Source organism: Ptiloglossa arizonensis, chromosome 4 (genome assembly GCF_051014685.1).
Source record: "Ptiloglossa arizonensis isolate GNS036 chromosome 4, iyPtiAriz1_principal, whole genome shotgun sequence".
NCBI lineage: Eukaryota > Metazoa > Arthropoda > Insecta > Hymenoptera > Colletidae > Ptiloglossa > Ptiloglossa arizonensis.
Genome location: NC_135051.1, coordinates 11,615,886 through 11,676,860, shown reverse-complemented (window position 1 = coordinate 11,676,860; position 60,975 = coordinate 11,615,886). Strand labels below are relative to the sequence as shown.

The window sequence follows — 60,975 nt, the reverse complement described above, 5'->3', positions numbered from 1 at the left end:
CAAGTATCTTAACAATTTTTATTTCAAGTTATCGTGAAGATCCTGAAAGTAAAATTGTTTTTACATTGAAAATTAACAGTATTTTTCTATTGGGATTAGATATTAATGCCATTTATAATATTTTGAACTCTATTTTTAATCATTATCCAATATTATATTTTAACCAAAGTCGAAGGTCTTATCAGTTGATTTTTTCTTTGGCTCCACTATAGGTTGTTCTTGATAATTCAATTATTATAATGTAATTAATTTTATCGGCTCTGAAACACGACTCGATTTATTTATATGTAAAAAATTCATTTAATACTTAGGTATTAGTAATTCCGAGTATGTGAACAATGTACGATGATATGATTAAAAATCAATTATAAATTCTTTTACTGTTGAGGAATGCAATACAATTATGTGATTGCAATGAATACAGTGTTATTAAAATTGTAGATATAAGAAGTAAATATGATATAAAAATGTGTCATCCCAAAAGAGAACAATGAATAATTAATTTTTTTTATATCTTTTTATTTCAAATGTGATATATTGTACCAGAATTATAATTGAATCATCTTCATTAATTTTTTTAATGTTAAAACGAAACAAAATTTAAACCGAGAGGGCTACACTACTAATCTGTTTGAAAAATTGCTCGAAAAATATTATTTGAATGGCAAAATTTTATTTTATACCTTCGATTCACTTTTTCACATAGAACGACCATATTATAATTTGTACCATCAGTTAGCGGACATATATAATATAGTATAATTTAAAAAGAATATATATTTTAAACCGAGTTATTCTTCGGTGTAGATGATATAAGATGTCCATGCCCGGATATGTATAACTTTGGTTAAATTTTCATTCTGAGTCAATCTACAGCGCTAAATTAATCTGTCGTTAAGGTGTTAAGAATTAAAGGTGAAAATCTCGACTATATTCTGTAAATAAAGAAGATCGTCTAAGGCCTCTATTCTTGTGTTTTTCAATCATTTCTCCTTTTCTATGACTTTCGATTGCTTCTGGTCACTTTAAAGTAATGCCTAGTTTTCGTCATTTCCAGCTGGTCTATATTGCTGAAACAAAAATATAGCGTTTCGTTTAATAAATACAACGTAACCTTGATATTATCCTGAAAAATTGAAGAGAAAAGTGGGTCAAGTAAATGACGTAATGTCCAAGCAATCGTGCCATCGAATATCCACTACATAGTTACAAATCCTCACTGTACAGTTTTGTTTTGAAATAAGCAACTCGTTCAAGACTGGGCAGTTGCTTATTTTGAATTAGGCTTGACTTTGTTCTCGAGCGGAACAAGAGAGAACACGGAGAACGAACGAGAGGGCCGAGTTATCGATAAACTATAACTCTTTACACTGTTTAATTTTTTTTTTACCTATCAATAACTCTTCAATTAATTTACAAAATAGATATAAAATGAATAACCCTTTACACTGCTTAATTTTTTTTTTACCTATCAATAACTCTTCAATTAATTTACAAAATAGATATAAAATGAGGGTATCGACAAAATGTTGTATTGCAATACAGTGCAGACTACGTAAAAAAATATTTTTTATTTATATTTACACTGCTTAATTTTTTTTTTACCTACCAATAACTCTTCAATTAATTTACAAAATAGATACAAAATGAGGGTATCGACAAAATGTTGTATTGCAATAGTGCAGACTATGTAAAAAAATATTTTTTATTTATATTTACACTGCTTAATTTTTTTTTTACCTACCAATAACTCTTCAATTAATTTACAAAATAGATATAAAATGAGGGTATCGACAAAATGTTGTATTGCAATAGTGCAGACTATGTAAAAAAATATTTTTTATTTATATTAAGTAGTAAATTGTACAGTGTCGAGCCACACTCGACATAGGAGTGCTAAGGGATAAAATAGTCGATCGAGCCGCGATGTTCTTTTCCTGAATTGTATCTGTTTAAGCCATGAAAGTACAATATGTGGTACGACATGATTGAATTCAATAGGAAACTTTAGTAATTTTGTATTTTTAATTAAATAAATGTTTCGAATCATAAAATAAAATTTAGTTAAATTATTTTTCTTCGAAAGAATTTAAGAAAAATAAATATCTCTAAATATATTACTTACTTTATTTATATGTATTATATACATATAACAGCATTTTTTATATACTATTTATATATGTCTCGGACCGTTTATGCATTTTACATGTTTTCAAAGTTGCGGTAGTTACATACGCATGCAAAGATGTATTTTTCTAGTTATTGAGAACATAAGTGCATTCGATGGGAAATGAAATTGTGTATTAAAAGTAGTATTTATCATTTCTATTCGAAAATCCCATTGAGTGGGTTTTGATATGCCCTTCTGGATTTTCACGGGCAGATTCAATGTCGTTCGATTCGTTCGATTTCGCAAAATACGATAAAAAAATTTTGATTTTCTTCGTCCAAAAAAGTAGGAAATCCTTTAAATAGCACTAATGAGTCACCGCAATGCATTCGAGCAGGAAATGCTGTACAGCGTGAACATGACACACGACTTATTATGATACATCGTCAACTTATTTACACGAGGCTAAGTGAGTGCATATTAGTACGCTTGGTGATTTTGTGCAAATTGAAAAATGAAGAATCTTAAAGAATGATGCGTTTGTATACAATTTCATTTCAAATTCTTCGGACTATTAGATAATAAAGAAAATATTTGCAAAGATCTCTTAGATGTCGCAAGTGACTAATGGGGAAGATAGTCATACACAAGTTTAAGTCATACATAATAATACGAATCTTAGCAGCGTTTTGAATTTGGCAGAAGGCTGTTATGGGTTTTCACTATTTTTAAATAAATGAAGCTTTCGTAAAAGTAGGCACTTGTACGAATTTCTGTTACACGATTTTGATGCAAAATTTAAGGACGTATCGTGTTATTGTAAAATTGTGGTGCACCTACTGACACGTAAACAAGACCATGTCAGCGATAACATGTTTTTGAGGAAACTCAAGGTTGAATGATCAGGTGATAGCTTATCATTGATGAATTTATGATAGGGTTTCAGGTTGTATTTGGTCTTAGAAGAGAGTAAGCGAGACTAAACAGTGTCGCTGCGTAAACACCTCGACAATAATTCCGTGTGAGCCTCGTTTATAGTTCACAGGTGGTATACACACTGCTACAGTAGTAGCCAATGATTGATATTTCTATAATCAAACACGGGATTATCGTTGGAGTGTGTAGATGGCAATTCGCACCGAAAGCAGTAGTTCATGCGCCTAAATCACTCACTAGTGGAAATCAAAATTTTGGAATATTTCGTTTTAACTTTATGACAGTATTTTTAATGGGTTGGTTATTATTAGTTTTCTCGACGAAAAATCGACGAAGAGAGTCCAAACCCTACTTCATTTGCACTATTTTTGATAATACGTTGCTCAAATAATTTCTTTAAAGCTTTTGATTACGTATCGTTAAAAATAGTCCGAAGAAAGTTGCGCGTAGAATTATTTTCATTGTTTCATTCATCAACCATGTCAAATATGCAAATTTATATTCTCGATTGAAATTACCAATTAATACGCAAGAATTAATTTGTAGTTCGACCAAACTAATTGATCGATTTTAGTGATAACTATACATAGAATAATATTCAGGTTGTATTTGCTTTAATATTAACGAAATGATAGCAATATTTGCAAAATCCTGTAGTTACGAAGTCTTTCAACTTATTTACGATCAATCACAAACATAAATGATGATTAAAAAAATACAATTTCTAATGATAGTGATTAATTAATACTATTGTGATCCTTTTGTTGAGTCAGTACTGTAATAATAATTTTAGCGTTCAGAAGAATTGAAAAAATTACTGTTGACTATTTCATTTGGTCATTTCATTTTAACCTGGACACTTTTTCTAGTAACATTTCAGATTTTAGAAATTTAGATATGTTGTTGTCTTTAATGATATTTAAATGTTTATCAAAGAATTTTTAAAGTACTGAAAATTGTTGATGTTATAGCTATTTGAAAAGTAGTGATAATTTTTGTTGATGAATTACAACTGCTAAATTGTCAATTACATTAAAATGTATTTTCAGTTTTTTCTGCCAAAGGCAAAGAATTTAAATAAAACTTACTTTAGTACAAAGAAACGTCAAATAATTTTTCGTTTAATATTTAAAAAAATATCCAATATAATAGTTACGCAGAATAAACAGATGTGAAGAATATTGAATTTGTTTTCATTATCGATTGATAAAAAAAAAGCAATTTAAAGAATCTTATTAAAAATCAAAGAAATCCACTTTTTGATGTTGTAAATTTTTTCCTACGTCTATGAGGGCAGGGGAGGGGTCAAACTGACGCTCAGCAAGAAACGAAATTCAATTAATAATTTTTTAAAAACAAGATACTTCAATTCAATGGGGTTGGACTCAACAATAGTGTATTGCTAAAATTACTTATCATCGCTTTTGATGTCATTATTAGTTGAGCTAAATTCTTGTAATAATTAATTTTTATCGTTACGGCAGAATGGTTTAATGTAAAAGGGGATACTCTGTAAATACCTACATTGTTTGGATAATGTAATATGTATTCGAATAGTAGAATGTTTGGATCGTTGAACATTCAGGCAATTGAGATTCATATAATGGATGTTCTACAAACATATTTTTCTAAAATTATATTTTAATTCTTTTATTAGCAAAATTTATTACTTTATGGAATTTTGATATAAAAAACTCTTTATTCCGATAAAAAAAAAAATGAAGTTAATATTGCAAATTTCCGAAAGAAATCCATACCCAAAAAATGTACATATTATGGAGAACTTGTAAATCTCTCTCTACTAAAGTATTAAAAAAAATAATTTCGATTGGTCCAATTCTATTGAAAATAATTAATGTAATCAAGTTGTCTCTTGTGCACTCAGTATTCTGTTGTTGAACTAAATTTAAAATTAATTAAAAAATTTAAGCTATTACCTAATCGAACAATTTCGGCTATGTAATTATTTAATTGTTATATAATATAACAGTGACTGTTTAGCCTATACTACTACGTTTCGACGTAGCATCAACTTTAATTCATTTTTATGTAATTAATTTTAAAATATCATGTTTTTGAAAATTGGTTCGTAAAAACGACAAATAGAACTGTATTGTTTAATTTTTTCAGGTCTTTAAATTTGTCCAGTTATTAAAAATCGCAAATTTCTTTAAAACTTCTTTAAAACATATTTTTTCCCAAATAAGAGGAAGTATTGTACAATATATTTTAAAAAATTTCACCCATTAGTATTTATGATAAAACTCTTTTGCAAACATTAACATTTAACTTATAAAATTACATTGTAAATTAGAAACAAATTGGAACAACATCTCCAATTTTCGTTTCCTAAAAATGAGGTCGTCAGTATACAAAAATAAAACAATGATTATAATTGAAATATTTATATTTCTTAATTCGTCACTATAACAGTTTAATGAAAAAAGATGAAAACAATAACGTATCGTACAGAACAATCGAATATATTATGTACTTACTGAAAATTTCCCACGTGTAGTCCTCACTAAATGAGTAAATTATTTTTGTCGTGTTACAAATGAATTCTCACTACGTATTGGCTGCACCAATCAGCAGATTACTTGCGTTGATAATTCGTTTAATTCAGCCGGAGAAAAATTATTTGATATATCAAGGATCTACTATACTATTCGTAAGTGTCAGTGTACGATGTATTTTGATCTAATAGGAGATCTTCTTTTTCTTTTTCCTGATTCTTTAGTCAGCTTTGTAGATAAATAACAATTATTAATGCAAGAGTAAGAGTGAAATAAGGAGTTATTCTAGAACATTCTGGGGCAATACAGTAGCTCAAATAGTATTGTATATACAGCAGTTTAGGTATTATCACGTATTGTAAACATGCGAATTTAGAAGCAGATTTTGGGGGAAAAGGGAAACTCGAGGAGGAATCCGTTGAAAGCGTCTTGAATGATGCTTGAAAATGCGTCTACTTCACCTCACAGACGTTTGTAATGTTCATTGGATCGATTTGGTGGACGGAATTGAACTGGACAAGAACCAATTCGTAAGTGACTATAGTTCCGGCGACCTGAAACACGTTTCAATGACAAATTAAAAATACATTATAACGGGTAGCTTGAATATTTATAACTAAACTAAAAATATTTATGCAAACGTATAGTATTGTAAAAAAGAGACAAACTTAAAGACGTTAGGATGGAATGTACTTCATTGTTTTCATATGTAGAAAATATAATTTTCTTTTCCTTTATGTTACATTTTGTGTACACTTCATATTATACTTAAAAAATAAATATTATATTCATCATACAATGACAACTGACTGGATTGATAAGTGACTTGTTAATTCCTTATATTTTACTCTTATGCACTATGTCAACACCTGAATTGCTCTGTTCATGTTTTTTTAACAATAAGCATTCTGAAATCGTGGTAGACAGCATTATCATGTTGCATTGTTTGTATTTTCCAAGAGTTCAATGTGACATGTTATGATTAATGTTTACTACGGTTGATGACAAGGTACGATCAGTTTGTTATAATTTCAAGAAATTTTTTAAGAACATTAATGACAGTAGTAAATGTAGAAAAACAGTGTAAGATTGTATCTGTTTCAATGCACTATTAAATATTGTTAATCGATGAATGTGAATTTTGAATTCGTTGAAGATTATAATAGATTGAAGCATACTATCTAAAATAGATTGAACCAATTTTATCCATACTATCCCCATTTTTTTCTGCTTGTACATGTTTAACTGTCACAGTCGAAAAGTATCTATCAATTTATGGTTGATAGTTTTGAGAAACACTTATTTCTTCGCGTAATTATTAAAAATGATTGAAACTTTGGAAATTGGAAGTGGGAAGATAGAAAGAAGGTTGAATATGTGAAAATGATTTATGTTGTAAGCGTTTAGTTTGAATAATAGACTATTGTGAAGACACTACTACTTTCCACCTACTTCGAATTACTGTCAACCAGTGGCTGGCATCTGGAAACGATAAAATAGACACTAAGATCTGATTTTTTGTTTAATTTCACATATAACGTTACTTACGTCAAATTACACTTGAATTTACAAAATTCAAACGTGATTCTACTAACAATAAAATATACAATACTTCCTTTAAGGGTATACGTGGTTCAAAATCGATTATAAATAAAAATAGTCATTTTCAATGTAATCTGTAAAAATTGAATAAATAGAAACTACTAAACAAACATACAGCATTTAGATTCCGTACAGATATTTATGTAGACTCGAAAAATTACTTAATAACACAAAGTGCTTAAATTGAATTTTTAATATAAATAAAAATTTCGTTGTTAGACAATGGAAGAAGGTTCAAATTTTGCGAAAATGTAATTGACACAATTTTAAAAGTTTTCCAAAAACTCTTTAAAATGTATAATTTTGTTGTTTCAAACAGAATTCTTTTTCTGTAGATTAATATTCACTCAAAATTTAACTCACTCTTAAAGAGTAAATCACATTTAACGAGTTATATTTCTGTGAACTTGTAGGAAAAGGAGATGACGTACTATTAGTTTTGTTACTTGTAATTTAACTGTAATTATGAGCAGTCTTATTATCTACAGATTGAAAAGTATCGTTCAATTTATCAGGATTGTTATACTATAATAGCAATAACATTTATTAAAATCGTGTTACATCATTTCTGACGTATCTCTTTTTTCCCTACAATAGTGATTAAATACGTACAGTTAACACGAGGCTCCTGGTCACTGAGAAAAATTTCATGCCAGTCAAGCAAATGCTATCCGTCGTTACTTGTGATAGGAATCTCATCACCTATGAAAATAACGAAATTGATTCATGTTCCATGATTACAAAATTCTTGGTGAGAAGTTTTTGATTGGACGAATGAAAATCAAATATATTGGATCTCATCAAAAGTTGTGTCGCTTTTATTTGAATGCAAATAATGGATCGTAAATTGTTACGGAACCAATTTTATCCATCGAAGTAATTTCATGCACTACCAACTATCATTTTCGAATAAGAAAATATATTTAAAAACATTTTCAGAGGAATAAAATCATTTTCGTATACTTAAATGGTGTGTCTTGGTAATCAATAGTTATTGAACAGGAGAAAGTCAGAAGTAAATAAAACGGGAAAGTTTATTAATAATATAATAATTTCTAGAGCATCGATTCTCGATAATTAAAGGATTGATTTGTACATTTCGTTCAAATGTTTTTAAAACAAGATCATGTTCCAGATGTTCATATAATAAATCAAATTAAACTGAAGTCCCAATAAATACTTTATGGTTTGCTCTGAATTTTTGCGTTGAATGTTTTAATTATTTTTACGTTTTCTGATCTGATCGAGAACTTCTTCCCAAGAATTGTTAAATAAAACAGAGTTGAAATCTTACTTCTGCACAAAAGCTGCTTCCAGAAACGCTGTACAAAATCGGAGCAGGGAGCAAGGACTCATCGTGAATTGATGCTGCACATAAGGAAACAAGCGTCGTCCTTGCCAATAAGAATCCGAAGGAGAAGCCAAAGTAAATTTTCTCAATGATGCCTCGCATAGGACTGTTAAAAAATGTTAAGTTATGTAGCTTTGTGTATTCGTGTGTTACTTATTAAATATAAAGTAACGAGTAACAAGAACGTCAATAAAATATTTTAAAATTAAAAGGATCTAAAAACGACAAAGACACTGAAGCAAAAATTATAATATAACTTTCAATTTTAATAGTACAATCAAGAATGCTTGATACCGATACACCATTCAAAATTGAAGAATTACGTACTAAGTCATCTTCTTTCGTGTTAAGTTATCCAATATTTCCAAGCTTCTATATACTGATATTTGACTGATTCTCTTCACTTGTTCAGGAACAAAAATTAAAAATTTTTTTTTTTCGAATGGTATAGTATACGCGTGAAAGATAAATGAAAGCAGTTCATGTTGAAAAATCAATCAAACAATGTTTACAACAGAATTTAACCCATAAGGAATTATTTAGGATTACTTCAATTCTTACAATTTGAAATATATTTTTTACCTTAAGTAGTGTAATCCATTTTGGGTTTATGTCAATACAACTTTAACAAACCTCGAACGAGTATCCATTGAATTTTTCAATTCTATTTGTATTACGACAAAAAATGTTAAAGTCCTTTTTTATAATTACATCGAATGGAAAAACATGTTTCTAAAATTTCAGGAAGGTGTGTATAAGGAAAACTTGAAGCTATTTTGCAAATAGCGAATTACTGCACATAGCAAAGCAGTGGTACAAATTGCATAAGTATAATTATGCTGTAGCGTGTATACTTGAAAGAGAAGAGTAGTTGTATGCAGATGAAGTAGAGATCGGTGGCGAAGGAGAGAAGAACCATTACAGAAATATGAGAGTCCAATTGCCTCGTTAAGCTTGCCAAGTGGTTATAGTCATTTCTTGCTTCGGCCCACCACCATTCTGGCATTGCCTTAACAGTGAAATGATCCTGATGACCAAGATTTGTTATTAAAAACGAGATGCGTACATTCTTTTACTGTAGATATTGCTATTATATAATAATTGCACAGTGAAAAGAGAGGGCTGTAAGCGTTAATTATTTATAATATTTCGTTTACAACGAAACGTTCTACACCGCGAAATCAATAAATTTATAAATATTACATTGTACTAGACACTGTGTAGCTATGTGAAAGTAAGTTATAATAATAATTAAACATATGTGCGATGTTAGAATATAATTTTTAAGTTTATCTATAGATATATGAGTAGACTATTATTTATATTTATAATCAAGTGAATTGCTATAGGAACCCTTATGGATTTTTTATTGTAAAATTGAAACGAAACATTGAATACTTAAAAATGCTTCAATGAACTACAGTATCTACACTTCCTTAGTTTGTATATATGTTTCGGTTACAGAATAATAAATTTTTTCATCGCCGTTTTATATAACTTTCTGTTGTTTAATTTGATAAACTTTTTAACTGCATTTTCATGTTACATTACTTTCTTTTCGTACGTCCAAATAGGTTTAATTATAATTTTGTAGATTAGTAACTTATTTTTTACACTTAGCTTAGAGTCCCTTGATGTTAGGCATGGATTTTATAACTTTTATCCATATACTAGCTTTAGCATATGGATTTTATAACTTTTAGCTTTTATTTGTTCGATTTTTTCTTAAATGAGCTGTTATTCATGCTGTTACACATTAATGTGTAATTTCAAGAATAACAATTCGTAACACTTCGTGTAATCTAGTCTGTAGTTTAGTTTATTATCTAAAGAAATTAAGTACTTAGACAATTATTTAAGATAAAAGTATTAAGAAAATTGTTTAACAACAATCCGTAAGAGAACCTACAGCAATCAAGTGTCAGAGTTGGGCAATAGTATACTATATTTCGATTATTTTAAATTTATTGAATGAAGTCATCGTAACAAAAATAATATGTAATAAATGAGTCGTCGCTGATATTAATTGGTAATCGCCATTAAAAAATGATTACTTAATAAATGACGGAAAAATTAAAAACTATTTCAGTCTTGACTAGAACCGGTGATATCTAGAATAGCACTACGAAAGAGTGATATAAAACAAAAAATTAAACAGAAAAGAATAAAAACGACGAAAAAATCAAAGAAGGGAACAGAAAAGCAGAAGAAAAAAAAACGAAAGATAGAAAATACTAAGAAAGGAAGAACAAAAAGAGAATTGTACAAAGGCAAGAAAAAGAAGAAAAGTAGCAACATAAGAAAATTGAAAGCAAACGACATATTGAAAACTAAAACAATCATGGTAATATATAGTGTAAAAGTTAAAAGCAAAGGAAATACCACAAGTACTCGTTATAAGATCGCTATTCGGTACCAGGCAGAGACTTAAATGGTGCACGACGAAAGCGATTAACAACCAAAACAGTGGCAGTTCATTTGGTCTGAATTGGTGTTATGTCATATGCAATCGTGAGCTACTGCGTTATACTTACATACATATAAATGTATGTTTTACGACAGCGATGTCGGAGAAAAAAAACAGCGTGTGAGAAAGAATAGGATCAAATGAAGAAGAAAGTTGAGTGAATCCAAAAAATTGAGAATGAGTAAGATGTACACAGATTTTTCGTCTCTTCTATCCATTTTAAATCAGAGATTGAGCGAGTCTGATAACTTTTGACTCGTTTCATGCCAAATCGATCATTTTTTGACGAAAAGGTTTCATACCGTAGCCATGCGAGAAATTGGTCGAGATCCTATAAGTTACAACGGTACAGGAGAAAGGGCAATCGTCTACTCGCGTCACACTGTGCAGATACAGTTTCACTATTGGTTAAATTGGGCAAGTGTAAAGTCCATCGCTTGACGAGGAATGCAAACGAAACAAAATACGACAAAGTGAGATGCAAAACATATCTGGCAATAAGATAACCACCGTGCCGACGGCAGACGAGTGTGTTGAAAATCGTTTCCGGTCTGTTGGATGAGGCTGTAAGGACTACGGGCAGTCGTGATATTGGAGTTCACGTTTGTCCCCCGTGTGGACCCCAGCGGAAAGAGGTTATCAAGGCGTTGAGAAAAGTGGAAGAGAGACTTCTTACCACCCCTTTTCCAACAAGAATGTGTGGTATCGGATTTTCCGTGTTCGGTGGGCCTGCTTCGAGCGCAGGCTTAGATGAGGTAGCACGTGCGGACAGACCTGCGTTAGGGTAAACACTTGCGCCGATCTGTTCGCTAGGTTTCATGGAAGGCACATGTATCCCTTTACAGGGGGTCTTGCAAGACGACTGAGCGTGAGAATGCATGAGAACGAAAGGGAATACATGTGGTTTGGAGAAAGTGAAGAGTGTTTGGAAAAGACGAACGATTAGGATTTAGGATTCAGGTCGAACGTGACCGAATGTCTGAAGTAAGAGGGACTGAGGAATAGAGTGAAAGGGAATGAATGTGCGTGGCTATATAGAGTGCGAGAGGAACGTTTGGGATACAGTATATCCACAGTATATCCACAGTATATCCACAGTATATCCACAGTATGTCCACAGTATGTCCAGAGCACGTAACAGTATGGGTAAAAACACGTAATAAGACGGGACAGCAGGAAAGACACACTAAGACGAAAGACCAGTAAAAGACATAAGCGACAGAGACGATAAAGATGCGTGCCGAGGGCATCAAGACGATAAGTTTAGTCTTATACGCGGTCGATCTACCTTTAGTGAAAAGCGAAACTAATTGCCGACACCACGTTTAACACTAATAACACTGTAACTTATAATATACTCAAATATACATCAATACACCGCACGAGTACACCAATTATTTTGGGGGCTCGTACAGGGATCAACAATTTTGCACACTCGTCTGTGATCGAAAAACAACAAATGTGAGAAGACGTGGTAACTACGCTGCACGGAGGGGGAAGGGGGCACTGAAAGCCTTAATGTTTTTAATTCCCGGTGTTTCTGAGTACGGGGAATCCCACAGTCTTTCGAAAATTTCTCCCATGTAAAAGAAAAGGTGTCCAGTAACGATAGTGGCAACAATCATGTGGTCTCAATAGTTAAGAAGTTTACGGGGGTTGTTAGGCTAAGAGAGGAATAAGCTAAAATGTCACAGAGGAAAGGGGTATCGTCCACTCATATCACTCGTGACGTGACTGCTACGCCTTTAAGCAAAATGACAATAAGCAGTAATGACAATTCATTATTGGCTTAATTGGACAAGTGCAGAAGTTCACCGTTTGACGAGGAACGCGAACGAAACCGAATACGATAATGAGAGATGCAAAACGTATCTGATTATTGATTACTCAATAATCATAATCATCAAGATTATTGCTTATTCAGCGGCTGTAATAATTAATCATTAGTTTAACTACATTTTGCCCAATTCTGTTCAACAATACATTTATTAAACATGGTTAGGAATTAAAAATATCAAAGTTATAAAAATACTTTCAAATTGTAGTTTACCTTGCCCCTTATAGAATATAAACGAGTATTTAGCTGGCGAAATTGGTCCGCCAAAGCTATGCTGATTAGTATGAGAAACAGGTCAACGAAGTTCCAAGAGAAAGTACTCAAAATGTTAATAACGTCCACTGCTAAACCTTTCCATAAGTTGTATGAAATTTTTGAGAATACCTAATCAAAGGCAGATACATATTTTGAAAATATTATTTAAAGTCTGAAAAAATTATGAAAAGTCGTTAAAAATTGTTCAGAAACACTTCTCTCACCTGTGGGAATTGCGACTGGAAATAAATTCCAGTGATATCCGGGCTACCTTGAAAATCTGCGCATTCCCTAGCTCTGATGTAACCATGAAGAATAGAAAAACTGTGTTCCACTGCAAAAATTTGCCACAATTCGTTAATAAAAAAAAAACCTAGATTGAACATCAAAAAGGTGTAATTTTATACGATACAAAAATTATTAAAATAATAGGACAATATTATCTTGTATAGGATTTTGACAAAACTTTATAAACATATCATTTTTAAAGATGGTTTCATTCCATTAATCAATTTTTAGAAGAAAGATATTGTTCAATGTACCTGTATAGGTTGTTGTCAAAAAACGTATGGACATAATTTTAGGAGCAAATTGAATATACAAATACAATAACAAAAGTTCATATATACTTGTAATAGATTTACTGCATTTGACCTTGTTTCTAAGTTACAGACATTTTTGTATTTATATGGTGCAGTTGCTGTCCAGGCAAGGTTGTTTTAGGCGGTACTTGTCTCGTATAGGTAGGGAGGCGGCGACGCGTTGCTGGCACTGCCCAGAGGACCAGGACACGGCGCAACACCCCCTGGAGGCGTGGCCCGCTTAGGCGAGTGAGCGTTGTGTCCTGGTCGGCATAATTGGAGCGGATCTCTCGCTGCTGGACGTGGTTAGAACTATGCTCAACGGCGAGAGAAAGTGGAAGGCCGTGGCCTTCTTCTGAAAAATCGTAATTCCGCGGAAGAAGGCGGGAGCGGAAATGTGCAAAGGAGGGCAATGTTAGGTCCCCTTAACAGTACTGGGCGGGGACACGATGGTCTCTACGCCCTGCTTTCGACCCTACCTCACCCGGGAGGTGAGTGAATCCATCATGAGAGGGAGACCCTCTCAGAGGAAGGGGCCAGTGCTTCCCCTGAGAGCGGACGTAAGATAAATTAGGGGACTTATTCAAGCGAGGCGTTAAGGGCCTCGGGGCGCTTTATATCTCCGTGTCGTTGGGCGCGGCTACGGGGACCGTGGGTAGTCATGAATTTGAGACTCACGGCCGCTTTACGTGCGGTCCTCTATGGAAGTGACGGTGGGGTAATCAATCGTCGCCAGGCGTACAAGCGCTAAAGAAAGTGGGAGAGGGGCTCTCGTCGGCTCCTTCCCAGCAAGAATGTGAGTAGGCGATTGTGCTGAATTGGTGTGTGTTGGTAGGGGGGCACCGGAAACTAAAAACATCAAAGCTCACTGAGAACGTGAGAGCATCGCCAACGTGGTAGGTTCCGCGTCCGGTGCTTTCCTCCACGTTAAAAGGAAATAGGTATTAGTAGGTGAATAAGAAGATCGTTTAAATGTTTGCGTTAGACTCTAACATGGTTTAGACATTTTTTTTGAGAAAAAGCTTTTACGATGATTCTATGCTAGTATAATTTGTGATTAAAAGAATGGAAATTCAAATATATCTGTAACTTGAAAATAAAGTCAAATAAGAAAAATATTTTATGTTCTCATGTGCCAAACTTTTCTTTGACTTCATGTATTCTACACATAACTTCTAATATGTTTCACTACTTTTTGTAAAGTACCCATGTAATATTTTTCGGCATAAATACAGGCTATTTCTACATAAGATAGGCTCTGCATGATGACTAAAAACTAGTGTAATAAAAGTCCTATTAAACATAATGCATTACTATGTTATACTGATTATGAGGACACATATGTACATATACTAGGTTGTTCAATAAGTTTTGTCGAACGACAACTTATTATATGATTGAGTTATGATAGAGCATGAGAAGACAGGTTAGATTTCGATTGTGATGTCCTTATGTAAATTTTGCCATATTATTAAACTAAATTTTCAAAAAAAGCACACTTAATTTGTTTATTTAGTTCAAAACTCGTTACTATCATCTACTAGAAAAAAATTTTAAAATAGTATCGTCTTCCACTGACTTGAAGCCTCGCGGAACGGTACAAAGGCAAAGAGGGGCTGGTTCCGCGTCCTGATTGGACCGTTTATCCCCACCCGAGAGGCACGTTCTGAACCTTAGCCACACCCTCTGTCATAGTAGTAGGAACAGATTTTAATTACGTCTCTATCTCAATATGTATATAAATATAAAATGAAGTTTCGTTTATGCTTATATTTAATGGATAAAACGTCTGTTAATATTATGTAATATTAACAGTTTTTTTATAGATGAAGTAATAAAGATGATTTTGAAATATAATTAATTTTCCTTAATGGAATCAAATAGTTTATACGACACAATCCTACTTAACTCTAGTCATTTTCCACAAAAAAGTATTAAGCCATTTTTCCCAAAAGAACAATATTCTAAAATATTAAAATTTAACATTGCTATTACTGCATATAAGAAATACAGAATGAACAAAATAATAAAAATCAGAAAATTAAGTTTTTTCTTAAAGAAAAGTATACATCTTTTTAAGAAAGCAATTGATACATTTTCTCTGTACATCAACACATGAAAGCTATTATAATATTTACCAAGAAAAATTTTTTTATTGCTAAATTTGAAACTTCTGTCTGAAACATTGTTTCATCAGGCTATTGGAAGTGTCTAAAAAATCGTAGCGACAGTTATGTGCCACCACACTGTATATAACTTTTTCTGAAATGAATGAAAATTCAATTTTATTTATTTCCAAATTAAATTTGTATTAAATTATTTTTGTTCTTGAAAAGAATTTTATTTACTTCTATTGGTAATTATATAACCAATGCTTTCCTAGCATATTATAAAAAACTAGCAAAAATTGTTGTCCTATATTACATATAACTATTTTATAATAGTAATACAAATACCCTTTCCACTTTTCTCACATTCCTGCTACGGAACTTCAAGTCAGCAATAAAGAATACATAATAATGTAAATATGAAAATTGAACTATGTAAATATAGTTTGTAATTGCTTAACTACGATTACGTTAGTCACGTTTGGTCATTGACTCTTATAATAATTTCTCATTAAATATATTTTTTCGACGCCTTATCGATATAAATTGTTTCACTTCATTTAACCGTTTAAATTATTTTACTTATAGAGGTATATTTGTTTTAACGTCTACATTGAGTTGCGTAACATCAAATGCATTTTTCGGGCCCATTTCTATTGTGCCTTTTTTTGATTTTATTTATAATTCATTTAAAATTAATTATGATTCATTTAAAACGAATTATAATTTATCATTCATTAATAATAATAAAATACGTGTCACTCACCTAAGGCAAATATCATCACCACTATAGTCACCACCTTAAATTTAGTGGATAAACTTATTCTGGATACTTTTCTATGCCTGTTGGAAAACTCCTTTTCAAGCTTTTCCCACGTCAGCATTAAACAAGGCCATTGCATGGCCAATCTCAGGAAAAGGAAAGATGCAATCAAATTCGTTCCATTGAAAACGAAGTTAGCTAATACGTATGAAACAATAAAGTGTGTAATTTCATTAACATAGTTGTTCAATTGAAATTTGAGTAAACATGATTTATTCAGTAATTCGAATATTTAGTAATTGCATAATAGCAATTATGATTTTGTTACTTCATTAACGTTAATGTTATTGGAACATAAATATAAACCCGTGTGCAATTGCATATGGGTCATTCTATGCCAAATCAATTACTTTCTATGTTCACAAATTTGTATGAAATTGATATATATAGGGTGACCCATTTAAATTGACACAATGAAATATTCCGTAGATAACTAATTAAAAAAAGGTGGAATATGCCTTTCATGATGTTTCTTGAATTTTAACAAATAGACCTTTTATAAATGTTTTTTTTTAAATATCTTAAAAACTAGAAATTTATAATAAAAAAGAAACAAGTTGACGTTGAAATGACCTTGAAAAGAGCCACATACTGAAAAGTTAATAATGCCATTTGAACCGCCTTTCAAAATCATAAAAGACACGTTCCATATATTTTTTTTTTTTAATTAGTTGTCTAGAAAATATTTTGTTGTGTTGCACACCGTATAGAATATGTGTAATATTTATATATACCGTACTTTACTTATATTGTGTTTTTCCTTGGAAATAGTTATATTAAAATTATTAATGTAAGCTTCTTTTTACGAAAATAAATAAATAAATAAATGTAGAAGAAAATATATTTTTTATAATGTACAAACGGTGTTTCATTGCTTGATTAATGATGAATTATCTTTTTAAAAACTTACTCATTTTTGTAGAAGTTATCCCAGTGGAAATTATCCTCAAAATGTTGAAAACCGTCATCATCGATGAACCGAGGAATGAAATTACACAGTATATAATTTTCGGACTTCGCCAAGTGAACCTAATCGAATGAGTTAACCACATGAATATTAACATTATGGAACACTCTTATTTATTTCGATTTAATTACTGCTATTATTAAGAACTTTTTCATTGATAGCACAGCGATCATAACTACTCAAATGATTCTACGTGCCGAAATACGCAAATGATATTACTAGTAGGAAAGTATAGTTATTAATTTCAATGTTATAATATTCGTATTCTCTATTTTACAGACAATCTGCTGATTAATATTGATAGTAATATAAGTGAATAAATAGAAAAAGAAAAAAAAATATTTCCCTTGTTACCAAAACGTATTAGCAATATGTGACTGTATAAGAATTAAAAACGTATATTGTTAAATAAAATAATAAACCATTTTTGTTAATATATTATGGAAAAGCAGTTTATACAGATCTATGTAAATGTCATGACTTGAAAGTTATCCTTTTATAAATGAAAGTAAAGTTTTAAATTGTTGTGATTTGAAGATACTGAAAGATACACGTCTCCTACAAATAATCTCCTACAACCTTGAGATTGAGTGTTCTATAATGTAAGTCATACAAAGTGTCACATTTTCAATATTAACTTTTTAGAGTGAAGTAGAATTGCAGAATTACAATTTTAAAATAAATTCTTTTAAGTAGGATTCGAATACTTTTCCTGAAAAAATGAATTGAAAATGTGACATAACATTTTTTCCTAGCAGACCAGTTAGTTTTCGAGAACATTGATTTTAGAAATCTTGATGTTCACATATGTTGTTAAGGGTACCATTTTGAACTTTTTCTATAAAAACAAATTTGCACGTATTAAACAAACTGACGTGGTATCTGCTTATTACCGCTCGTGAACGGAAAAAGAAACTAACCATAAAACTCAATACCAAATTAATGCTAATCGCACAATATTAACAGAGCAAAGAATCCAACGTAAAATTCAAAATCGAAAGGATATCTCGTATACCAGAGGTGATCGTCAATTGTTTTAATTGAAGAAGTTGTTCAAAATGGTGCCCTTCACAACATATATGAAGGTTAAGATCATCAGAACATTCTACTCTAAAATAAATAATTATCAACATTTATTAGATATATCCCAATCATGGTATCCCAAAACAAGACATTAGATACAGCAGTAATTCGAATCTAAAGACATCCAAAATGGTTTCAAGTAATTATTTATCATTTGGATGTAATTTATGTTCTTTCTCTTTCTTAACCGAAAGTTACGGAAGATTTTCTACACATCGAAATAGAAACCCAAATTATGACTGACCCACCGCAAAAATTATACTTTGAAAAGAATTTTGTATCCTTTCTTACATTGTGTTAGTAAGAATTGAATCTAACTTTTGGTTTAAATTGACATTCTTGACATTAGGTATGAGTACAAAGCGAATATTCACTACAATCCTTTATAGAACGGTAGTAATAAATGTAACAAAATAATAAATAACCTGAGTTGCGACGCGTCTGGAGTATTCACACCGGACACAGGAAACATGGAAAAACACTGTGTCAACATGATGATTGGCCTCATGGATGCGTGCAAACTGTCAGTTTCTGGATCAAAGGCAACGGCGGAGGGTACCGCTGGACCTGACACTAAGAATTTAATAAGAATACTTTGTGGAACGTAGAACCAAATATTGTTTGTGACTTACTGTCCGTAATCTCTGGGTTGGACTTCAGATTGTCGAATTGGTCAAACTGCGTGGTGCCCTTGGGCGATCTGAAAATTTCATTGAGATTTTGGTACATAATAAACTTCTTGTTTCTTCGAGGAATCGTTAACAACACGCAACAGCACTATTACATTTGGCACAAGATGTCGGGCTTTGTGCCGAGTAAGAGTAGAAACTTTTTTGGAGGACGATTCGATCCACTTCACTTTCATTCACATGTAACCGAACACTATTTAACGATACAAAGATATAATGAATAACAAAGATGAATTAATCGGAACATGACAGTACCACGTTGGATATTTGATCGCGATGGTGTGTGAACTTTATGTGTAGCGCGTCGCGATCGACGGTATGCACGGCACAGGATCGCATGGCAAACAGAAGATAAACTCGTTATTTCAGAGTTTTATCATACACCGAGGACAAATGGTGGAGGGTGTTATATAGACAGCGAGAGCTCAATAAACGTCTATTTGAACAACCACTGGAAATGTCAGCTCGATTGAACATCGCTTACAAATGAAATATTCCGTGAGGGAGAAACAGTTTGTTCTTATCTATAGTGGATCGAGAAGATTTCCCTTTACGTTAATGGAACTTCTTCAGCGCTAATAATTTTTTTCAAATCAATGTTAGGAAGAAGAATAAAGAACGTGCTCCGTATGATCATTATCGAATTGATAATTCAAATCAGATGATAAATGTCAAGGAATATTGTCAAGGAATTCAGTACTACATCAGTGGTTTTCCAGTTTCAAGAAATATTAATGAATATTCTACTGTACGAGGGGATAAGAAGTTAAGAAGGAACTATATGTTGTAAACGTGAACTGTGAACTGCTTTCTAAATAAAAGATTGTTAAAATGTTGATCAGTAAAGTTCTACAGAATAGCTACTCCTAATAGAAAAATGCTATCTCCACTTTGTCTTTTGTTACTATACAGTAATATTTTTACTTAAACGAGCGGTACAGGGACACGATGGTTTTTTCAGGTCTCCAACTGAACCAGTTTCGACAAATCTAGCGACCAAACTTTGCACAGAGCTTTTTGCCGACACATGATTTCGAGAGAAATGATTACGAAGTGTCCGAATCGTTAGCGTTAAAGATCGTGATTTTTCGTAATACCTCTGAATAATTTGCACACGTTCTTTCACCGTGTGCTTTTCCATGATTGATTAATTTCCCATATGTCTAGATGACATATGTCAAGTTTCAGATTAATCTTGTTCGACGTTTTAAAAAGAGCGCGAAATTCAAAACGACCAGTGATGATTAGGACACTCTTTATATTTATTTTACACACTTCAAAGTATAATATAAAGAGAATGTTAATAATAAAGAATCGTACAGTGACTTAAAAGGGTATTCTGATCTAAATGATTTAAAAAATTAATTTATGGATTATTTTACTTTCTTAAAGTTTCGAGTCTTAAAAATGTGATCCTAAATGTGATTTAGTAATCATTCCTTAAAGGAAAGTGCCGTATAAATATATCGGTCAAAATTATGTTTTTTAGTCGACACTGATGTCTTAAAAATTATTGGGCCAATTGCCTTGTATTTCTACATACACATACAATAAGTATCTTGCTGTTACATTTGTAAATACATATTGGTATTGATTTTCAATTTTAGAAAAATTTATTTTGATTGTATATGGATATAAAATGTATTCCTCAAACAATTTATGGAAAATATTCCATAACATTGAAATATTTTACCATTAAAACTTGTTCAAAAAGTGTACAAAGCATACAATGGGAAGTAAAGAACAATGGCGGATCTTGGCTTACTGGTGTCTAGACATCAAAATATGGAGTGGGTTATAGAATTGATTTACTGACTGGATATGTTCTTGAATATATAGTTATGATAAAATATTGTCAGAACTGAAGCCAGTGTTATTGTTACACATGCAGGCCACAGACACGTTTGTCAAACAAGTCACAGTTTCATCTAATTTAATGAAAATATACGCGAAAATGCAGGTGTGGCAAAGATCAGAAGAGTACGATAGACAACTTTCATTTCTGACGACGACAGTAAAACCGAACAATATCTCAATAGTTTACAAACATATAGGGAAGATATAAAAGTCGAAAAAAAAGAGTGAACAGTTGAACTATACGAGTTGAATAGTTCGTTAATAACGTTTGTTTGAAGCTGATCGTGTACCCGTGCTCGGTCGGAATTATATCAAATCATAAAGTCGAACGATGCACAGTAAAAACGGAGACCCGAAAACCTAGCATAAATTATATACATAGCACCACATTTTTGGTAAATTACCGTACGATTGAACAATACTAATACAAAACGATAATAGAACAGACAAAAGTAATTGAAATTGTCTTTATTAATGTAACTAATTAATTCATATTTATTTATATAAATAATAATTTTATAAATTTGTAACTGTAATGTTTATAATTATAAATATTTATGTTATAATCACAGAAGTTTATTGCGTTATAAGTACTTCATCTGAAGAAGTCAAATCCTAGGGTACACTATTTCCTTCAGGAAAATAACCATTGATAAAATATTAATTCAATATTTTACAAAAAAATTATTTTTTTTGGAAGTACTGGGAATATAATTAGGACCTTAGGAATATATAAAAATTGTATTATTTTTTGAAGGTTTCGAAGGTAACAAATAAAGTCCACTGTAATTACATTTTACAATACTTTCTAAATACCACGATATGTAATCCTTCATTTACAATTTACCATTAAACGAATAAGTCATATCAATATAGTTGGTAAATATTATTCAGTATTTTTGAAAATATACTCATTGGAACATTTATTTTGCACTCTGCAACTAAGCCCATTAGCAATAACTTTAAACTTAACTGGCACCGAACATAGCACTTTCTTCTGATTTTACTAGAGCGTGTTCTTAATTATAATTTATCGATGGTTAATCATAAATTTTCAAATTTTTATATTTCGAGCTTTTGCAAGGTTTACGAAGCTCCGATCCCATTGTACAATGTGTCAAAGTAAAATTTCTCGTATAACCGGTAAAAACGTTACGAATAGAGGGTATTAACATTTTTGTTCATTTTATTATACATTTTTTACAATCAAAACACAATAAATTATAACCAACACCGTTAGATTGGCATTCACTTGAATCGTTCCAGCATTTATTATTAATGAGGATTATTACACATATAGATAATTACAAACACCTAGTTACGTTGAAGGCAATGATGCTGGATTTCTTCAATAATAAGTTCATCAGTAATTTTGAAAGAAATCTTTATTTTGAGAAATAAATTATTTCCAATATTTTTGAAAGTTAAATTCTGAATTTCATGTACGATGACATAGCTATTTGCAAATAAAACTAATAGTGTTAAACGTGTCGATAATGTTTCAAATTCAGTAATTATAAACTGGTGTTTCACACGATAAAGAATATCAACTTTATTTAATTCGAGTGATGTAATGGAGTCTTGAATTCTATAGTTTTACAATCAAGAAGGAATTGCTTTTTTGCGTAAAAATAAAGTGAAAGTACAAAATCAAATTTTGTCATACGAAGTTTCATTTTCGACAAAATCGATTTTAAAACTTGTAAACACGACTTGATTAATTTGTCTGTTCATGACTCATTATTTCAACCATTTGCGGTGATATTTGCAAATATTAACAGTGGTACGATATTATCTATTTTAAATAGTTCTAACTGTATTGCAGATGAGAGACTGTCACATAGATAGAAATCAGATAATATTAAATATAGCACTAGGTAGGGTTATCTGTTTTACGTCTATGTTGCTAGCTTCTAACTGTAGAATTAGAACTAGTTAAAATAGATAATATCATACAATCGTAATGTTTACAATTACCAACACAAGTAGAAATATGAGTAATGGACGGATACGTTGGCCAAGTCGTATTTATTTGCACGCATTTCATTGTCAGACAAATACTCAATATTTATTTTCTCGGAAATGAAATAGCATGACGAATTATAACCTTCTCGGTTGTATCAGGAATTTTGTCTCACCCTATATATTTGCACATATAATAGAACTTCGATTAACTGGTTTATGAACATAATTTAAAACTAGAGTATCCTATTGACGAGTAGTTGCCTTATTTTTCATTGTTTTTTCATTTTCTGGTTTATTTAAGCAGCAGCGATTATATTTAAATGGCTTGTGTCTTGTACATTATCACTTTCAGATAATTTCCATTCCTTTCCATACATGTTTGTCTGCAATTTCACGGTGTTTTACGTTTTTAATAAGTTATCGGATATTCATTCAGATTTATTAACAGCGTACTCTTGAACTTTATTGAACAAAACAAGGAAGTACCATTATAGAAACAATGCTTTTGATTTTTAAATAAAAGTGCGTCACATTACATCAAATCTTAGTTAATCCAAGTCCTGTTGTATTATTCTGTAAAATTTATTATTCCCTATTATTATTTTATTCAAAAACTGTAATAAATCGAAAATTTACTGCTACGCATATTTTACATAACAATTCTACTTCTAGACTGACTATTTTTCAGAATTTCAAAAAAACATTTGTGTACATTCGTAACATCTTTCTAGTGTGTTGTACACCAACATTGACACTGACTCATCATAAGAGTGTCAAGCCCAAGTAATATACAAGTGTATAAAGTGATCATAGTCGCCTTATATTTTCTTTTGAAATGTATAAAATATATTTTTATACGAAATGATTTTCGTTTGAATGTATTTCAAGGATCTACTACTACTACAACTACTACTACTACTACTACTACTACTACTACTACTACTACTACTACTACTACTACTACTACTACTACAACACACACACACATGAATACTAAGTGGTCGTGTAATTGAAACTTTGAAATATTTTTAAATATATGTACACATGATTCTAAAGGCTAGTCGTTTCTGAATCATTAAATAGAAATTCTTTTAGTAATTTTACATATTAATAACCTTAGTATATTATACATATGATATATTGTATTAAAGGGGAGAGGTTCACGAAAAGTAATTATCAGAGTTAGGTCTAAATTTAAGATTATAAAGACAAATAAAGAATTTAAAGTCCAGAATAAATTATACAACTATGTATCAGTTTTCTTTTATCTTGTAATGCTTGTGTCTTTAAATATAGGAATGGGTGATGTATTCTATAGATGTGTATCTATAGAATATATCTATTCCAATGCAAAACTATTTATAATGGAATCAACGAGATAATGGACTACTCTTAGGAGGATGATCGAAGAATTTCCAACATCTACCACTGTACTCCTACCCTTCTGGACATTTGTGTGAAAATATTGAGAATATTTTACGATTTCAAGATTGTTAAATAATTTCTATTAATAATTTGTATTATTATTAGTACTACACCTGATTATTAATTTATTGAATATTTGAGGTTTATTTCAACAAAATACAATAGTAACCATGGAAATGAAAATTCATGGGATATGATCGGTTTGATCATCTTTTTTATTAAGGTAGATCTTTTAACAATAAGTCAATTTTTTCGTTAATCTAGTATCAACTTAAGACTTCTATAACTTACATATCAAGTACTCCTTCAATTCTCGATAATAATTCTAATTTCGTTACTTCAATCCGATAAAAGCATGGTATACTACACTTTTTAATTGTTTAACAAAAATATTTTATTATTAGGAAATAGATACATCTCAGATCTACCTTTACTAAATAATACTCTATCGAACATTTTAATAAGTAAATACTATATGTGAATAAAGTTGTACCATGAATTCGTGAATCATTCTGTATATTTGTGTAACTAATGAATGAATACTCGAAAATAGTGTTCATTTTAAGAACGTCAATGTACAGTTATAAGGAATATTAAACTTCTTTTTATACATACCTAACATTAATTGACCGCATATTTTGATTTTTCATAACTGACAAATATAGAGATCGCATTCCGTTCAATGTTTTCTTTATATCACTGTAATCCGATATACTATGTACACCATACCGTAAAAAATGAAACGCTCAGCATAAATATACACAACTGGCACACAGTAATCATTGTTTCAAGGCTCAAAATAATTATTTACAAAATCGCATTGTAAATATATTTACACATTATTCTGAAGAACCTGAACGAAGAAAGAACAAACACGAAAGGGAATAATGAAAATGTAATAATTTACGTAAAAAGGGAAACAATAGACTATTATTTAAAATAAAATTAAATTGAAACTTTTTAATGGACTTTTATGTATATTTGAAGATAAAAATTGAAGGAATTAAAGAGCGGAAGGACGAAAGAAAGAAGAGGGTCGTTGTTGGAACGCGTTGACGCAGATATCACGTGTTGAGGATAACTCCTTCCGTCAGAGAACACGTCGGGAAGTGAACTGATAGATATACGGGATGGCTGAATAAGCTATTGTTTATATAGTGTGCTTATAACCTATGACAGAGAAATAACAGATATGCACCATCACGTCTAGGTTTATATATGAATGGACATTTGACACACTTGGCACGAATGGTGTTCACTGGTTACTCATACTATCGACCGGTGCACAACTTCCGGATTTCTTGCTTTAATTTCAAACGTCCAAACATTCTGCAGAACCATTGAACACGTTTCGAGTTGAACAATTGTATTCCACTTTGGCTCGAAATACGTATTTGGGCAGTATCGAGTATTGAGCATCCCCCGTTTTTAATGCTACTCGAATGACTTAAATGAGGCGAACGATGTTTCGTGCGTGAACACTTTTTATTAGAATATAATTGTGCTTTTTAATACACTGATGATGGATTTAATATGTTGCGAACATCATTGTTTCCTGCCCGATTCTTACGAATTGATAGTCGCCTTCGGTATATGTAAAATGCAGCTGTTTTTCTTTCCCGATTAATGCAAACAACGTCGTCTTCTGTTTATTCACACACGTAACGATCTAAGGCATTTATCAGGGTAGACATACATTCATCACTCCACTTCATCGTTATCTGAACATAGTTGAGTAGTTTCAAGAAATTATTCATGCTAAAATTTTCTTGAATTATCCAATCGTTAAAGTTGAGAAATGAATTTGATTTCTCGAGATTTTAAGGTTCTTTTAGAAATGTAAACTCTAAATCTAAACCTGTGAAAGTTTACATAACAAAATGGAAGTTCAAGAGAAGCAGAAACATCGAACAAACCAAACGCGTACATTTTTCTTTAGTAGCAATAATATAATTTAGTTCAAAATATTGTTTTATGTTACATAGTTTCAGATGAAATTTAATCGTACGTCATATTGTATATAACAAAGGATACTAGGAAATAAAATCGCAGTAAAATTATGCAACATTTCACACTTGAGCATGATAGTGATCGGTTACACATTTTTCATTGAAGTATCACTCCCTTCCAGAGATTTTTAGAATATTGTAATATTATAAAACGTTATTGTCGTGAAATTAATTATAAGAAATTAAACAGATAAGTATAAAGCGTTCATAGTACGTATTATGCAGTACAATCTTCATCTGAACCGCTATTATCCGAATGCTTTACAATACAATGTCCTATTATTCGAATAAATATATGATCTACTTTCAATAAAAAGGGGTATATGGATTAAAAATTGATTTTAAAGATTTCACTATGAGTATGAAAATATAGGATTAGAAAGGATCTAATCCTCTACTTTGCGAATAAAATTGATAATATTAAAAAATGTCGTGCCTGTATTTAAACATGTTAAATTATATAAAAATAATTATTATTAAAAAAACATTTAAGATTTTATTTTTTTTACACGTTCTTCACGGAAAGCTTCTTTTCTTGAAAATAGGTCACGTAGATATGTACTTATGTGGGTTTAGACAATCATTTTTTTTATTGAAATATTCTTTTTTAATGATTAAAATTAAACTTGAACCTAAAAATTTAGTATGGAAACGCAATTTAATGGTTCACACGAAACAGTATTAAAGTAGAAATGGATAAATCTAATTGTAAGTTAAGTCTTACTTGTAGAAATGAAATACGAGATTATTTAAATATTGGAAATGGTGAGACCTACTATTAATCACTACCAAAGTGTTACTGAATGAGTTACCCCAAGTGGATGAGTTATATTTCCTTCAAACTCCACCAATATAATTCTATTATCTACATCCTATTGTTCATAACAATACAAAATCTGCAGTCTAACTTATACATAAAGTTTTTTATTGTAAGCGGTAAAATACTTTCTTGGTCAATCTTTACTTTATTTTATTCATCAAATCGTTTATTTTGCTCTGTTCTTTGTAAGGGTACAAAACACTATATGAGAAACAAATTATTTACTCGAAAATGATGAAAATTATTGTTGATCATTTTCTCTGAAGGCCGTTATCTTCGAGATTTTAAGGTTAGTAGCCTCTTTTTAGTCATAATAACACTTTTTTTACTGTTATAGCACAGTAGTAAAAAAAAATGCGAATTAATTCATGCATTCGAACGAGTATAGTTTGAAAAAAATTACACAGACAATTTTAGGGACTAATACATTATAATATTGTACGAATACTTAATAATACTTAGTATAATTTAAAATAATATTATAGTAATAAATTTTTTTGGTCATTATTGAGAAGTTTAACCTATTCACCGATTTCCATTAAGGTAGTGTATAGTATATTTAACAAATATTTTAAGGAATCCACTATAAGTTTTTCTTTATTGAGTAAATTTGTATTTTGAAAAACACTATTTTAATAAGTATTTAGACGAATTCAGCAATTTATAACACGCGTTTCAAATGATCGATAGTGAGTACAAAGGTTTATGTTTGCAAAACGTAACTCTATTTTTATGAATAAACTGATATTCAAGGTAACAACTTTAAACGTACCTTATAGTCCTTGTTCAATTACTAATTAAAACGTACAGTTTACAAATTATAATTAAAATTGATTCTGCATTTTCCCTAAGAAGAAATTGGGAACGATTTTATGAATATAATTTCGTTTTGTTTCTTAAGAAATGCTTGATACTGAAGGACATTTAATAATAAAGTTACAAGTCATTGAATTTGTTGCAACATCAGCTAAAACAGGCCTGTCCTCGGAAAGGACCCCGTACGCTGTTCAGTTTCTCACCACTGTATCATTTGTAAAAGACAGAAATAGTTTAGAAAAAGAGAAATGAAAAAGAGTGGGCACTAACCGTATTGAACGCGTGTTAGCAGTTAACGATTTTGTATCTAGGTAATGGAGATGGAGTGGGAGAACCTCTCTAAGCTCCAGAATTCAACTCGAGCTGAAACATTGCTTTTATAAAAAAATACGAGCTAGAAAAATCTCCCAATCACAATATTTACTCTTTTTAATGAAATTATTTCTACTTAGAAATTTTTCACGATAATTTAATAACAATATTTAGAAAAGGAACAGCAAAATCATTTATACTTTCGTACTATTTTTAATGATGTTTATTCGTAGTGACGCAGTCTCGTTGGTTCAGTATCTTCCATACAGTAGTGTTGGATATATGTGAACAAACGATAACCTGACAGGTTGTGTAAACAGAATTTTTCCGTTGTTACGTCGCTTGCATTTACTTCCAGTGAAAAGGGGCGCGTATGTGGATCTTGTCCCGTAATTCCGACCCACTTTAATATTCTTTCCTTTGTAGTCGTGGAAACCAATAAGTCTTCCGTATCAGGTATTATGTCGTTTATGACTTATATCGCATCATTTTTGTTACGCTCGTCATTGATATATTTGATTAAAAATACATCGTGGTGACCGTAACGCGTTAAATTTTAAACGAACGATAGAAAATTCCTTCACATCCTTTGCAATTCATATTAGTATATTTATTCTAGCAGTCGATGATTACGGTCAATGTTCCTTACTTAAACAGTGGAAAAAGCGACAAAACTTATCGAACAACCTAGTATACTATTGTTTTTATCCTATTCACAATTGTATGAAGTTTATATATATTGATCCTGATATACATATTTACAATTTACTATTTAATAGCTCTAAATGATAACTCTGTAGTCAGATGATTTAAAAATATTTAATGTAAAACTGTTGAGATAAAAGTTGGAAAATTAAATATCATAAATATGATTAATAACTATTAGATTATTTTTAATTAAAATTCTAAATATTTGATTATATATCCAGAAGAAGAAATACACTTATAATTTATTAAACACCAACCAGAAGCTTAAAGAATATGATACAGAAAATGTTGCAGTAATGTTAAGGAGGCAATCCTAAATAATATTCCATTCGATCGGAAACTTTTATGTATAAATTATTTCATATGAAATGTAAATTAATATGGTGGTGTATATCTGTTAATTAATGGTTATTTCTTTAAATATTTCTTTAGTACTGATTTTGATATTCTAATACATAATACTTACAGTCATATTGTAAAATGCTAAATTTATAAACAACGTGAAAAATACAAATACTTTTATTATAAATGGTCATAAATTATTATAGCAAAAGCATTCGTGATACAGATTCAAGTAGCGTTAATAATTATTAGAAAGTTATTTGTAAAAAATTATTTTGTATCGAACAAACCGAATGGAATTGTTTTAAATTAATTTTCGCGCGAGAAGCATTGAAGTAGTTACACATATTTTCTTAGAATGTTTATCTAGCATGAACATCCGCGTTTCCAATAAAAAATAGTTCAAGGAATAGTAAATGATGGCGAATTATTATAGAGTCAACGTAAATCGTTACAATTTTTTTACTTAATTATATTTTACACAAACGCGAATTAATCACCACGTTTCAACTAAATATTTTCTCTGTTTGAAACGATCGTTAAAGCTTGATCACATTCTATCCGCTGGGAAGTTTGTTTACTTCTAATCCTGTTCAATAATCGCTGCTACTCTCGAATTCAAGATGATTATCAGAAAAATAATGGAAGGTAGGAAAAAAATTGTATTTATATTGTAGTCAATTTACACATACGATTTATATTTATGTTTTGCTCCCGTATATGAGTGGGATACGTCGCTTACAATCGTGTTTATTCACAGTAATGAATTTAACTGTGAAGGCCGTTGCTGTACGTATACCTTGACAAACATTTCCAATCGATCGACATACATATTTATTAGTAATAGTCTCGTCATATTGTGGGTACTTAATGTACTCATTGTATGTACTTAAATATTCTCACAATGCCTAACTATGTCTTAGGTATAACTTACACTTATTATTATTCGAGTCGAACTTACAATATAATATGTACTTAAATAATATTGTTATCTACGTTGTAATACATAACTCGCTGTAATCTCGAGTGCATATAAATCTTCATTTTATACAATTTATTGGATTTTTACAAATTTTAATTTTATTCTCAATAATCGAATTGAATACGAAACTGATGTAATGTACTACAATTATTTCCCTAATACATTAAGTCCTCCAGTTACGCGGATAATTAATTCCAAAAAATCTCACTCGAATATAAACACAGTGTGTCGTGAACGCGAGTTTTAGCAAATAAAAGTTTTCTTAACGCCGCAATTTCAATCTAATGGGATAAGTAGTGAAATAAGTGGTTTTCAAATATCAATCTCTCCAAAATGGGGACACATCTCGATGAAATCCATTTCACCGACATGACCTTTATAAATAACGAATCCACTGTATCCCAACGAGATGTTACACCAACGTTCTTCAAAGCGAATATTTTCCGAAAAAAGAAAATATATTATAACTGACGTCAAAGAGGGTATTCAAATGAAAGAATATGCTTGTGCATTAGGAAAAATTACAAAACCAGCCAACATCCGTTTCACATATATCGAATAATAGAGTATACGTGTTCCTTGCAACTAAAGCATATAAGAAAGTCGACATACGATCAATTTATTGTTCTTATCGATGACAAAAGTGTCGTATTAGCGTTATGCCCAGAAACCAAAAAGACACTTATACAGAGGATCACAGATTAAACAAAAATACTGACAGACGATCTAAAACATTTGTATTTTACACTCATGAATCTCTTTACATGTTGGCATCACAGAAAATGAAAAGACTGATCTAGCCGCAAACATGCAATAAACAAGAATACCGTCACAAACCACGTACCAGTCTATCGCAAACCTCTAAAATTGTATCATCGGGAAAATAAAAAAAGCTTGGAACAAAAAATAAAAAACGTCGAAACCGACAACCATCCACGAAGTCCGCAACAATGTCACAGACAAAACGTCAACAACGTCGTTAAACAGAAATGATCGATCAGTTATAACAAGACTTAAAATTGGACGCACAAATCTCACCCATGAATACCTAATAACGAAATCAAATTCAAATATCTGCGACTTCGACAATGTACAAATAACTGTAGAACATTTTCTAACCATCTGCCCAAAGTATGACGAAAAAAGAAGAGAACACGACATTAAAAATTCATTGAATATATTACAGAAAGAACAGTCATGTATAAGAATCGTAGAGTTCATAAAGGATATAAACCTGCACAATTTAATATACTATCTACTGTACACGAAAAAATGGCAAATAATGGGTCACTTACAACCCAGAATTTTATGTGACCTTAAACTAAAAAAAAAAAAATTAATTCTTCAAATTATATATGTCAATATGGTGCAATGTATTACGGGGAGAAATAAAGATCAATCCTGTGTCGAGAAAAATGTGATAACACGAATGAAATGAATGTAGATTAATCATTGCTTGGTCGCAGGACTTACGAAATATAGTGATCAAATTCTGACTAAACGTCCGACCCAGTACGACCCGCAATTGCTTCCAAGATTGATCTTTTTTTATCCTTGAAGTATAATTCGTATACAATTTTAGTTTCAAAAGTCAATCAAGCTTATAAAATACTGTAATCGTACGAGAAGTTGGCCGGGGTCTTAAAAGCTAAAATGGCACAATGAAAAGGGGAAACGTCCACTCGTACCATTGTACACCAGGCTTGTTCAAAACTGACTCCGGAGACGAAAAAGCTTCTACTCTGCTTCTATTGATCGAAACATTCAACTGTCTTGCTACTCTCAGCTGACCACCTGCCGTTACCTCTCACCCGCTACTCGAGAGGATTTTATTTAAAAAAAAGTTACTTCGTTTATAAATAAATATACATACACATGTGAAAGAAACGTAAGGGCATAAGCGAGGGCACAATCTCGAATTTAAGCATCTGTGTAAATCAGAACCATGTAACTCGAGGACTCACGGTACTTACACATTAATATTACCGCTACTTACGATTTACGTGAATACTGCTGGAGCTCAATGCTGTTTACTTGTTCTTTATTTCTTAATAATAATTCACGTTACTTTTATTCAAATTGTAGTAAAACTCGAATATACTACAAACAATATTATCACATACACTTAATACTTGTAGTCCTAAAATATTGAAGAATAATATAGAACAACGATAACAAACTTTTCTTTACACAAGATCATTGTCAGTTATTTCTTATTACGTAAGGAACATTCTACTCGATAATACATGTATTTACATTTCGATCCTTAAAATGCAGTTTTCCAATTTCATTTACGCAAGCCTCGTTCTTAATCACCTGAAAGTTGTGTATAACTTTTTATACGTAACTGACACACTGTACATGTTGTTTAATAAAATTCTTTTTGTCAAGAAACAATGCAAATTCGTTGACAACTGACTAAGGTATTTATTGAGAGGCAATTTAATTGCATTTAATTATTCATTGGACAAATGTTTCACGGTTTTCAATGGAGAATAGCATAGTGTGCAAAATAAATAAAACCTCCAACAAAAAATTAATCCATTACTGTCTATTAGCTGGTCCAGAGACAGATGAGATTTAATTGCTGTTATCTATCTGGCTCGCTGACTTCTCTACACATTTGGTACGATAGTGAGAAACATTTAACACAGTATGAGTAGCTTTAGGAAGTGGTACAGATAACTTTGTGACTAGTTAATGGAAACAGATTTTGAAACTTGACAGAGAATACTGTAATACGAAATTTAATAATAAAGGTTAATTTGATGTAAAAGATCCCTAAATAGCACAAAGTCATTTTATATACATTCAAAGAACATTCGTTCCGGACGTTCTATACATTAAGAGGACAATTTGAAAAGATTCATATGCCCCCTCTATGTCCTTATTAAGTTCTTTAAATGTAGGAAGGTTTAGTTTACAAATTGGGACGTCCTGTATCAAATGGGCTGTATCAAAATCTTCGGAACACATTGCGAATGTCTGACAATAAAAATGTACATTTTCTGTACATTTTGTCAACGTTTAAAGAGTTGTTAAAAACGCTATAATAATGTTTTGAAGTATAAGAGATGTTGCCCGAACGTTTGAAAATTACTAAATAAAGTATTTTCTACATTTTTTGTAAACGATTTAATAGTCTGACACAGGACGGTCGGACAGCGAACCAGATCATTCTTGACCCATATTAAATTCGTGTGTTCCAATATTATACGACATACATAGTATAATCAGGGACAAAAAGGTAGCATACCACATTGATTTGCTAATCATTTTTTAGTATATAAATAAATTTAACTTTTTTACATACATGTCTTTTTATGTTCTATTTCTATGTAAGTTTTCGATAATGAAAGGATGTTGGAATTTGGTATAATTTTACTTGAAAAAGTGAAAATATTGATGAACATCAGCGGTAAACAATTATAATTATATTTGTTTGAATTATAATTGTTTGCATATGTAAACAATTTTAATCTATGAAAGAATTTACTATTTTTATTTAACATTTAGCATTTATTAGACCTTCCCTTATTTTTTATTACGGAAATCATCTTTTTTAGTAAGGATTTTTATAATTTTTTGGCGCGATTGATTCCATTCCTAAAATTATCACTCATTGGCATATACGATACTTGCAACATGTTCCCAGTAATTCTCCATAATGTTTAAATTAGGAGATCTCGCTGGCTAATTAAGAACTTGAAGTTTTTTGTTCGTGAGAAACAAAGTTTCGTTCGTGGGTAAATACATTATCTTGCTGAAATATAAAATTTAATTTCATTTTCCATTTGTTTGGCTGTTTATTAATGATATTTATATATTTCGTAATTCTCATTTTTCCTGTAATAAAACAATATCGCTAACGTAATCTATATCGATCCAAATTATCGACAGCTCGATAATTGATTTTCGTTTCTTAAATCGTGGTGATAAAAATTAAAACAATCGACTCTACCTATATTAAATTTCTTCTCGTCGCAAAATATTACTTTCCGGCATTTTCTGTTTAGCTGGATATGTTTTTTTCGAAAACGCTAATCGGGTACTTTTATATTGGTCTGTCAAGACAAGTTTTCTCTGTAATTTTCTTTTCATTAGATGTTTACATCGTTGAAAGATACGTTGGCACGTTTTTTATACGTATGTGTGCATTTGAACACCATCACTTTGTGCTATTGGTCTAGCAGTCATTTTAGAATTGAATGCCATCCTTAAAATTGCACGTTTCTTTTACAATCTGTCAAAACAAGAAGACAACCAGAATTCTTTTTAACATCATAACTATCCGAGTTTCTTATTAAATCGCTGATTACTTTTCTGCTCTATTTAGAATATTAGCAATTTTTTCAATGAATAAATTGTCAAATAATTTTAAAGATGTACATATTTCGTAGGCACTTAATGTTTTACCCCGACCCATTCTACGTCACTGAATAATATCTGCACAAATGAATCATTTATATTAAATAATGTATAATAATTCCTTCGTAAGATAACTGACGTCGACAGTTCCCTTGTAAATTTATAAATAAAAGCCAGAAACGCGTAGCACGTGCTATCATTTTGTCTGACCTGTTGACAATTGTCATTCGTAAAATTTCTTACAAACGCTTAAATTGTTTAAAACGCTTAGACGTTTGGTATATTTACGTATACGGGTGTGCAGAATATAACTGATGTATCAAAATATACATTTTCCTTTGATATTACATCAAAACATCAAAATGCTATCTTGTTGTCCCTGACTGTATGTAGAATATTTTATTATCTTTACAGTAAATTACATACATTTCAAAAGTATACATATATTTACAATTTATTTAAAACAGTGAGAGTTAGAACTGACCCGGCATCGACTCAGCACCGACCCAATACGTCCTGTCACCTTAAAAAAAATTACACAAAAATAATTAACAATTAAAGAAAATTACATAGACAGTGCGGCGACAAAATAATAAGATTGACTCTCTGCTAATATATATATGTATGCGGCAACAATGCAATGCGGACGATTGTTATACGTCCAAATATGGTACAAAACGTTTCTTAGTAAACATCAGACGATATTTCGTCTTTGTATTCTACAGATATGTTTTCCAAATCTTATTTTTCCCTGCTATCGCAATCTCTATAACGTAGCAGCGTTATAACATTAAATTTTCTATAAAAAAAAATTGCAAGTAAAACATACGACACACTAACGACGGCTTAACGAAACAAATCAACTCTTTTATTAACTTTATCAACAGTGCGTTCAAAATCGCTGTGAAATCTGTAGTCTTCTTCTGTAGGTGTGATATACTCTATAATTTGTGCGTCATGTGGTTTCGATTCTTCAGCAAAATCAAGTATAGAATTATAGATACGAAATCTCTATTTCGAAAATCTTGTATAATATCACGAATACTAGTATGATTGTGCAAGACAATTTCAAACAAGTTCATAGATGTCGATGTTATACTTTACGATTTGAAATGTAGTTGCAATATTCATTACATTAACAATATTAATTGAAGATATTTGAATTAAAAAATTCACAAACTTCCACGAGTTTCTACAATTGAATGGTGACGTTGCAATTTAAATTATAAGTAAACTGCAGTCTCAGAAATATTTACATATATCAGGAAGTCTACCATGAAAACCGTTCAAAGCTCATTATTGTTTATTGTACATAATTCTTATTTATAAGATGATATTCTCTATACGTATAATCGTTGACAAAGTGCGCAAACAAAAGTTCTTGATCCCGTAATCAAGGTCATAACTGATATCCCACGTTGAAATACGATAGAAAATAATTATCTTATGTTGAGAAATTAAATTAGAACGAAGAATCGAACAAAAATGTAGCCGTATGAATATAATGATAATCAATTATTTATGACAAAAACAATAAGAAAAATATTCTTTCGATTTGTATTTCATGAACTTTTTTGTATATCATAATGGTGCACTGGTAGTAAGCTAATTTACAATTTGTGTTGACGTATTTTTATTACCCTTCCTTATTGACCGTTTTAACTGTTTAGTTAAAAAGAATTCTTTTTTTCATTTCACAAACTTGAAAAATGGCAAAACCAAGTATGTCAGACAATGTTTAGAGAAATCAATAAAATCATGTTTATAGAAGAAAGAAAGTGAATATACCAATTGTTGAACAACGATTAAAAAATACTTTCACTATAAATATTGAAACAAATTGTACTTTTTAATACCGTACTGATTTTTCACAGTTCATTAAATTTTTAAATCGTTACATTGAAAAATTATAAAAACATAACATATCAAGTTTTGCCATCTAATTACAGAATTATGGATAAAAGTTTAGTAAATAAAAGCCAAACTGTATTCTCAGTTTTCCACATGCATAAGAAGAAAACTACGATAAAATTGTTGTTTACTTTAGTTTCTATCAAATAACCAATTTATACGAAAAAAGACTAAGTTTAGTCTATGAACAAAATTTATCGGTTGTTTCTATATTAATGTACAAGGTATTCTAAAATATGTGGATATAACTTTACAGGTGAATAAGAAAATAAGAAAAAAGTTCGTATAATTATATATCCAATACAATTTTCTTTCCGAATTATAGCTGTTTTTGTATTATACCAGTTATTCAACTATTTTCACAGAAACTGTTGATAATATCACGTATATCATGTATTTTTACAATAATGTCAATTAGTTTTCGCGAAGCACAAAAGAATGGTTAAAACTGACATCAACATAACGAAACTAACGGTGGTTGAATATTTAAACAACATAAAAAGACTGGATATTACACATAAATTAAAAAAAAAATGTTATGCAACGCGGAAATACATTAAATTATATAAGACTATTTTTTCTACTTAGTAAATATGATACTACTAAAAATTTAACTTATGAATAAATTAATTTGCACGAACAGGAAGGATAAGTCATTTAGTGTTACGTTAATATTATTAATTCCATTGTTAATTAAAATTTCTGTTTGAAATTTAAATAATAACTTATATTGAATTGTAGATTTTTAAACAAAAATTTGCAAAGGAAATTATTAAATATAATTTCAATGATTTCATTGTCTCAAGAAGTTCTTCCATAATTGAGGAATTGCTATCAAGATTAAGTGAACGACATTTTCTGTTTTTATAAAAACACCTCTAACGGTTGCCAAAGTCTCGAAGACTGCAAAACGTTCTTTTACATTTTTGAAAAAGAAAGAAAGACGGTAAACACTTCAAACAGTACCATGCGTTAGAAAATTATTAACACCTTTATGTTTATTCTTAAATATTAATACCCCTGTGGGATAATAATTTGTTTTTATTATAGTTCAAATTTCATGTCATTATGCTTGGAAATAACTTACAATTAGACAAAATTTGCGTGGTCTTCTCGAATTTTATCGTGACAGGAACACTTTTATCTTAATCATTCACCGAATTTTATCTCCAAATCCGCCGCAGTCTAGGATTATACATAGATTAATAAGCTTATATTTACACAAATCTAGATAGTTTTCTGATAGATCACACAACTCCTACTTGTACTATTATTATATTTATAAACGCAGTTGCATCATGTTTAAAATATTAATTGTCGTGCAAAAAAGACCGTCGAGATACAAATCAAAAACGTCGAAAGAAGTTATACAAGTTCCGAGAATTTACAAAAAAGTAGATGCAAGGTTTTTATATTGATGCTTCGTTTCATTACGTAGACCTACAGCAGTAAAACGTTTTATGCTTGTGCAAACATATGTGCTAATAGATTTATTCTATTTAGAAAATGCTCTGATAGATTTATTTAAATGCACCACCAATCCTATAAATGTTTTAATAACTATTTGTTTTAACACTGAAAGAAAATTCGAAGACTACGAGTAATACATTCGCAGATGCCTTTAAAATGACAAAATGAAATCAAGTGTGTCGATGATGTACACTGAGCAGCATAAAAATTCTTTCAGCGTTATAGGAACATTGAACTGTTGGAATTTAGTTCTTTAAGGTGAAAACACCCCTTAAAGATAGGTATTTCCTTATTTTATCGTGTATCTTTAAAATTATTAATAGGTATGACAAAATAGTTGCAATACAAATTATTTCCTATGCTTTATAAAACTGTGGAATTAAATTTAAAAAACAAATTATCCCCCATCACCATTCATTTCAAACAGTTTGGACTTCGTGCCACGTTGAAAAATGTATACCTAATCTCATTACAAAGACATGTTAAACTTATTGGATAATACGATATTTGCACCGTTGCACTTCAAACGACTCTTATCAGTGACATGTTTGTTTTTGTCTTTTTTTGTTTTTATATAATGCACAATATGTACACATAAATACAATGATGTTACAAAATTTTTATACCATATATTTGTCTCGTTATAAGATGGTATTTGTTTTGGGAGACAAGAGCAACTTATAACGAAGCAGTCGGGGTTGATGGGTTCGGAATTGCATTTTTATCAATTTAATTGGAGAGATTTATAAAACATAACAAACCATTAAATTTTTATTGTAACTATTTTTTTTTTATATCTATTATAGTTTTAAAGATACATAAAGAAATGCCTAGCTATATTTAGGAGTTGCTTTCATTTTAAAGAACTGAATTGTAGCCGATACAAAAATTGCTCCACACTTTTTCGAGGTCCCCTATAAATCTGCAAAAGTAGAAAAAGAATTGGAATTTTCGAGTTACCGATGTGCCCTTGTTAGTAAATTTTCTACGAATACAATTTGAAAATGTTTCATGGTTCTATCTTATGTATTGTTATTGTAAATAATCGTGCAATTTGGCACGGTTCTGCTCAGAAGTCTTTGGCAAAGTTTGTGATAACGTTTTTATATTCTTTTCCGTTCAATGAAGAGCTATGGAGCATTTAATCTTTTACGCCTCTTATCTTTTCATTGTAATCTTTAACAATTTTTAATTCTAGTTTTTTTATCTCTCCCTTAACTTTATTGTGTTAAATAAAAAAAAATCGACGCATCCATCGAATTGTCGATTCCAATGTAAACACTGGTGAAGATGAGTTTGTGACTTGAATACGGTGTAAAACATTATTTGTATAATATCTCTTAATAATGAATGTTATATAGATGTCTAATTATAAGGAAAATAATGTAAGAACCATTCATTTATCTGCTTCGAAGTTCAAAGTTACGAAAACCTTTTTCACTTCGCGTATCTTTTGATGACTCAAATCAGTGCAAATTTCCATTTTGACAAAGTTACACGTATACTATATATAAAAATAAAGAATACTTAATTAACTACAATCCGTGAATAGCAATAGCACAAGTACTTATAAGGATCCAAAACACTAAGGATTAGTCGATCATTTTGATGCGAAAAATTTATTGCACAGGAGGTAAAGACATATATACTAGGTTAAACGGATACACGAATACCGAGTTACGTATTTACAATAATAAGTTGCTAAAATCCTTACATTGCTTGTATACAATAACTAACAACTTGGCACAATATGTTGTTCGTAATGTTTCAATACATATTATTTCTTATGTGACTTCGAGTCTCGTGTCCAACTACAAGCTACCTATGTAAGTTTTTTTATAACCTACCTATGTACAGCGTATAGTTATGCGAACAGGACACTTGCAATGATGTTTGCGTGTATTCAACTTTGAAAAGTTGACCACAGACGTCAACATTCGTAGGCAGAAGTTTCATGTCAATCGTTAGGTCAATGGTGCTGCAGCAACTCCTTTCGCAGAACTTTAAGTAATACCTTTTTGCCCTTTGTATCGTTTATGTCGATGGTACACGGTTCAACGATTGGTGTATTCGGTAAAGTAAGTCAGAATCAACCCTGTTGTTTCGATGTACCCGGTGCGTTTGGATCTTGTCCACCATTTTTCGGTTGATCTGTAATTAATCCGTGTTAGTATATTACAATTCAATGTCATTTTTTACGAAAGTTGATAGTTTTATTTTGTACCTAAATAATTGGTAAATTATAAACAGCTATTAAAAGTATTCTGAATATGAAACTGTATGAAATTGTGCATACATAAAAGTTTAAAGATTACATATCTTACAATATAAAACAAGCAAAGTTCACTTTTTAATTTTTCTTGCTTTATCCTTTAGTGATGTTCAGTGCTTTCAAGTTGTTCCATGCAAAAGAATGAAGTTAAAATAGCAGTTTCTCCTCGGGTTTTTTTTCTGTATTCGTTACCTCCTCTTTCTCTCGAGGAATAGGTATTAATATTTTCGGAGACCATTGAAATAAAGATCCCTATTCATTATTTTCTAATGTGGAAGATTGATTTTGCTCATATGAAAACTGATCTCTAGAAGTTGACGATTGTACTTCCTCCTGTTCCATATTAGAACACGAAGGAGTCATCAACAGATCTGTATTAGAGCTTCACGCCTATAGTTGCATAGGTAGTTCGTTATGAAACCTATTAGTAGTTTTTGAAGGTGCAAATAGGTGATCAGGAAAAATATCCCTATTAAATAAATATATTTCAGTTCTCCTGAAATGCTCTATCGCTGTCTGTATTAAAAACCCAAAAATTGCCGTACATGTAATGCGTCTTTGTATACATGTATTTGTTACATACATTTCATAGAACTTGACATACATTGTATGTATATACATGCGTATCGATGAATAATTTATTAATAAATAATTTGCATAAAATTGATGTAATATTTAAGTGTAATCCATTCAATAATGTAGGAATAGTGATGTAATATAAATATAATTAGTCCTAAAGAATTATAGGAGTAAACGAATGTTGAGATTAATTGGTGCAACACAGTCAGACACAACAAGAAACAAGAGGACCAAGATGGGCACATTTTTATTTGAATAACGCATAACAAATAAGACCTAACAATATCAGATAACTTCTTACCTGTTTGTAACGAATAAATTTTTTATTCGAATCCGTGGTTATTTGAGTATCATAAATATACGAAAAAACATTTATGAAAATAAATATAAATAATTATCTGAATGACAAATAATTTATTACTCGAAGTATTTGCATTATATCTTAAGCCAGCTCTGTTAACGAAAACATCTTTGTACGTCATTTAGTCTCTCATCACTGTGATTAATTGTAAGATACAAGGATAGTTTCGAAAGAGACCAACAGGGATGCTGGGTTTCCTGCTACCACGCAGGAATTGATTGGTTGGAGCTTCTCTTATATCACCGAGTGGAGAGCCTTCGAGTCAGGTACGCATATGGTTTCCTCTTTACTACTCTTGTTCTAGCCAATGGCATGAAAGCTGAGTCAGAACAGTGTTCTTAATTCCCAGGTAATGATTTGGTAGATTTCAGTGTGCATATCTCTCTCTCTCTGCAATCTATTATTTTATTAGAGCGAGATAAGAGAGATATTCAGTAGGGTAAAATGTGAGTTTTGCAAAAATTTTATTTACAATTTTCTAAATATTCTTTAAATATTCAATGTTCATTGTATATTTGGAATTCACAACTGATTTGATGTGATTCTGTATAGAAAAGTCAAGTTGCAGTCTTTCCAACATTGGCATTGAGCCTTCAAAAAATACTCCATTGTGTTTGTAATCACATGCATAAACTTTAGAAGAAATGTACACCTAGACCCAACGAATCATTATTTAAGAGTTAAGTGCCCTTGATACATTTTCAAAAGAAATTTTTTCAAAAATAAAACATTATTGAAAAAAAATTCTTTTTATTTTCGATTTATTTTCTCGTGTAGAATTGCCCCCTGCTACTAGGTTGTTCTTATCGAACAACCAATTATATAGTATTACATTTTATCAGACACTATGTAGAATGAAATTATATTTTAATCGAAGTAGCGCAAATATATATTATACACTGCTTTTACACATTCATCATTTATTATTTAGATAAAATTTTGTCCATGTCTGCTTCCTCGGATTTTTCGCTGTTACTATATTTCTTCCAAACAAACAAAAACACATTCCTTTAAAAGTGAACCTTTTCAAGTGGTTACCAATGAAGGGCACAGTCATATCAGTTATTTGAAGCTAATCAAAATCATTCAAAGCTTCGAATAACCTTCGAATAAATGTATATACAAAGATAAAAATCTTATTCGAAGGTAAAGATAAACCATCTCTCGATTCGAGTAAATATATTTACCTATTATTCATCCTATAAAAATAATTCGATTATTCGAACACTTTGAATAACGAATAAAGATGAAGTATCTTTTAGTCAAACCTTTATTTATATAATTTTTTCATTTAGGTAATGTCCATCTTTGGTTTTGACCAAACTAGCTTAAAGATATTTTTTTACCTTGCCTAATGAACGTGTTCTTGGTTAATCAAATTTCAACAAATTCTCTAAATGATCTTGCTGCTAATATTGTTTCTCTATTGATTATACAATCTGATTTGGAGCGCCTAAGAGCCGAGATACTAATTGTATTAATTGAGGCCATGGAAGCAATAGCGAATTAACCCACAAATTTTCCATAGATGTACGAGTTAATGAAATGAAATCAATATAAATTAAGCTGTTTAAAAATCATAAAATTACTCGAGTAACGAATTAATCCACTTTAGTTCTCATAATCTCGAATTTCCATTTGTTGTAGCGTTTATAGACTTTTCTGTTAAACATTTTGGCGAAACATTCTTATATCAGTCTAAGAAGAGTAAAATAAAAATGTCGAATGAAAATTTTGGAAATATTTACGATTCACATCATAAACTACATTTAGAGATGAAGTGCTCAAATATAATACCTTATATTCTGTAAAATATAAATAAAATTGTGATTAGCATCAAACAAATAAGACTCTAAATTGAGTATGGTCCTTGGAACATCGTAATAATAGTAAACAGATAGATGAAACTATTCAAATTCATTTTTGTAGTATCGTAGCTACTTTTTAGCAGCCAATAGTAAAGATATCTTTTTGTAAATGAATCTAAAGGTAGATCATTCATCATTGATAGATTTAAGGTATTTATGGTTCACGTTCTTTACCTGTATTCGTAGAAAGCTCTTCGAAACGGTCTGGCAAGTCTAACAATCCGGTTTCAGCGTGACGTCCCAAAATATTCGGCAGAGCATTCCTTCTGCCGGTTCTTCCTGTCGTAAGGAATTCTTTTGCTTCTTCTCCATTCTCGTATCCACCTGGAGTCACCGAACTATTTCCTGCGGTGCCAGGATTCTTCGTCTCAGGTCCATTGCCGAACTCCTCGGGACTAATTGGTCCCGAACGTCTCGGCGTTAACATCTTTTTCAACGCTGCAACCAAGTTGGATATTCGTAATTATCTAATATTAATTACATATTATATAATATCATTTATTGTACTAATCTTTAATATTTCGATAAAAAATACTTCACAATATCGAACAAGTTACTTAATCAATTGATCAAACTTCTTTACTTTTTTGTACTGTAATTACTTCATATAGTGGAGCTTCAAAAGAAAGAACAATTTTCTTTGGTTTTTAGGACAATAGTGTAAATGTGACGTTAAAAGAATTATTTTCATATTCTTTTATATGTATTTTTATTATTTACTTCCAGAATTTTATGTGTACTGTTTTGCCTTGGGTCCGCAAACAAGGCCAAACAATCGATAATGTGATAATGTACCTGTCTCACTCATTTCTAGTATTTTCTTTTTTCAATATTACGTTCCGTATTTTTCTGAATATTTAAAAATAAGTAGATATCTATTGTTCTAAAATATTTTTAGTGCATTTTGTGCGATATGAAAAATATTAAATATTCGCGACAAATATATACAGAGTAAATCATCTGATAATATCATTTTGGTTTACATCGACAATATTATTCGTAGCGAAAAATTCTGAAATAAGAAATTAATGGTTTCGAAAAGGGCATATTTTCGTGTTATTAGTATGAAATACTAACTTCCGTATAATATAGAACTGCATGCTTTAAAGAGATATGGCGGTAATCCATCGATATCCGGACGTTTGAAAATTTCTAAGTTATTGAGTTTAATAAGAACATCACTTGGTATTAATATTAATGCTGGAAATGTGAGTTTACTAATCGAAAGTAAAATCAGGAGTGACGGCTGATTGAGAAGTATAGGCAGATCTAAAAAGATCTAAAATATGAAACAAAGAAATCAGCATTCAATTGAGCACTGGTAGATTTTATATTATCAAGAAACATCTCGTCAAATAGAATGCAAGTCTTGCATTGATATTTAATCAAACTTCAAAAGAGCTCAATATTATGATTATCCTTAATTTCACGCTTTATGTTATATAAATACTGGTAATATTAGGTCATCCCATAAGTAATGTCGTTTCTTATCGTACATTAAAAAAACTCTTGAATCGCATCTCGGCGATATGTTTATAGAAACTTTTTCATTTGAAAAAAAATTTTAAGACGAGCGTGTGCGAACTTCATTTGCGGCATTGTACGCTATACGAATTTAAAAAAGGGAACCCCACTACGGACACGGTTAAAAACATTTGCGAAGTGTAAGGTGAACATGCATTGAACTTGAGAAAGTGTCAAAGATGGTTTTCCAAATTTCGAAAAGGTGATTTTGACCTTTCCGACGAACCGAGATCCGGTCGACCAACAGCGTTCAATCCTGAGGCATTGGAAGCTTTAATCGAGTCAGAACCACAATCAACTACCGATGAAATTGCTAAGAGATTAGGCAGTAACAGCAGTACTGTCCATAGACATTTGATACAATTGGGAAAAGTATCGAAACTGAGAAAATGGGTACCACGTGAAATGATGGTTTCTAACCGTGTCCAGCGCATGAACATTTGTGCTTTCCTGGGAGATCGACAAAATAATCGTTCGTTTCTCGATCAGATTATTACTGATGACGAAATATGGGTCTAATACTGCAATCCCAAACGAAAACGTCAATGAGTTGATCACCTAGTCGATCATCTTTACAGTGACCAAAACCAGAGCTTCGTCCCCGGAAAGTTTTGTTGCGCGTGTGGTGGGATATTAGAGGAATCATTCGTTTTGAGATTTTTAAAGCAAAATCAGACCGTAACAGTTGAGATTTACAGCCATCAACTTGAACGTCTTCGAGCAGCGTTAGTGGAAAAACGACCATCGTTAGTGAATCACAAAGGTGTTCTATTCCACCACGATAACGCTAGGTCACACATAGCAAGGATAACAGTAGAACAAATTAAAAATTTCAATTGGGAACTTCTGCCACACCCACCATACTCTCCGGATCTTGCCCCAAGCGATTACCATCTATTCCGGTCGAAGCAACATTTTTTAAGTGGAAAAAATTTCAATAATAGCGAGGATGTAAAATCAGCACTAAATGAGTATTTTAATTCAAAATCCCAGAAGTTTTTCGAAAATGGAATAAGAAAGTTGATCGGTAGATAGGAAAAGGTCATCGAAATTGATATACCGATGATTGAAAATAAATGTAAGTATTAATTTTGTTCACCGAAAGTCACCGTCAAAAAACGACATTAGTTATGGGATGACCTACTAACAATTTTTAGATCGAAGAAAGTCAAATAATCGCCGTAACGATTGAAACGTTATTATTATATATATATATATATATATATATATATATATATATATATCGTGTTTATAGACACGATGAGCAATCTTCTTCTGGCGTACAAGTTCAGTAAGCTGAAACGAGAACACTTTGAGGATGAGGAATTTTTAACAGCATGTTTTAGTAGAAAATGGTCTACGACATATTATAAATGATTATAATCGATCAATTGCATCGTTTCAATTGATACCTTCGAATGCGTCGTCCAAAATATTGGAATTCAAATAATTATGTATTACCAAGTAATTTCCACACTTATAAACATACTTATAAGATACGTTATACATCGAATAAAGCTTAGAATGTACCCAAAAAGTTACAATTAAAGCTGGATGATATGCGTCACACTGAAGTAAGCGATCTTTAGAAGTACAAAGAAATATCCGCACTATCGTTGTTAGAAAAAATAAATCACAAACTTAAAAATATTATCAATACGGTTTTTTAAGACTAGATTACAAAAGCCGAGGTTGCCAATTAAACACTCAATTGATGCTGCTGTATTCAAGTTACAACCAGAGTCAAAATAGGAGCCCTTTCCATTTAACAGGAGACAGATTAATCGCCAAGTATAAAATGGCAATCAACGGAGTGCATGTCAACAACTTCGATAACACGGTTGGTAAAATCCGAATACAAGGGTAATTGGAAAGTAGGAGGAATGTAACCGCCGCGAAGATGGCATCAATTGATCTAACAAACGATCTAACAAAGTCAGTTCTAACAAACGTGTTTAACCTGAAAGATCTCTACGCGGATACATAAATTACAAAATGAGTTATTTAAGGCAATACACTACCGCTTTTCGAACGCGTGCTAGAAATAATGAATTTATTGCAACGATACTCACTATAGCCAATGAAACCCAATTCTTCCAAGGAAATACCAGTATGCAACCATGTTTCAATCGTGAAGTTCAAGTGTGAGCAAAAATAATTATGTCGTACACGTACAGTTGCAACGTAGCTTTATAAGTAGGCCCTTTACATTTTGATAATACACTAACGGAGAAAAACTGCGTTTTTTGAGTTCTAGATAGACATTACAATTTTTGATACACTGTGTATATACCCAACAGTCTGATTCATAATTCATTATACGTAACACCGTTCTTAAGTTGTTCAGAGATGCACGCTGCTTGCCCAGCTGGTCTTGATAAATTCTCGCAGGCCCTTGATATTTATGTTTGTTTTCAAGAATTGAAAGTGGTATATCAGATCACTTGAACGTAATACAAATTGGCCTAGACCCATTTGGGTTGTTCCTGTCTGACCGTCCAACGATAATGTTTGAATTAGAGGAATCAGGTTGGGTCGTGTCCAAGATGCTACAAACAGTGGTAATGTTGTTTTTCGATGATTCTCCTTCGAAATTGAAAATAATCAAATTGTATACTCTGCTAGTTCTAACTGCAATTTTTACAATGATGCTTTCTTCAAGATTATTGATGGTGGACTCTGGATTGTTAACTCTAGCATTAATTCCGGTATCGATGTTACTAAGATTGCTATTCCAAACCTCGATGTTAGAATGAAAGACTTTGAAATTGTTTTCAATTGTTTTTTGTTAATTTGGAATCAAATATTTCACTAATTTTATCTAAAAGAGATTTATCAATATCAGCTACAGGAGACGACGGTGAAGCAGAGGTAGCCAACTCGCTACAATCAAGAAGTCTGCCTTATAACCATGGGTGTGAGCAATGGCTCAAACATGTCGATTCCAGATAGATATCTTTCCATTTTGGACGCTTTCCTTTCAATGACCTATGACCTTGAATACTGATAGTTGGCGTCGCCTTTTTTTCGTTAATGTATGACCACCACACCACCGAGAGATCAGAGGTGTTGGAATGTTCGGAAAAAAGAAACCGAATAATAATATTCGATTCGAATGGCTAAAGTGAATTCGAAAACACGAATCAAAACAAGATCGAACTGTTCGAATTGAGCCAAGCTCGAAAAAAGGCGGGTAGTAAGAATTTTGAACGTTCTTTTAAACAAAAGTCGTTTCTGGAGCTCAAAAAAGTAGATCAATAGCTGCAGACCATTTAACACGTTAATTTTCTGGCTTCAATGCCACGCCAATTTTCTACTTAAGTTGAACGATTCGATAATTTGTCGATGTACTTGTTATTTTATAGTATTATTAACGAGAGTAATTCTATTTAAAAGTATACAAGTATTAGTGTTCATGTCTTGTAAGCGCTTTAGAGAAGTGTTGTAACTTTGAAGCGTCAATCCTCAGAGACCACCACGGCGTTTAACGTATTAACTGATTAGTGAACACACAGGCATTAATGTAAATGTTGGTATCTCGTCTCTTTAGGTGGACTATACTGCTGAAGTAAAAAAAAAGTCGATTCTCTTTGTCTTGCATTTTCTTGGAAATCAAAACTTTAAAAACGTAATTGACAAATAAAATTGGGAAAAATGACTAAATTATATGACTTTGAACTCCACATGTACTTTAATATTGCACTCTAAATTTTAAAACCGTTTAACGTAATACATGTACATGGACTGATTGATTTAATATTCTACGGTCATATAAAGCAAAGGTCCCTGTATTGACTACACAAAAATTAACTCGATATCTGTTAAGAATGTATAATATAGTCAATCATTTGTTTTTGAAAAAATTACCACGGTTTAATAAAATATTAGTGAATATGTATAAAATTATAGACAAATGGGTCTAATGGATTTTTTGAACAACAGTAAGACAATATCATTAAATTCTTACGGTCGAGAGTTAAATAGACCTTGAATAAATTGAATAAACATGAGACTAAATAAAAAAATCATATTCATACAAGTGAATAAAAATTATTTCGAGTTGAATAAAATCAAACTCAATCGCATGATTAATAGAATTATATAGGTTATGAAAGAAAAGCAATGACGTCAAATCAAGGTTAATAACAATGTTAGTGCGAGGGTTAGATACAAATCTGGCACGGACATTTTGAATAGAAGGTACCTTTGACACGAACAAGGTGCTTTCTTCGATATCCTTTAAATGTCGAATAACTGGAAACGGCAAAGTAATCTCTCCTTGCCGGCGAAGAAACGTCGTCATCTTGTAAGACTTTGCGCAGCTTCACCTAATCGAGTGTTTTTCATATTATAAAATATTACTCATGATAATTATTGTAATTTACAGTTAATCGTTTGCAAACAAGATACAAGAATGGCAGCAAGTAAGGCAAGAAAGGCAACGAACGTAACGTTTCGATCACGATAGACTCGCATCAGATACGAAAGGTTAAGATCGTTATCTTCTATCGATCTACAAGCACCGTTACTGTTGCTAAATTTTTATAAAAAGTTCATGGATTATGGCAGTTAACCTTAAGACAGCCGACGCGTGACATTAACACATAATAGAATTAAGAATAGTATTTTAACTCCTAAAGATAAATCGCAACAATTAACCCCTGAGCTCACAATAGAAATATATACCTTCCCAGTAATACTTTAAGAATACTTTACAGAACTACAGGAGAGAAGTGTATTTATTGCTCAGCTAGACCCATATTTCTTACACACACACACACACACACAAATTGTGTTTTTGTTACGTTTTGCATTTAAAATTCCCACAAACAATTTGTATTATATCGACATGTACCTATTTTCTTTCTTTATTAACCTTCACTTTATTTCATGGTGTTATAATATATATATTTTAATAATTCCTTATTTCATTATTTCTTTATTCAACAATTGTTTTGAATTGTAGCTTAGATGAGAGAGAGAGAGAGAGAGAGAGAGAGAGAGAGAGAGAGAGGAGAGAATACAATAGATCAATTGTACAATTAATATTCTTTTGGCTATTCTTAAAACAACAGTCTTTTATTCATATTTTTTTTTACATAAAAATATAAATTAATTTACGTCAATATTCCGGTCTACGATCTAGGGTTCTTGGACAAAAAAGAATGTCGATGTGAAAGCATCGAAAATAATACGATAATCGCATACGTTTTATTGAAAACTGCCTATACTTATACACTTGGCAAAGTTTAACACTATGGCGGGAGGAGGAAACATTAGCTCATCGCGTCACGCAAACAAGTGAATTACATATACAATAGATATATAACTGCCGCTTCATCGAAAATCAAAAAAACGGTTAGTGATGAACAGAGTCCAATATAGTGTAGGAATCGTTGTCTAGAGGAATTAATTTAAACTTATTTTACTCAAGAAAACGTGTCTGTATTTGTAAAAATTACAACCCTTTCGCTCACACTCGTCACGACTGCTCGAAACTCGTCTATTGAAATGATTCGAGTAAAAGCAAAGTAGGAGACAACACTCACACGCTCATTCGCATCTCACGTTCAAGAACGTCTAAGAAACTCAGAATAATCTCGCTTTTGCGGCAAATGCCCGCTTTGTCAATTGTCTCGAATGGAGCGCGGCAAATGGAGATTGTAAAGTTCCAAATCTTTGTGCTCCGTAAACGTGGAGAATCATGGCTACTGGAAAACTAGTCCCTGTGACTGATGATGGAGGCTTATCTTACCGTGCAGTCTCCCACAAAATGGACTTGTTGCGTCACGCAGAGAAAAGGGATTGAAAAGTCAATCTCCCTTTTAGCCGCAACCTTCGTTGAATTATTCTTCATCCACTCTTCGTCCACTGTACAAATATTTTTCTACTCGTCACACTGGCAGTTTTAATGGGCGAAATTATAAAACTGCGAGAAATTTTACAAACTAACTAGACATCGATGGTAAATTGTAAGTGCACCGTTAACCAATAATCATTCAAAGAGTGGTCTCCGGTTCCGATATCTGATAGTAATCGATTTAGAATCAGATGAACCCACTGATTCCAGAGTGCAATATTCGTAGCAATGAAAAAAGCAAGCTATCGAAGAAACAGTATATTTATTGGACTCTTTTTTTTCATAATTCTCCGAGCAACAGAAAAGAAGAAATGGAATTAAAATTTAAACCCACGTTCCCGCCTGTTACTGCCCTCATAGTGAAATTAGTGGGTTAAAGCCTGGTAAAAATTGGTTTCGTCTGGGAGACGGACAACGTTCAAATTTAATTTGATTTTGAGGTACTTTTGGTATACTTATTCGCTTATAGTGGGAGTAGTGAACCTCGATGTACTCAAGGGAGGAAAACAATCATCATTGCAGAGGTATACTGGGTGGGTATTCCCCCCTCAATGGACTGAACTAATTAAAATTCTTGAAAACAAAAATAATATTCGATGATACATATCGTTAATTTAAGAGATCCGTATCTTTATTGAGAACAATTTTTAATTCTTATTTATTTTAAAAATTATCGTATTTAAATAATTTTTTTCATATAAAACGAATTTTATTTAAAATTCCGCACGTGTCGACCAAATTGTCTGACGCGTCACCTTGGACAGATGTGTCATAGGTTTCTCAACCATGACCTATACCATTTTTTTCCAATTTAAATACATATATCATCGTCTCGTGTATTTACAAAAAAGAAAAACATTTCTTTACTGCCAATACTGAAATATCGATAGTCTTTTTCTAATTAATATTTAAATATCTATCTTCACAACGTAAACTAAATACTTAAAATGTATTGACTTCGAAGCACTGCCAATTGTACAATTCTTCTTTTTCTGTTTCGTTTATCTTCTTCGCCGAATTACAAGTTCTTCTGTTACTTATTTATCCGTGAATAACATATTGATGAGATGAATGTAATAAGGTGGATATAAAAGTAATATGAACCAAAGTATGACCTTTACAATCTTGTCTCTTTGGAATCATTGCACAGCACACTATTCGCACAGAACGCCATCTAGAGACTAGGAGGAAAGATACGTTGTCCAACGCCATCCAGGTCTCGCGACCAACGTGCAACCAATCTAATTCTGGTTACTACAGGGTTACCAACGTCTTCTAACACTATTAACACTCGATCGTCGATGGTACCGTTGACGCCAAAACACGTGTGACACGATCCTTGAAAATCCTAGGTTGTCACGTGACAATTCTTATAATCGTTTATAACCGCTTGGTGCTACGAAACAGTTAACTCATTCTGGCATATAACGTCATAGTCAGTTGAGTGTTTCAGAGAATGTTAAAACACCAGAAAGCCAGCTATTTGCTTCAAAAGTTCGAATCGCTCGAGTAGGTTCGAACCACTTTCATTTACAATTCAATCTCTCTATTTTTAAGAAATCGTCTTAAAACTTTCAGAGGATATTCTTACATCTAGATACAAGGAAGCTCAATTTATATGCATTTCATTTACATGAATCAGATTTTTTGTAACGCTTGATTAATCGAACTCTAGCTAAGCTCTTATTATAACGTAATAAGTATATATCACCGGTAGTTTGAATAATAGGAACGCGTGACGCTCGTGCGGTAGATGGTGGTGTGAAATAGGTGTGTTCCTATTATAAGTAATATCGGTTATGTGAATCTATTTGTTCTTCTTTCGATTCATGTACATGGAGTTTCACAGTACTTTAGGAATATCTAAAAAGGGAGTTTTTAGTCAATATATTACGAGTAAATAATTTACCAATTCCAAATGAAGAAACTCAACCACGGATAATTAACAGTATCTTAAAATATAATAATTATGTTGTTCGTCTGCTATAAATCGACTAAAAATAGTTTTCAAAAATAATCAAAGCGCTTAATCGGCTATTGTATGAACTTTGAAGACAACAACATCGAATTGGTTTTTCAGGCCAAAAGATTAAACTTGTAAATATTCCATCCGTCTATACGACGATTAATTAACATTTGTTTATAATTAAAGGTTATACAATTTATTTCTTTGTCAAGAAACTTTGAAGTTTGCGATAAAGGCACACGTCTCTACAATTTTGTTATTTCATTATCAACAGCACTGGCTTTTGTATGTTTTTAAGTTTTTAATCGTTGTCGGACAATTATGCATGAAACAACTCCGACAGTCAAACATTAAACCGACTCCAATGCATTTTTTATTTTATGTATTGGTATGTATACTTTGTGACAAAATGATAGGACAACTCTGATTTTTTCGTGTTTCACAAAAACAATAATACGTAAACAGGTTCTATTTATATGTATACACTGCATATAAATATTAAAACACTTGCTGAATATGTAGTAAATTCGAAGAAATTTTGTCTCGTTTTGAACTTTGCTTATTATAGAGACCATTTGTTGTCTAATATTACTGAAAACTCACCATATGAGTGAAATAAATTATATCTTTTTCTCGTTGAAAAATTCCCCGCGTTTTTTTTAATGACAGCCTTTATAATTCTTGGCATTCTGAATGTTAATTTTTGTAATGTATCAATTGATATTTGATTACACACAAATTTTTTAAATGTTTTTGCATACCATTTTTTGATACCCACTACATCTCATGTATCGTACGATCAGTATTTACATTCCATCATTTTTCTATGAGATTGAGATCTGATGATTGAATTGGCCAGTGCATCATTTTTATTTCATTAGTGTTTTATAGTTGTTTTAAATAGTCTTCGCATTATGCATTATTTTGCACGAAGATAAGATTTTGACCAATTAATTTATTTCTGGTAAGGATAGCGTGCTTTTCAAGATCGTCACTTTTTATTAAACCTTCAGTCCTATTGGCATCAAAGCAATTCTACACTATTATTGATCCTTTTTCATGGTTTACGGTTAGCACAACTCCTAAATTTAGCCAATTCCTAAATATTTGAAATTTGAACTCGTCCATTTATAATACTGTTTTTACTCTTTTTTCGTTCAATTTTGGTCCGTTTGAATCTTTTCCTTTTATTCTACTTCCTTAATAATGGATTTTGCAGTAGAATACGGGTACATCTTCGAAGAAGAGTCTCATACAAACAAACGGCCATTATAGAAATCGATGTACGTAACGCTTGTTGGTTTCGACTGTTGTTTCGTTTACTTAATGTTTTCAAGAGGGATTTTTACTAACAACAATCTTTCTTAGACGTTCTGACTGCTTTATGGATAAGCGTTTGTTTATATAGATTTGGAAATTTCAGATTTTTCGGTTATATCTTTTGTCAAATAATCGTCTTTCAATAAAGTTACCATTGCCAAAAGTTTTTCCACGGACAACTTTTTTACTTTTCTCGCCGTGGTAATCTTACAAATGGTCGAAATGAACTAAGATTGTCACTCCACGCGTCACAACCATCTGGTCTTAATCCATTCGAAGAATTTGATCAAAGATACTATCCATACTAACGCATAGAAAACGCCTCCAGAAGACACGATATACATTTTTAACGAATAAAACGCAACAAACGTGTGAATTAACCAAATACTTCAAACTAAATGGCAATCTGTACGATAAATTACAAAGGTAAGGGGGATACCTTGTTGACTCCACCTAAACGCTACCTTTAATTCTTATGTACTCTTTAATTCTATCGTACCGCTTGCTTTGCACTATAAGAACCATTTTGGCGAATAATACACTGCAACTAAGCCACGTGTACGTACAAATGTGGTTAATCCACTACGCCCAATCTTACGTTCCTTAGTAGCATGGAAAAAAAGTTACTGTTTACGTAGTGATTTGTACAATAGTTTTAAATCTTTTCACGAAATTACACTCCAAGCTTCTTCAATTGCGGTTCTTAGTTCTTCAACTGAATTCAATTTTCTACAATTTTTATAGTTATTATGAACTAGTTTTTCTTTTAATTGAATTTTTTAAAGTTGCTTCAACCTTAAAATAATTAGCAACCACAGTTACTATTTACACACACACAAATTACAAAATTATTAAATAAAATTTAGTAGATCAATATGCTTCAAAAAGTTTACTACATTAGAACATGACTCTGTCCTTCACGATTTTTTTTAGGCATTGATTTATTTGATACAAGTTCTTTTCTCGTTAATATTTCGGTATGAACGAGATCTTCAGTTAAGATTCCAAGTATTGTGAGAACTATTTAGAGCTTTCTCTTAAATAATAACGCCGAACTATATTCGTGTTCATTATTCGTTATATTATATTATAAGTATGTGTATTCCTAGATAACTTTCAAGCGTTATTTCAATTTTCCTTAAGAAATTTGTTAAAGAATTTTATGACTTCTACATGACATGGAGGAGTTTTGACATTTTGATGTGATGAGATTGCAGCTTATTAAGCAATATTGTTTGCTCTTTCGTTTCCACGAATTTCAACGTATGAGGGAACTCGTCCAAAAAGAATCTCAGAATTTTCTGTTTTGTAATATTTCATTATATTTATTAATAATTTGCGTAATAATCGGATTAACTAAATTAAGGTTCCGTATAGTTGATAGAATGCTTTTCTAATCAGTATAAATAATGTATCTTTTGCTCATAATCTTCTTTTCTTGTATAATTCTTAAGCTTTCTAATAGTCCATAAGCTTTACAAGAAAAACTTAAAGATATACAAGTAATTAAGTTACGAGCCAAGATAGAACTTTAATGTTACTTCTTTCAAAATAGTTTTTTTATCACATTAGTAGTATGCATTGATGCATTCTCCATTGAAAAATATTTCTCTATCTTTAAAACTTCATCGCAGGTTTACCATTGCTTCATCAATTATTTTGATATAGTCATTGCTTCTTAATTTACCATTAACGAAACGAATATTTGTTTTTCCTCTGTATCAAATTTCTCCTCAAATTATAATATTTTCTCTTCTCATTTGGCGTTTCATTTGAAATATTGGTTCCTCTTTGAGGTCGTAAATATAGTAAGATCAACTATTTGGTCCATCGAATGTGAATCTTTTTCATCCATAATATTTTCTCCATACTCCACTTCTTTCTTTATCTAATGTACTCTCGAACAATCGAACAAATTGATCCTAGATGTGCTTCTTTGTTAGTACTTCTTCAGTTTTTTTTAAATTTCTGCATTCAGTAAAATTACATTCTTGTACACTGTATATTCCTTATAATAGTTGCTACTATTGCATAGTAAAGTTTGGCGCAATTTGTAATACCATCCGTGCACGACTCATTTAAAATGCGTAGCTACACACTACTTACAGTCCTTGGACATTGAATTAGGACCACTCGAGTACTGCTGAAAAGTGGTCAAATTCAGAGCTCCTTATTAATAACTTTATTAATAATATTCATCGCAAACTACTATGGCAGGAAACAAATTAAAGTTTAATCCTTTTTTTCCTGGAAAATAGCATAAACTAGGTAGTTGTCTATCGCATGTTACTAAGGAAGTGACATTGATTATACACAAACATATGTATATACAAAAATTCTACTATATATTATACTTTTTGGAAAACTCAAAAAATGCAAGAGTATCCTTTCATTTTTTTGCAATGTGTACATGGTCAACCAATATCCCTTTGAATAAAAGGCGCATTTAATTATAATAGCTTTCACAACTATTTATCTGAGGCCTCGCTTTGGTCCTGAAGAGTTAATATTTAGAATAAGATAAAATTCTTTGAATGGTTCAGAACTATTTTATTACATTTGTAAAAAAGTATCCAATAAATAAAAAATGTAATATTGATACATTTTTACAATTTATCATAGATACAGCTTTCGATCTTCGTTTTTCATAATTCAATACATTTTTATAATGTTTTTATGAATTTAGTTTGTTATAAAGTTTTTCTCTGCCATAACATTAATCAATTTTAGTTTGCTTATAATTATAATCAGGTTTTTGACGAAACTTTAGTAAAAATTTAAGCTAAATTAAATCTGTTAAAAAAAATAGTTTTAGACAACTTTTGTAACAAACAATGAAATAACACGTTCGGGTACACGTTCAATTTAATACAGTACTTGAACAAGTGATGGAGCCACGTTTTAGTTTCGTTTAAAAGATTCAAGGCCTTTGAGACACGTTTATTTGTTGTTCGATCGAACTCATATTTTACAAAAATTATTTTTCTACGTTTTCGCACCACACTGGGAGGGTTTCTCCAAAAACATATCGTGGTTACAAAAAAAGGACCCAATGTCCTTTAGGGCTTACAACATTTAGTATTGTTCATAAATTCATTGATATTAAACGTATGGATAGAAAAAATTGAACCTAAAATCGAAAATGGCTCTTCAGATATTTAGCAACTTGTTATTTAACGTCGTAAAAGAAGACAAACGTATTAGTAAATCTAAAATTTATTAAATTTGAGCAAAAGTACAGTGAAAATTCCAAAGTCCAAAAATAAGAAGAATCCCAATGTGTCCATATATGCGTGTATTCATCGAATCACAATGTTGAGAATTTCGTTATTGGAAACAACATTAATTGTTAATTAGGTACTTTAATACGTACTCATTTACTGACGACAAATAAGAAACAATTGGAATTCGGAAAATGCCGAATATACGCCGTCAATTATTGTTCGGTCACATTATTTACTAGGCACATTTCGAATATATGCAACCGACTTTAACTATATCTATCTCTCAAAGTGTTACAGGTCGGTCACGATCAAGTACACATATACTATGTACATATATGTAAACATTACATATATTTTTCGTATTGCGATATTGAGTCGAAAATTCAAATAAAATTTGCTACGGTATAATACCCAACATAATGAAAAATAAAAGAAATGAAAAATTTGATACACCAATCCTGCCTGTCTACATCGATTTCACCCAGAATATGCCAGATTGGAAATCACTTACATTCTGCGAATTACAGATCACTGTATATTGTCGAATAAAATTTTATCCGCTCTTTATTCCCAAATAAACGGTCACTTTATACTAACAAAGCAAAACAATTTATCCAAATGATAAAATTAACGAAATAAAAGTTATTGCCACATTTTTCTACGGAATACCAAAGAAGAATTATTATCTTAGTCAGTTGCAATTTTTCTTGCAATATTCTTGACAATTTTTCGTAAAGAGTTAATAAAAAATGTACAGGTTGTCCATAATGTTTTTATCTATTTTGGTAAAATAATTAAAAATTTATTAATTTTATCCCAAAAACCCGTTACAATGAATACAGAGATACATGTGATAGCAATAATTTAGCGAATTCAAAGAAAGAAATAGAACGAAATCAAAAGAAGTTTAAAAGAAGGTTAAACGAGGTAAACAAACAAGACGTGGCCAGCTAGATCATCAGACTTAATACTTCAGATTTCTTTGTATCGGATTAAGTTCACGAGTGTAGGAAACTACTATGAACGAAAATGAAATTTTACAGGTAATTAATCCTGCAAATTCTCGAATATGTGTTTATAAACATTATGGAATGAGTTGTCATGGTCATGCTTATTCAATACATATTGCCACTTTATCATTTTATGAATGAACTTATTCATTCCAAAATATGTAGGAACTTTATGCACACCCAGTATGTTATTTGCTTATTTAATTTCTCCTAGAATGCAATATAATTTTATGAATTTAATTAAAAGCAATAATTTGATTAAAAAACAGAAGTTAATAAAACTCAATTACAGTATTGCGTTTTCTCTCGCAAACCAAACAATTTGTATACAAAAAATATATTCGTGTTTTTATATTTAAAATAATTGAGACTATACATGTAAATGAAACATACTGCGCAAATAAATTTCTCGTGAAATGTATTCGCGATTAGAATACGTCATTCTTTGATTGTCCAATTACAAACAATAATTGTATAAGTTGGTTTACCGCAATTGCCAGTTACATAATTTTTGCACTGGTCAGAACACGTATGACTTCTTTACGATAAGATGATACAATTCAAAAGTATATACTTTTGTAAAAAAAAAATATTTACGTTTTCCTTTTATTAAAACGTGGAGAACGACCATATAACAGTATTATTATGTTATATACGATGAAAGTACAGTACTTTGGCAGGTTATTTTTGTTAAAAAATTTAGTAATTTTGAGTCACGTTGCTCTTACCATGGACGACCAATATACAAATTGTAACAAATATTCAAATATAACACCAATACTATAAAACGAGGTGAAATCAATTATTCTTACATGTATTGCCGTTGTTTCTCCATGTTTTACTCATACAACAACCCTGAAAAGTCAGTGATCGATTCATACAGATCCTACGTACTTAGTGTGCGTACCGAAGCATACAGTTTACAGTGCAAAAAAATTAAGTAGCGAATTGACTTTCTGCCAAATTTCTAAAAACATCATTATTTCTACGACCGTTGCCCACACTACGTATGCTATCGCGTTAACGCAATGTCGACCAATAGTACATGGATGAAGACGAAATATTACAGAAAAAAAGCAATAGCCAGCGACTGAAGAAAAGAGATCGATGATACAAAAAGAGATGAAAAATGAAAAACGACACGAACGAGCGGAGCACGTCGAAAGACGCAGGCATTGGAATGAAACATTTGTTAAAAATGCCACACACAGTTCGTTGAGAAAAACCAATGTATTTCTAGAATACGGAGCACGGGCGAGCATATTAGCTAAGAATAACACAGTAGAAGTGAAATTGACCGCAAAAGAAGTATGACATGACGCGTGACGTTGACGTGATTCATAAACTCACCATTGGGATGGAAATAGCGTTCGTTTTCTGTGTGCGTAGTTGGTATCGCTAGGCACTGGACTAGCTACACACGCGTCTGCAGTCAGATGTCCACTGTCAGCGTGGACGCGACACAGCGTGCACGCCGGTTGTAAACCAACCGCCCGCGAATCGATACTGCGCGAATGAAGGCACACAGACGTTTCACAAGGAAAGCGTACGCGATATGCACAATGCACAGAACAACAATCGGTACAGGTGAGAGTACGATGGTCAAGATACCGTGCTGGGACACCTGCCAAATGTTTTTTGCTCGGTGTACGAGATTACACACTCAATGTACGCGTGAAGGAAGCAAGCTGCGCGACGGCCATCCATCCACCACTTGCCGGTGGCCAATTGCAATAGCTCGTCGCAGAAAAGGAGAGCGATAACCACGACGAGGACGGCGTCATAACTTCTCACCCGTCGGCGTCTGATTTCAGTCTGTCGACAGAACGGGTCGTAGCGCTCGCGGCGCCGGTTTACTTCGTGGTGTACTCCACGCGTTCTGTGTCGTGAATACGATCACGACCGAACATTCCCGAGCACGACGCACGGTGAATTGAATTTTCAAAGTGCACGTTTTCGTATTTACAATTTATGCTTAAATCGTACTCACACGTTATTAATCAAATGTATCGCTACTTGAAACAATATATTCGAAAAACTCGGAATACTTTTATTAAATTCTGAATCCTTATCAATTTTTTATTTTTAATTTCATCCGGAGAAAAAAGGTATGAAATATCCGAAATAAATACAAATTCAGTTGCAAAATTATACCCGTTTATTGTTTTCGAGGAATTTAGCGAGTTAGATTATCTATTCCATGCTATGAAAAATCATACACAGTTAAAGTAGGTTTCTCCAGTACCAAAGAAACTTCATTTTGAATAAATTGTATTACAATCAGGGACTACGATGGAATCGTAAACTAGTTTACCGGTAAACGCCCAAAGTGTATTAAAAGTTGGTGTTGATATTTAGGGATTACAATACCGATAAATAACGATAAATTCCTTTAAAATTTTTACCGATAATTCGATAATTAAAGAATCATATCCTCAACAAATTATGTTTTGTTCGCGTTTATATTTTAGAAAGAGCTGATAAATAAAAAATTATTTATGTTCCTATACCGAAAGCATTGATCTTTATTTATTTGTTGTATTTTATATTATATTCATATTCAGAATAAAATTTTGTTTATTTATTCCTTTTTGTAATGCTAGATCACATTTGAACAAAATATTTCTTATTAATATTTACTGTTCTTTACTTTCAATATTGACACTCTATGAAAAACATAA

The 60,975-nt window shown here is 31.4% G+C and overlaps 2 protein-coding genes across 4 annotated transcripts; both read right to left on the bottom strand.

Moving 5' to 3' along the window:
- Positions 1-671: 671 nt before the first annotated feature.
- On the bottom strand, positions 672-25,261 carry LOC143145150 (gustatory receptor for sugar taste 64f). Its single transcript, XM_076308223.1, has 12 exons — positions 25,188-25,261; positions 19,269-19,336; positions 19,062-19,209; positions 17,497-17,615; positions 16,530-16,724; positions 13,299-13,408; positions 13,033-13,203; positions 9,370-9,542; positions 8,459-8,621; positions 7,777-7,866; positions 6,024-6,116; positions 672-1,070 (listed from the first exon to the last, which is right to left on the bottom strand). Exons 1-12 carry the CDS (start codon positions 25,244-25,246, stop codon positions 1,038-1,040), a joined length of 1,422 nt encoding a protein of 473 aa, XP_076164338.1. The 5' UTR covers positions 25,247-25,261; the 3' UTR covers positions 672-1,037.
- A 5,000-nt stretch (positions 25,262-30,261) lies between these two features.
- LOC143145704 (uncharacterized) lies at positions 30,262-60,095 on the bottom strand. Of its 3 annotated transcripts, XR_012991756.1 has the most exons (6): positions 59,645-60,095; positions 49,119-49,242; positions 43,565-43,828; positions 40,158-40,461; positions 37,928-38,025; positions 30,262-35,452 (listed from the first exon to the last, which is right to left on the bottom strand). XR_012991756.1 is itself a non-coding variant. In XM_076309335.1 (4 exons), exons 1-4 carry the CDS (start codon positions 59,645-59,647, stop codon positions 40,400-40,402), a joined length of 453 nt encoding a protein of 150 aa, XP_076165450.1. In that variant the 5' UTR covers positions 59,648-60,095; the 3' UTR covers positions 38,042-40,399. The 3 variants fall into 3 exon arrangements, 1 of the variants encoding a protein (XP_076165450.1); XR_012991755.1 differs by lacking the exon at positions 37,928-38,025; XM_076309335.1 differs by lacking the exons at positions 30,262-35,452; positions 37,928-38,025 and having other exon boundaries at positions 38,042-40,461.
- Between the last annotated feature and the right edge of the window lie 880 nt (positions 60,096-60,975).

What these genes read in the sequence shown, in the direction of transcription:
- LOC143145150 (XM_076308223.1), bottom strand. Translation starts at nt 25,246, where the DNA reads ATGCGATCTCTATATTTGTCAGTTATGAAAAATCAAAATATGCGGTCA. An exon ending in CCAGACGCGTCGCAACTCAG is followed by an intron (nt 17,616 to 19,061) that starts GTTATTTATTAT and finishes TCATTCGATTAG; the next exon opens with GTTCACTTGGCGAAGTCCGA. An exon ending in CCAGGAGCCTCGTGTTAACT is followed by an intron (nt 6,117 to 7,776) that starts GTACGTATTTAA and finishes AACGTGTTTCAG; the next exon opens with GTCGCCGGAACTATAGTCAC.
- LOC143145704 (XM_076309335.1), bottom strand. An exon ending in GCACCTTGTTCGTGTCAAAG is followed by an intron (nt 43,829 to 49,118) that starts GTACCTTCTATT and finishes ACTTGGTTGCAG; the next exon opens with CGTTGAAAAAGATGTTAACG. An exon ending in AGAGCTTTCTACGAATACAG is followed by an intron (nt 40,462 to 43,564) that starts GTAAAGAACGTG and finishes GATTAATTACAG; the next exon opens with ATCAACCGAAAAATGGTGGA.